The sequence below is a fragment of the Ixodes scapularis genome, unplaced genomic scaffold (assembly GCF_016920785.2).
Source record: "Ixodes scapularis isolate PalLabHiFi unplaced genomic scaffold, ASM1692078v2 PGA_scaffold11__112_contigs__length_91849675, whole genome shotgun sequence".
NCBI lineage: Eukaryota > Metazoa > Arthropoda > Arachnida > Ixodida > Ixodidae > Ixodes > Ixodes scapularis.
In genome coordinates, this window is record NW_024609837.1 from 55,855,401 (window position 1) to 55,927,489 (window position 72,089).

At 45.5% G+C, this 72,089-nt stretch overlaps 1 protein-coding gene across 1 annotated transcript; it reads left to right on the plus strand.

Annotated features, from left to right (window-relative positions):
* Positions 1 to 13,689: 13,689 nt before the first annotated feature.
* On the plus strand, positions 13,690 to 55,692 carry LOC8035968 (lysosomal acid glucosylceramidase). The gene is made up of 9 exons (XM_029966424.3): positions 13,690 to 13,872; positions 16,509 to 16,679; positions 19,659 to 19,792; positions 24,949 to 25,121; positions 32,675 to 32,918; positions 41,421 to 41,645; positions 50,270 to 50,433; positions 50,561 to 50,683; positions 55,182 to 55,692. The coding sequence occupies exons 2-9, from the start codon at positions 16,535 to 16,537 to the stop codon at positions 55,285 to 55,287; spliced, it is 1,314 nt and encodes a 437-aa protein (XP_029822284.3). The 5' UTR covers positions 13,690 to 13,872; positions 16,509 to 16,534; the 3' UTR covers positions 55,288 to 55,692.
* Positions 55,693 to 72,089: the final 16,397 nt, after the last annotated feature.

Here is a 72,089-nt window from a genome sequence, read left to right on the forward strand (position 1 = left end):
GGCGAGGCCTTATGACGCAGCCGACGACCCTTAGGCTATTTATTTTGTTTCTTCTGATTTTTTATCGTGACGACTACTCCAATGTGCCTCGGAGTCTCCAGCGGAGATCCGGCATGCAGGTTTTAGTAATTATTATTGTCGTTTGAAGGGCACTCTTTCTATGCTGCTTCGTTCCTGACGCCATAAAAATATTCTTTCTGTTTAGATTATAGGCGCGAACAATCCACACTGACTGGGGCCTGAGTAACAACTCTGCATTACTCAGGCTCTAGTCCGTGTGGATTTTTCCCGCCTACAATCTAAAAAGAAAGAATGGCATAAACACACATCAGACGCGCACGCACTCAAAGTTGGTCCAGAAGTCCAGTGTCCCCGACGTGTTTTTGTATCGCTTTCAAAACGATACACTGATACCGCCAAGTGTTCCCCGCCCACGAATTTGGTGACATTAAATAGTCTACTTTTTGTATCCCTCACTCCCTCCCTGTCTTGCGGCGCATTTTCTCAAAAGTGGTCTATGGTCCAGCAGTTGCAGCGTTGTTCTCGTGTCTTCTCGTTGGGTGTTGTATTTCACGCATGCACACAAAAGATGCTAATAATGAAGCTAAATAATCGTACTTATCAATTATTGGACTAATTTTATTGGACTAATTGTATCCACAAACCAATCCGACCATGAACTAAACTTTTTTTATTTTTGTTTATACGTGGTGCAAAGTAATCCCGCCCCATATTTTTATGGCGTCAGAAACGAAGCAGCATACGAAGAGTGCCCTTCAAGCGACAATAATAATAATTATTAAAAACTGCCGGATCTCCGCTGGAGACTCCGAGGCACATTGGAGTAGTCGTCACGATAAAAAAATCAAAAGAAACAAAATAAATAGCCTAACGGTCGTCGGCTGCGTCATAAGGCCTCGCCAAGTGCGGAGTATAACGGTCTTGGCATACGGTATGTATTGTGCATTCGTTATTTTCTTTTCTTTTCTACCACGTCAAATTCTGAAGCCAAGACTCTCTAGCTCCTCCGTTCCAACGCGTTGTTTGTTATTAATTTAACAAATCAACTTCAAATAAGGGTCGTGGCACCCTGTAGAGTAAGAAAAAGAACAAAAAGGAATATTCCGAGCAGCCAGAGCAGCACGGCTGCTCTGGCCGCTCTGGCCAGAGCAGCTCCTCTCATCAAAGAAGACGCCGTCCGAAACTCCAACGGCTCCCTTCTTATTTTATTTTTTTTATTCACTTTGTTACTTCATTTTGTTGTTGGGTTCGACTGCTCCCTTCTCTGTGACGATGCCGTCCGTGGACATACGTTTGGCGTTTTTTTTTTGTTTTTTTTGTTTGTTTTGTCACGCGATGGTGTGGTCCGACCGATGAACCAATGAGTTTGTTAGAATTGTGTCACGAGGTATAAAATGGCGGATGAAATAAATATAATAAATGCAAAGAAGCGCGCAGTTCCCCCTCAGCGCTTTGTTCTTCCAGAGGCGAGCATCGCAGTGCCATAGCGTTCAACTTGTGCCGTCTTCTTGGCGCCATGAAAGACTCTCTTGAAGCAATTAATTTGCTTCAGCGCGTTGGCCTGCTCCTGGCTCCTGGGTTTTCGTGCGTGTCCAGAGTGCGAAGCTGCGATGACAAGCTGCAATTCCGCGCTAAATCTGCGGATGGCTACACGGGGCGGGGGGGGTGCGGGGTGCGGTGTGTGGATGATTTGTGAGGTGCCCAAGAGGAAGTCGGTCAAAGTTCAGTGCCGGGGCGAAGTCTCGATACGGAGCGGTTCCCTTTTCGAAGGATCGCACGCACCTGACGCTTCTCCAACTCATAAAAATCATCCTCCGGATGCCAGAACCTACCGTGCGCCGTCATTCAGCGGGAGGCTGATATCGCAAGTAAGACAATAACTGATTGGGCGAGCCTTTGTCGGGAGGTTGTGGTAAATGCCGTCTTTAAGCATTCAGACATGATTGGTGGCGACGGCGTGACTGTAGAACCAGACGAGAGTATGTTCGGTCGGCACAAGTACCATCGCGGGTATTTAAGGCCTGGCCAGTGGGTTTTCGGCGGTGTGGCGCGTTGCAGCGGGTGCTGCTTTCTTGTTCCCGTGGAGACCCGTGACGCTAAAACCCTGCAAGGGCTAATAGCCGAGTGGGTCCGCCCTGAAACAAGAATAATCACTGATTGTTGGGCTGGCTATCGCAAGCTTGCAGATGACGCTCGCTTCACGCACCTCACCGTCAACCATAAGCTTAACTTTGTCGACGCGAACACTGGTGCGCACACCAATACGGTGGATTGCACCTGGGCCCACGTCAAAAACTCTCTTCCATCTGGACGGCGCGAGAGCCACCATTTCACTGGTCACCTTGCAAAGTTCATGTTTTGGAGGAGAGACAAGGCGCGCGGAAACACTGATAGATTCCAGTCGTTCGTCGCCGCGGCCGCCAAAATCTAGAGCCCCGACGCAGACAGGGCGAGGATTCTGACGGCCCCGGTGACTTCGAGGGATCCGCTGCGCTGAGCCCGTCACCCGCCTGCATGCATAAAGACGACTTATGCGCCAACCGCTCGTCAAGTGCTCGTTACGTCAGTTATAGGTTCTGGTAGCGGTCTAAACGGTCCTTTTCAAGGCCCCCATATTTTGCAAACGGAGCTGTGTTTTTAATGCGGCACCCCGTGTCTCTGTAAAAAGTTCACAGGAAAGACCCAGCAAAGGTATGTGGTCCGCAACTTGGATATCGGGTGTTATGATTCAAATAAAAATTGTTCTTGCTTATTTCGCGCCTATGATCAAAATAAATGCCGCCGTTGCAGTCGTCCCGCGGTGTTGCTCGCCCATTCGCCGTCGGCGTGCCTCAGCTTCGTCGTCTTTGCTAGCGGCGCACCGGCGAAGCCGGCCTTTGATCCGAATAAATGCCGCCGTTGCAGTCGTCCCGCGGTGTTGTTGCTTGCTCGATCGCCGTCGGCGTGTCACAGCTTCGTCGTCTTTGCTAGCGGCGCACCGGCGGAGGCGGTTGATCTGACACACCGCGTTCGGCTTTGGCTAGCAGACGGCGTTCGTAAAATGGCGTCAGCTGTTGCTGGCTTCACGCGGCGGTACCGTGCGTGCTTCTATTCATTCGACGTTCGTTGCCATGGTGACGGCGAGGAAAGCAGACGAACTTCATGTTGCGGAAGAACGCTCGGCGCAGCGATACCAGGTGCGTTCTAAGGCCCTTCCCGCATGCCTTTCAATGGGCGGAAGGCGAACAAAAAGAGTTCGAAATAAGGACTTAACGCAGAAGGCTGCATTTTTCCAGCGCCTCATAATTTGACGAGCCTTGCACGAAAAGCATGTTTTTAGACCGGAGTTTGGAGATAGTTTTTTTTACAACAACATGGGTCTAAAGTATCAATGTGCCGGCGCCTCTAGTGTAAAACCTATCAAGCGTCCAAAGAAGATATCCCGCGAGTGGAGCCGGTTTAGAATAAGGTCATGAACGAGATAACGCCATGGCGCTTGCGCGTCTTCAGTTGATATGCGAATATAACCAACGTTGACGAACGCGACGCGCGCCGGCGCGGACCGACGTTCGTCGGCTACTGCGCCGCGTCATTGGGGTGACCACCCGTCCCGCGACTCGCGGGACTGTCCCGCACTGAGGGCTCGTGTCCCGCGTCCCGCAAGATACACCAAAATCTTTAAAATGTCCCGCATTTCATATTGTCGTAGCATTCACTACGCAAATTATGGCGCTTCTGAAGAGCGGGCCACGGGGTAGCGCGAAGGTCATTAATAAACGTGTGAATCTCGATGGTGTGCTATTTCCTATACAAGCACTGCGGAAAGCGACTATCGTTCTTGCAGGAGACGGACGCGCATGTGCCGTTGCGCCTCTCCCCTTGATGGCAAAATATTCCGAGCGAAAATTGCTCTTCTAAAGTTGAAAATTAACTATTGTAATTATTTGCAAATCATACTGTGCAATGCGAAAGAGTTGTTCCGGAAAACCTTTTTTTTTGTGAAGTCGGCCACACAAGGCAAAGACCCTGCAATTCACGAAGGTCGAAAAAACAACATAAGGTTCTAATTTTATGCAACAGCATGTTAGTATAAGAGTAAGTATCGTCAGGAAACAATAAGCCGGTAAGATTTACTGTTTCTTATTTCCCTTTCATGCATTGGAGTCTGCTGCAGTCGATTTTTATGTTTTCGACTTAGACACTAATGTCTAAGTAGTATGTCTTGGACATACAACTGAGTCTTACAACTTAGACATACAACCGTAATAAAATATTTGCCATTACAATTACACGCAAAATGTATCACGGCGACTGAAAATAATTTTAGCTTAATTGCCGCCATACAAGTTTTACGTGCATAATATGCTTTCGGACATCACAGGATATCGGGGTGTGCGTAATTGTGAATTATTTGAATACGTTTATCTTGAGTCGTGAAAATACCGTCCTCTTACTCCCTCCCTTTCCTTCCCTTCCCTCCGCTCGCTCCTCCCCCTCCTTCGTGGTCAGGGTGTCCCGCATTTCGCCTGCAGGAAGGTGGTCACCCTACGCGTCATGCCTCGCCGAGAAGCGCCCGAATGACCGTGTTTACAGTCCAGCGTAGTGCAGCGCAGTCCAGCGCGCTGCTACGAACTGCCCCACATTGCGCATGAACGTCTCCGTTGGATTTGCATCGTCGCAACGCTGTATTTCAGCTTCCTAGTCAGTGTCGATCACGCAATCGGTAGGTGTGGTTCGTCCATGTCGTGCAGTAGAGCTTCAACACAGAGATTCAGGGCAGTGATTAGCATTTGGAAAACAGACAAATGATGTCGGATAACGAGTGCAAACCAGCGTTTATTTCTTCCAAATTTCACATTAGCGTTGATGGAAAAACAAAGAACACATTATCGCGTCCGTCGAAGCTAGCCGCTTGTCAAGTTCGCCGGGGTCGTGCCAAGAGACTCCGGTGAATCCGGCGAGATTCTTCGATGAAATCTGTGCATTCGATATTCCACAGCAGCCTCTTTCTGACAGATGGCGAGTGTGTAATCATCATAGTACAGTCAAACGTTGACTCAAGAAACCGAAACCGAGCGAAGAGAGCGGACGATGCATCAATTACGAAATGTGCGTGTTTGAAATTGTTGCCCACTTTACAACGCCCATACAAACAATACAGGATTCAGTCTCACTTTTATCTCGTACCGCTACTATCGTTTACAACCCGAGGCACCCCAGTTGAAAATTATGCCCGGCTAAGTCGTTCAGATGTTTCACTTGATCCGCCTTTCCCGTACATTCGACGGAGCTTGTTGTTTTGATCAGGAACGACTGCCGATGCGTACGACTAGCACATGATTATATACTGCACACCATACCCTACTGAAAAAAAATTATATGAATCTATATAAGAACTGATATGAAATATCCAAAAACTGATGTGCAACATATGAAACTTATATGAAACATCCAAAAACTGATATGTGATATATGAAACTGATATGAAATACCCGAAAACTGATATGCGACATATAAGAACATACATGCAACGTTTGCCAACTTATATGAATGTGTCCAATAAACATATCAAAAATAAATTCATACAATTTCTTTTTTTTTTTTTTTTTTTCAGTATACGACGTGCCGCGCGGGAAAACAGACACGCGGCTTGGAACCGCGGAGCAGCGGCTTCATTTACTGGCTTTCAAATAACTACGGCATGAACAATTACTTTTTATTACGAGGTTCATCCCCTGAGCCGTTCAAAAGACTCTCAGCAGTATGAAATTACTGAAAAAAATCCAACATGTTGAGAATATTATTTATTGCTTAGGTGGTCACCGAAAAACTCCGTACTTACAAAACGACCTGTAAAAAGGCGGAAACGCAGAGCTCAAAAGTAGTTATTGGGTGTGCTGTTGTATTCACGTTTGCTGTGCCGTGCATCTGTATGCGCTCAATGTATATGTTCAGCTGATGCTAGCGGTATGCGTAATGCCTCTACATGGTAGCGTGAGTAAATAAAAATATTTTTGTAGCGCATGGAATTGGGCGGGGCACCTAGCGCCACCTAGCCTAGTGTAACTGATAAGTGGCATATGAAACAGATATGAAATAATAAGTTCTGATATGAAAAAGGTGTCCAATAAACATATCAGAAATACATTCATATAATTTTCTTCAGTAGGGTCCCTTACGAAAATGGCAGATCTGGACTTATATAAAAAAAAACAAATATGGATATATAAAAAATTGGGCAGATCTGGCCATATCAAGCACATCAGTTTATATAAACCTTATATAACCAGATCTGCTCAATTTTGTATATATCCATATCGGGGTCTGCCAAATAGGGGTATATCTGCCTCCCATATCAGGGTGTTTTTTTTTTTTTCTTTATTCTTGCAGATTTGTTCTTAAAAAAAGTCATAAAAGCCACACTTATGCGGTTTCTGCGAGGGAGTTATACGCCCAGGGGGACATTACGTGGGCGCTAAGCTTTGCGGTTACTCGGCTAATTAATTAAAATTCACTAATGAACTTTGCAATTAGTGAAAATAGACATACGATTCCAATAAGCAGCTAGCGGGGCGTCGTCCAAAATCCCTAAATCAGTCATTTTCAAAAAGTCTTTCAGCGCGTGAGAAGCGCACTAAAGCCACCACTCGTGGAGCAGGTACAAGGCTAGCGGTTTCGGTAAGGCGCCCGCGCAATTTTTCTGTCTCTTATCTAGCCCCAGCTTTGTACCTGGTCCACGAGTGGTAACTTCAGCGCACTATACTGCGCTTCACACGCGCTCAGTGTTTCTAAAAATTACTGTTTTAGGGGTTTTGGACGACGCTCAGCAAGTTTCTAATTGAAACCATATGTCTGTTTTCATTAATTAAAAGTTAATTAATGAATTTTATTTAATTAGCCGACTGATCGTAAAGATTAGCAAACTACTTTTCAGCCCCTGGGCGTATCACTCTCGCACAAACCGCATAAGTGTAGCGTTCACGGCTTCTTTTAAAACAAATCTGCAAGAATAAAAAAAAAAACGGTATCCACCATGCTGGTCGTTGACTCTTCGACCCTCCACAGCGGGAGCAATGGTAAACTGTGCCGCGCTCGGCTGTAGCAATTACCCGGTATTCCGACGATCGTTTCGTCAGCATGAACCGCGAGACAGTGTCCGTCAAGTTAGAGAAAGTACAAGCGGGCGGAGAGGGATACGCCCGCGGATGACCTAGCATTGTTTACCAGTATTTCGCAAAATCGTAACAATCTTTCTACAAGCAAATTTTGGAACGCGTAATTAAGAGTCTGTGCTGCTGTTGTTTTTTGACGACACGTCAAAACTTTGTCGGCGGCATGTCGAAACTTTCTGCTTGTAGCGCAATCGCACCAATGCCGAAACATTCTGCACAATGATTCTCCAGGCTGCCAGGGGATAGACACGGCCTAAATCTAGAGGTAATCTGGAAGAATACATTTAAGAAAAACGATGAATTGTCACGAAGTAGATTGCAGCGCACTTACGTTGACGAGACGCGACTTGAAAGGTGTTGTACGAGGGAGATGTCGACACGGCCACGGCAAAACCACCACTCGAACACAGAAACGAGAAGGTGCCCGTGAAGATTGAACACGATGTAGCACAAGCTGTTGTTTGTAGAAGCGAACACTAAACGCATCACAAAAAATTCATGGGCTTCTTTGAAGAAATCGCTTGCAGAAGCAGACATACGCATCTGCCACAGAGGAAGAATTCACACGCCAAACTAGGTCCGGCTAAACGCATTCCGATATCGGCAACGGCTAATGCGTCATCCGTCAAACCACGTGACCACTCACCATTTACAACGCTTTCAGCTTAGGGAGAGAGAAAAGGATCGAAGTAGAGGCCAAAACGGGGTTTCACGAACCAAAGGCTTATCTTTTGGGGCCACAACCAGGAGATGTGTCACTTGTAATGAAGGTTGACAGTGCTGTGAATGCTATCTGTGGCCTTGGGCGCCAGGCAGGTGCGATGTCCTGCTTTGTCACCAGATTCTAGACTGTAGCCACGTGACCCTAACCGGAGACACGATTGGCCTAAAACACGCGTAGCGTCTACCCTGCTGTCAATACCATGTGAGCATACAGCTCTATTACGTCTAGCTTTTGAACTCAAAACAATGCGAGTTTCAAGATACTATGTTTTACGCTGTATAAACCACATTATAATTTTAAATGAAAAAATTAACGCGAGTGTATTTTTTGTGCATCATGTCGACAAATAAATGGATAAATAAATATGTATATAAATGTATTTTTACCAATAAATTTAAAATCACGTGTACACTGTTTCAAATTTTTTTACGAACGAGTTATACATAAAAGCCACCACGGACAGCACATCTTCCGACTTTCAACACACGATGAATCGCCGTCGCTCGCAAACGAACGGATGCGATGCTGCGCGAACGGTTTTGAAAGAGCTGCGTATTGTACTCCGGGCGCAACGGCTTCCGTTCGAAGGGAAAAGGATTCGGGACGGCGAAGTAGCGTCTTGCACCTTGAGTAAACTAACGGTTCGTGTTTACCCGCTTAATTTAGCGGGGAAACATGAAAAAAAGATAGTTTCGCTGCCGGATTTCGCGAGAAAATTGACGTCACGTGACATACGTACCAATTCAATTTCTCGCTAAATTTAGCGGGGCGGTTACATTGATGTCGACGCCAGCACCGCTTAACTCGGCAACGGGTGCCTAAGAGCTGCGACTAAAATCCATTATTTGATTAACTCGCGTTTCGATCGCACTTCGTCATATTGTCACACATCAAACATACAACCAAATTTCATTTGTTTTTCAATCTTCAAATTCCGCAATTGATTAATTTGTCCAAATACCTGGATTAACTTCACTTTAAGGATGTTGACAATGGTTAACCAATTACATGAGACTCATTCAATATAGATCAATCAACTAGTGTCTTAGCGAGTACATATAACTTGCTGCTTGCACGACTGAAACGGGCCCATATATCATTATCAGGGGCGCTATATTTGCACGCGTATATGGTGATATATGGACGTATTTACAAACTTATACGGCCAGATCTGACAGTTTTTGCCCACCTATATGGCGAAATAGGCTGTATTAGCTCCCATATCTGGCGAAATACAGCCCTATTTGACTGCTTATATTATCTTATCTGAACGTATATAAAACATATCAGGGCATATCTGACATTTTCGTACAGGGTATTACGTCGACCTTAATTCTAATTAGCGCTACCTTTGTCGCACCATCGAGCTTCCAGCTTTTACCGGCACCCCCCCCCCCCCCCCCCCAAACCAGCTGCTTTTTAGGCGAAAGGCCTAGTGAGTCTCGGAATAGCGCATCCTCGTAGCAGTCCGCGCCCACGCACACACTCGCCCAGTCGAGCGCATAAACGTTAAATATGCACACCAGCTCGAGAACACGAGAACAGCACACGACATACGGTTAGAAGGATAGGTTCAGGTCGCAGAAATGAGCGTCACACATTCCGACTTGCTCCGACATCCGGATTCCTAAATGGGTCGCTCGCGCGAGGGCTTTTGGGACAGTCACCGCCATCGGTCTGCGCGCGTCGACGACGCGAATAGAGTATGCTCTATTCCGTCGTGAGCTACGCTGACGGCCGGTCGGCCACGCTGCGCTACGTCGCGTTGCGTATGACAACAGTGTATATAGACGCATTTTCGGAGCCAGCGTCGACCAACGCGATCGGGCGCGTGGGCTCGTCAACGTTACGGCGGAGTATAGACAGCCCTTTAAGCACAATCCAAACCAACGCGTTTTCGTGCGCGCGTAGGTCGTGCGCTTCCCGGAAATTGCGTATTTCGTGACGTCGCGCTGATTCCTTGCTCCTTCCGGGCGCGCATAAGAAAGTTGGGTGATTCCAACTTCTTTCTGAACGCGCACGAAAACGCGCTGTGACGTAGCAGGGCGCTCCTCTCCCACATCCTCTCCCGGCCAATCGGTGGAGGGCACTAGCTCCGGCTCCGCATTTTTTCGCCGTCTGGTGCAGACAGTCTCCTCTCACCCGAATGCGCACCGTCCTAACCAACGCGCATGCTTGTGACTCAGAAAGCGCACCAAAAACAGCAAAAACATCACGAAATACGTAATTCCCGAGAAGCGCACGACCTACACGCGCACAAAGACGCGTTGGTTTGGATTGCGCTTTACGCAGCGCAGCGCAGGCATAGCATAACAAAACGCTGCTTCCACGGCCGGTACTACAGGGGGCGCTCTGACACACTCTTCTGTGGGCATGGGAAGTACACGTGAACAGGCTAGATAGATAGTCGTAACATTCCTCTTTTGAGATTGAATCACTCGTACTGTCTGTAAGCAAACATCAGAGCTCAGTATCGTATCTTCTGAATAGAACCTATTTCTTGCGCTTTTCAGTTTGCTTAGATAATAACAAGTAAACAGTTAATGTTATGGTCAACTATTAATATTAAAAAAACTCCAGAGACTCGAAAAACGTAAATGGTATACTGAGCTTTGAAAATATATTTTTGCTTCTCATGATTAATTCAGTCTTGGGTTAAAAAGTAATTAGTTACAGTTACAGATAGTCCGTCAAAAGTCGATTCAGGCTACAGCTACAATTACTTAAAAATAGAAGTAACTCGTTACAGTTACAGCTACTTCGTCATAGCAACTTAGTTACTCTCAAAATACTTCCATTTTGTTTATTTAACTATGAAAACATTGATGATAATACATAATGACCACGATTTATATTTATTCGGAACTCTAAAAAACCTCTCATTTCACTTTTTAAGATATGTATCAGTATCGTCACACGACATTGTTGAATCAAAACGTTTGCTGCTTCGATACGAGGTTGACTTAATAATAAATTATGTAGTTCATGTAAGGCTGCAGCAACTGCTTTTCAAAGTTATCATCAATTAGCTTTACCTTTTTGATGCCATCCCCTTCTTCGCTAAAGAGGAGTTGAACGGGTGCGCTGAACCCAGTGAAGTATTCAGGCCTAAACATCTTTCCTAATGGTGGGAATGTCGTTGGGGCTGGAGAGCGCTGTCGAAGTTCTAACCTTCTATCGTTCCGTCTCCGTGCCTGGCGGTTGTCTACAGAAATGGTAGTCGAAATTCACCCGAGGTGCTTGCGGAGGTTGGAGGAAGAGGACCTCCCTGCTCGATATACTTTTTTGCAGTGTTTGCAGTGAGTAGTGAAGTTATCGCCATTACATTCATCAATGTCAAAGTGCAGTTCATAGCCGGGCCACGGTAACACTTGCCGTTCGTCACTCATGACAGCCTCTCGTTTGAGCCATAACGGTTAGTTACCATCCTGTGGTTTTCCTTCTTTCAGTGACGTTCTCTTTCCCCTTTTTCAGCTGACAAAAGAAGGAGATATCGATGAACAAACCGGACCATCAAAATAATAGGGAGGGAAGCAGAAGGCTAAAACCATTTCGAACTGAATGAAGTGGAAACAACCGTAGTATCAAAGTAGGTAAAGAAAGAATTGAAAAAAACAACACAAAGTCTTCTTGGAATGCGTTCCCCTTTTCTTTTTCTTTCTTCCATGCAATACGGAACAAAAGACTCGATCGCGGATCACGGGCTCACGGCCCCTGTGAAAGGGGAAGTCGGCCAGTAGAAACATCGTCTGTGGCCCCGGTCAGTTAGTGTCTACTGGAAGCGACTCGCTTTCGCAAAGAAAGCTATCTACGAGAGTGGTGCGGAACCTACGACAGAGGCTCTTGTTCGGTGTCAAACAGTTCACCGTTAGATGTCTTCGCGTCGCGTGTTTTCGTGGGGTTACGTGAAATGGCTCTCTCGCGTGGCCGAAGAGGCCGGGGTGTCCGATGAGGCCGGAAAGGGTGAAGACAGGACGAGAGAGACACACAGAAAAAATGTTGAACTAAACAAATGCTAAATGCGCTTTCCCGCGCGATGAAAAAAAAAAAAACAGGAGAAGAAAAAACGCCTGCCCTCTGTCCTCGCAAAAAAAAAGTTTCGAGTTGCTGCTTTATTTTGTAGCGTCTACAGGGGAGCCCAACCTCCGCACGTGGTCGACCCCAACGTAGTGTTCACAAAATAGGGTTGTGATTTTTTCGCGAAAAGTATCTGTATCTCGGCAGACACTTTTAGTTACTTTTTTCAAAAAAGTATTTAAGTTTTCGCTACAGCCACATTAAAAAAAATGTATCGAGTTACAGTTAAACGTTACCCCAAAAAATGAAAGACGTCCGCCGAATGCCGAATTCGAACGCAGCTGTTGAAGAGGAGAAGGGAAGGGTACGGAGAAGAGGGTATGCCCCTCCTCCTCCTCTTTTCCACCTCCTTCCCCTCCCTTTCTCCTCTCTCATTGCTCCCTCTGTTCCTCCACTCCTCCTCCCCTCCTTCCCTCCGTCTCCCTCCCTCCTCCGTCGTGACGTCACTCGCAAAGGCCTCGTGAAGGTCACGTGAAGGTTGTGACCTTCACTGTGAGGGTCGTGACCTTCACAAGTGGCCTTCACGTAACCTTCACTCCTAAGGTCGTGACCTTCATGTGTGATCTTCGAGACGTCATTCGTGACCCTAGTGACTCTCGTGACATCACTCGTGACCCTCGTGAGGTCCCACGTGACGTCGCGTGTGACGTCTTATGGGAAACATCCCACAATTCAAGGCGCGGTTACGAGTGATGTCCCGCGTGATGTCACATGTGACGTCATTATCGGAAATGTGCCATAATGCAACGCACAGTTACGGCGACGGCGACGCCGCTCAAGCAGGAAACAGGCGCCTAAGAGCTGCGCTCTAAAAGTCACGAGTTACAGAATGGCGATGCAAATATCGCGATACTACACAACACTGAATTAATCAGCATTTTCCGCTTCCTATACCCATAGGTAAAAAAAACTCTTAGTTTTTGTCCAGAGTTTAGATACGACTAGGTTTGCCTATATTAACACCGCGTATGGCTCGTAGCTCGCTGAAGCCTGCAAACACTGAGAAGGTCGAAGCCATGTCGTTGTTTTTTTTAGGGATGGGGGAGGGGCGGTAAGGGGGGGGGGGGGTTTCGAAATTTTACAGCGGAGCTCTTAAAGGGATGCTGAACCGAAAATAGAATTTCAGAACACAACACAGAATCGATATTCGGGATGCTACAAATCTCAAAACGTCACTCATAAAGCGGTATCTTCAACGGATCGTCGTATTTTTGTAAAAGAAGAGCGCGCTCGCACAAGGCCAAAAAGACGCGTGACCTCGGGATTCTCATGTCCTCCTCTTTTCACTTTGACTCCGCGAGGGCGCGGAGAGGAAAGGGGGGCCGAATCCATTTCTCCTCCTTCTCAATTCTTCTGCGATAAGATGACGTCAACATTCTTCCCTCATCCGTTCCTTTACTTTCCATAAATACGGCCGTGCGCTCGATATATGGCTATATAAGTGATGTTTCGTGGTTTATGGCGCCCTGTTGAACACTTCTACAAGCTTATTTTGTGAAATCTGAATTTCGGTTCGGCATCCCTTTAAAACAGATACCGTTCATTAAACTCCTTGTTCTGGATGATTCTTCACGGACGGTATGTCGGAACGTCCGCAGAGGATTTCACAGAAATGTCAGAATAACATTCAAGGCACTGTAACCAGATTATACGCAAGTCGTTAAGCGATTAAAACCAAATCGTTACCGTCCTTTTTTATCTCTTCTATGTCTATAGGTGTCCTTCTACAGTGTCAGCCGAGGGACTACGGTAAGGGCAGCGTGGTCTGTGTCTGCGACACCACGCAATGCGATTTCATCGGCGTGGTGCGACCGGAGCAGTCCGGGGTGATAGCCGTCTACGAAAGCAGCAAGGCGGGGAAGAGGTTCGACAAGACCACACTCAGCTTCAACGAACCTGGTAAGTCTGGAAGGCGCAAAGACCGCATGTCCTCTTTAAAAAATATCATTGCGTCTAACCCTTTTGTAAATCACAGTTTTAGGTAAGTCACTTTCGAAAATGAAAGCCGTTTACAACTCCCTGTAATGCCGATTTAGAGCGCAGCTTTTGAGGAGGAGGAGCGAAGGGTACTGAGGGGAGGTTATACCCCTCCTCCCTCCTCCTCCCTCGGGATCCTGCCTGCTACTCCTCCTCCTCCTCCCCCTTCCTTCTCCTTCACCTCCGCCTCATCCTTCAACCTCCTCCCCTCACCTCCTCCTCCTCCTCTCTCCTCCTCGTTCTCCTCCAGCTCCCTCCTACTGCTGTCCTCCTCGTAGCCGGTCTCCTGCGTGACCCCCCAGGTCACGTGACTTGGGGGGTCACGTGACTTGGGGGTCACGTGACCTGGGCGTCACGTGACTTGGGGGGTCACGTGACTTGGGGTGGTCACGTGACCTGGAGGGATCACGTGACCTGGGGGTCGCGTAACCTGGGGAGGGTCACGTGACCTTACGGTTACGCCGACGGCGACGCCGCTCAAGCTGGAAACTGGCGCCTAAGAGCTGCGCTCTAAAAAATGAAAGCCGTTTACAACTCCCTTTAACGTCGAATTAGAGCGCAGCTCTTGAGGAGGAGGAGGGGAAGGTACAGCGAGGGGTCTATGCCCCTCCTCCTCTTCTGCTCGGCTCCCATTTAGGGGAAACTTTTCCGCTGAATTTAGCGGAAAAACATTTCCGCTAAATTTAGTGGGGAAATTTTTCCGCTAGATTTAGCGTTGAATTTTTTTTTTTTTCGCTAAGTTTGGCGACGACTTTTTTCTACTAAATTTGGCGGGGAAACGTTTTCCTCTAGATTTGGCGAGGAAATTTTTCCGCTAGCTCTAGCGGGGAAATTTACCCGTCATGCACCGCGCGGTTAGTAAGACGGCGACGGCGACGGCGACGCCAACGCCGATGCCGCTCAAGCCGGAAACAAGCACCTAAGAGCTGCGCTCTAAAATGAAAGCCGTTTACACTTCCCTGTAACGCCGAATTAGAGAGCAGCTTTTGAGGAGGAGGAAGGAAGGGTACTGAGGGGAGGGTATACCCTCCTCCCTCCTCCTCGTCCTGCCTGCCACCCCTCCCTTCCAGCGGCGTCGGCTTCGCCGTTGGAGTAACCGTGAGGTCACGTGACCCTCGTGATCTCACGGGGGTCACGTTGCCTCACGAGGTCACGTGACCTCTCGGGGATCACGTGACGTCACCGGGGTCACGTGACGTCACCGGGGTCACATGACGTAACCGAGGTCATGTGACCTCACGGGGGTCAGTGACCTCACGGTTACGCCGACGGCGACGGCGACACCGCTCAAGCCGGAAACGGGCGCCTAAGAGCTGTGCTCTGAAAGTAATTTGTTTCAGTTAGACTTAAAGGCAACGATTTTATGATTAAAAGAATTTGCATCTCGTCATTTTTACGTTGTTTATCGTGTCCCGGAGGGTAAAGAAAAACACCTCCTTCATTAAAAATGTCGTCATTCCGCTGCATACTCGCAAAGCGAAAGTCGAGCTTTTTCCCCACCTGCAGCTCCAAGTGGCAGTCGAAGGAACTACGGCGAAAAGATTACGTGACCTCGCTCGGCTCTAAGCTGCAGCTGAACGCCCGCTAATGTCAGCAGAGAGATGGAGAGGAAGCGTCCTCCGATATAGCACGCGGGAACCTACACGGCACTCCGAACGCCGTCACTAGGAGGGGGACCAGGTGTGACCCTGAAGGCTGGGAGTAAGTTGAGGAATGCTCGAAATGCCAATATTTATCTTTTTTTTACGCAACAACTGGGACACGAAGGCGAATTCGGTTTTCTGTTCTTTACTTCAGAAGTGTCAGAGGGCAACTTCCAGAAATCTTTGACCGAAGTCCGGAAATCGTTGCAACCCCTCCCCCCCCCCCCCCCCCTTTAAAGGAGCTGTGCAACGATTTTAACGTTGAAAGAATTTGCATCTTCTACTTTTGACATTGGTTATCTTGTCACGAAGGACAGAAAACACATCTCCTTCCTTCCAAATGTTGCGATTCCGCTGCGTAATCGCGGGGCAAAAATTTTAATATTTCCCGACCTGCAGCCGCCAGCGGCGGCCGTGAGAACCACGCGGCATGACGTCAATGGGGGACTTGTAAAAATATATCAGGGTGTACAAATACCTGCTCGACAAAAGGTAATTCTTCTATAAATTTTGACGAAAGTATTCCTCTAATTGACTGATTTCGGGGTTTTAATTACGTTCATCAAGTTTCATATTTGAACCATATGTTTCTTTTCACTAATAAAAAAGTTTGTTAGTACATGTTTCTGACTATTTAGCTGATTAGTACGTTTTTTTCTATCCCTGACGTCCACCATGGCTGGCAGCTTGTTCCCCAAGATATTGTTTTTCCTAAACCATCCCTATTGGTTGGAATATTCTAGTCTTCCCTGAAACGCTCGGTATCATGCTTACCAGAGGCCGCGGTCCAGGTTAGGACATTGTGTTCAATTTTTATTTTGAACGTGTTAACCGCAATGCTAGCTACGCTTTGCGCTTTTGCTGAGTAAGCTTTGCCGACCAGAATCTAATAATATCTGCTGCTCTCTTTGGCAGCAAATCCGGACGGAAACGACGACGCAATGTCCCTGGTCATTGATTCTTCCAAGAAGTACCAGTCCATCTTTGGCTTTGGTGGAGCCTTCACCGATGCGGCAGGAGTCAACATACAGTCGCTCCCGGAGCAGCTGCAGGAGGCCGTAGTGAAATCTTACTACTCCGATGAAGGTACCATAAAGAGCATCGACCTGTATTGTCTGCCGCAACATAAGATCATCAGTAGATGATCTGCCTCCAGCGCGCGCTTTCTAGCTTCGATAATTGTTCGTCGTGTCGTGCGCGCGGTCAAACACGCCAGAAGGCAATGAACGCGTACTGAAGGCCGAGCTTCTCCTGCCGATGTAAGCCTCAGCCAGGCTGCTCACACGTCATGCAAAGGACACCATGTTCGTTGCGTACATGATGACTAAATATAACGTTTCAAAAGTCCATCAAGCAACATGATCGCCATTGTTTGGGCACAAAGCACATGATTGAACTCGAGTCCCCGAACCTTGACGCAGTACTCGTTCTTAATACCAGCTGAGCGGACTTCATGCTGAACGCTGACGCAGGCCCCGTGTTGCGTACGTTCTCAGCGTAGGTGATCAAGCAATGGCGCACAGGCGACGGCGCGGACTTTTTGAAAAGGTTCTATTATCTACAGACACGCATCAAGGATGCTTACACTTCACAGCGCACAAGAACAGACACACCTCGAAACTTCACTCACACAAAGAAAGTTCTGCACTCACACTGCGCTGAATCTCAACTCTGGTTTGTATTGTGCTTCGTCTGAATCTTCTTTTACTCTTATATATAAAGAACTAATTCAAGCTATGGCTGATATAACTAAGTAACTTTTATTAAATAGTATAACTCTTTTTTTGTATAAAGCTATGGAAGGGGTGCTAACACATAAGCTGTCTAGCATGAGAATGTTCACGGTTTCTATGGTTTCTCGCGTAAGTTTGTTATTGCTCCTGCCCAGTACGGGGCAGTTGGCCAGAAGTGCAGAACACCCGCAATCTCGGCAATGAATGCCTAACCGCCGAATCCACAAGCCTCGCTCAAATTGAGGCGCCCCTCCACTTCCTCAAGGACGGCGCGAGGGCCGGCACTGGCCAATCGCTACGACGGGTAAGCAGTGGAGGTCGGCTATCCCTTGTCGCGATTGGCCAGCGCCGGCCCTCGCGACATTCTTGAGGAAGTGGAGGGGCGCCTGAATTGGAGAGGTTTGTAAATTCGGCAGGGGGGTGAATGACCTGAGTCGGCCTCTATGGCGTTGTTATTGTGTTCCCGAAGTCGGTCGTTGAGACATCGTTATGTTTGTCCGATGTAGCGCTTTCTACGGGAAAGAGGAAAGAAAAAATCATGAGCCATACCACTCTGTGAAGGTAAATGACCAGCCAAGCTATTTAGCACACGACACATGCCCGCCCCGAGAAGACGGTGGAAACTAGACGTGCGCGACGAAACCGCCATCTGGCGGAAAGTAAACACGCGCGACGGGACCGCCTTTTGGGAGAGCGGAAGGAAAAGAAACTAGGCACGCAAGCGCTTGGAACGACGAAAAAGCGAGTGCGGTGCGAGCGTATACTTGGCCCACGCGGGTCGCACAGCGGCAAATCTTTGAGAAACTTTTATTATCTACCTGAGAGTCTACTGATCTTGAAAATGGTACCTATTGATGACTAATCTACTGAATAGACCTATTACTAAATTACCCAAGCATCAAGGAGTATGCAGAGAATCGTGTTCCAAGCGCCGCACGTGCCGGCGTCTGCAGAAGTGACTGTTCAAAAGCAAAAACCTAAAACAAATGGCATCTTGCACGGGCGCTAGTCAACGCTTTATTTTGGGTATTTACTTCGAATCTTTTATACGGGGAAGGCGTGCGCGTGCGGCGCGTGCAGCGGGATAGCGTAAAGTTTTTTGTGACTACACACGAAAAATCCACGGAACCCTAGCCATATAAACAGCTTCGCTCTAATATATCACTCTCTCTGCTCAAGTAAAAGACTTTGTTTAATGGTTCCTGGTACAACCCGCTGGTCGAAGAGAAGGACCATTTACCTTCTTACAGAAGCTGGAAAGATTATGTGGAGTGAAAAAGACAACGCCTATATTGACTCAACTGTTGTTTTTTTTTTTTTTTTAGCTTGTATAAAAAGTTGTGAAGATAGGGCACAATAACAGGCCTTGTGGTGCGGTCTCTTTGACTGCGTGTCATAGCTCCTTCATGCTTGACTTCCCTGAGTAGGCATTCAGCAACTGCTGTTAATAAAGGCGAAGATATATTTGCATTTCGAAGCTCGTATGTATACTGTGTGCTTGCAGGATTTCTTAAGGGAGTTTTTTAGACAGAATTTTGAACTTTTAAGGTGTGGCTGTTCTTGTGCGCTGTGAAGTGTAAGCATGAACGACCAACTCGCCCAAGCTGAAGGATTGGCCTCAAGGATATTCCAAGCATACCTCTTTCATACATATATGTACGCGTCGAACATATCTGCAAACGGCTTCGTATAACCAACATGACAGGGCCGTCAAACAAGAAAAAAATACACCTCAGACAGCACCTACGTGCTGTCCTTTGTATGACGTATTAAACAGCGTGGTCGCGGCTTTGTGTTGCAACAGGCAATATGGTGCAAAAGTTTTTTGTGAGGCGAAATGTTACACTATTTCATACGAGGCGTTCAGATTAACTATTTGTCAATGTATTAATAACTGATATTAAAATAAAGTGGTAATAGTTTCTGTTCTAAGATTGTTCTTACGCTCGTAGACTTACAGGGAAGAAATCCCGAGGGTTGATGCAAGATTGCTTTAGGAAACAATAAGTAAGCATTAAAGGAATTTCTTATTTTGTTCTTTTTTTCTCCACGGCCGCAACACCTCAACTGTTTTATTGTGCGTCACTGCTCTTTAGAAGTGAGCAGGCGATGTTTTACACTAAAAACTTAATTTTAACTCCGCTAAATTACTGTGTATTGAGCTTCACGTTCCTAGTGGCTCAATTGACCATTCGTTCCTGAAATGTGACAAGGCCGCTAAGAGGAACTGATATCATGCCGATCGACCATAATGGTGTATGTTTTGTACTAAGGATGTTTTTTAGACGTTGACGGATGCTGAACTTTTCCGGATTTGGACTGGACCACGCAGGACTCTCCTACAACATGGGCAGAGTTCCGATGGCGAGCTGCGATTTCTCGGTCCGGCAGTACACGTACAACGACGTGCCCGGAGACGTGAACATGGCAAACTTTGCACTCGCCGCAGAAGACTTCTCAGTGAAGGTGAACGATCAAAGCACTCAATCGAACTAACTTTTGTTGGCTTCTTTAAGTCGCGGACCAATTATACGGCGTCAATAGCGCACTGTCGTGGTGTTCGTCGTGTTTCTTCACGTGTTCTATCATCTATTAACCAATTATAAACATTAAAAAGATCATGAAACGATTTTTAAATCAAACTTCATCCACCGCGCGTCGTAAAAGGTGTGAAAAGAAACCCAAAAACCCAAAAATAGAGAGCCAAAATAATTTTTTTAAAGGAAAACCGGACTCTTTTCCGCCTTCTTTCCTTCGAAAGTTCTCTGCATTTTCACTGCTATGCATCCGCGGAACCGCATCACGTCAGCCAAATCCATGTCGCCTAGTAGATAAGAGCCTAGCTTGCCACACCGCTAGCATAAACAATAAATAGCCGTCGAATTTTTTCTAAAAATTTTGTTAAATAATGTTCAGATCCACATTTTGTAGCATAATTAGAGATGTGACGAAAATAGCCGAATTTGATGATGCTCAAAGCCAAGCGCCATCTATCGTGTGGTAAACGAAGCAAGAGAAAGGCCCTACTGCGCCTGCGCAGTGAACCCACGAGCGTCGTCTGCTGAACGGGTTTGCTCCTGGTCGCGCTTTCTTCGCAGAGCAGACTTTTGTTTTCTGACTGCTCGAGTAGTGTTTACATTGTTTGTGATTGATCGCTCGGTTGCTATGCCGAAAGACTGCAGTTTACAGAAGTGCCCGGATCACAGTTTCTGCAGCGATGAGAGGCGCCGATTCAGAAGATATGTCGGTAGCATCAGCGCCGTCAGCGCATTAAAACCTACCGGCACACCGCCAACTCGCCGCCGCTAACGCTCCCATTCTCCTACTGCCAATTAAACTTCCTCTTCCGATGCCGGCGGACGTCACGACCGTCAAAATTACGCCGCAGCTTGTTTTGCGGTGTGTTGGAGAGGAAGGAAAAGTCGATATTTCATTATTTTTTTGTGTAGAAGTTAATAAACCGAAACGAAAACGGATGCCTGTTCGTCATTCAGTGAACATGGAAGGTTTAATGTAAAAGTTATTTGACAAAAGTAAAAAGGCCATTTCATGGCCCCTTTAAACGCCAGTGACTTGTGCTTTTGACGCTGGTTGATTGGTTGCATTACCTCGTAGCGTCGGCTACGTCTGGACTTAGGCTGAAACGAAGTATAATACACAGGGCTAGGGCAGAGATACTCTAAAAAGTATCCCGCAATAGAAACACTGAGATACATGCATTTTTAGGCCGAAATACAGATGCTGAGATATATCTGCCTTTCTGCAACGGGATATCTTTGAGACACTTTTGCAAAAAACTGAAAAAGGTATATCCCAGAATACAGATGGAGACCCACAAAAAAAATACCCTTTCGTCTCGAACGACGTCATGCTCAGAAAGCACGTATGATAATGCAGTGCCTAAACAACGTCAAATGTAACGCAAGTATCAAGTATGACAAGAAATTAAAATATTCGAATTAACGAGCATTGTACGTGTTTATTTGACAAGTTAATACGAATTTACATACTTCAAAAGGTAACTGATTACACTTTAGCATGAGTAGCTTTTCAAAGAGCTCCTCACCAAGGCACCGACAACTTGGTCTAAGCACAAGACTAGAGAAAGCAAAGCCTCTTTATTCCGCCGACGAACATAAATTCGTTAAAACTGGGATGGCGCAGGCGAGCTGGTGTAGATTTACCATTTTCTTGATCCACCTACCGGGTGGAGAACTGGAAGAACCAAAAGTGCAAGGGACAGGGACAAAAAGACAGAAGGCGTCTCAAACTCAGCTGAAAGTTTATTTAGTTACACTCCCATCAATAACAAAATCCAAACGTCGCCAACCATTCACTGCATTCAAAAAACACAAACTTCAGTTTCAAAGCCCAACAGAAAACATGACCTATTTCCTGGATTTATCATCGTCCATGTACACACAAAACACAGATACGGCAAGAGTGTTTGTGTGTACTAGGACCATGATAAAGCCGGGAAATAGGTGATGTCTTTGGTTGGGCTTTGGACCTGAAGTTTGGGTTTTTTAATGCAGTGATTGGTTGGCGACGTTTGAGGTTTTGGTATAAGTATATGGAAGTGTTACTAAATAAACTGTTCAGTTGAGTATGAAACGACGCCTTCTGTCTTTCTGTGCCTGTCCCATCCACTTTTGGTTCTCCTAGTTCTCCACCCACTCTCAGGTGGTTGAAGAAAATGGTAAATTTGTGTTTAAATGAATAAATACCTGCTTCATTGAAGGGAAGTCCTGGAGCATTGAGACCTCTTTATTGGGATCGTCAATGCAGCCAAACGTTTTCTCATTCACACGGTTCTGCCTTGATATTTCTAAAGTAAGGTGACCACCCGTCCCGCGACTCGCGGGACTGTCCCGCATCGAGGGCTCGTGTCCCGCCGTCCCGCCAGAAATTCCCGATTCTTCAAAATGTCCCGCATTTGACGCTGTCGTAAAATTCACTCTGCAGCTCATGTAGCTACCGAACAACGGGGCACGGGAAGCAGAAGGTTGCTGGTAATCGTGTGAACCGCAATGGTACTCCATTTTCTACCCAAGCATTGCGGGAAGCGACTATCGTCCTTGCAGGAGCTCCGACGCGCATGCGCCGTTCTGCCTCTCCCCTTGGTGGCAAAATATTGTGAAAGAAAAATTGTTAGCCAAAATTTTAAATACAAGTTATTGTAATTATTTTCAACTCGCTACTTCAATCCGAAAGGGTTGCTGTGGATCTTTTTTTTTTCAGTGAAGCCAGTCACGCAAGGCAAAAAGTATGCAACTCACAAAGGTCGAATAGAACATAATCTTAAAAAAATTGTGTAGGACCATGTTGATAAAAGTAAGCGTTGACAGAAACCAGTAACTCGAAAAAGATTTACGGTTTCTCATTTCCATTTGTTGCATTAAGTTCTGCTACAATCGATTTTTATGTTTTCAGTTTCGACACATTTAATAACATATTTGGCATTAAAAGATATGTCACAGGGAGAGAAAATTATTTGAATTTAATTGCTGCTATACAATTTGTAGATGTATAAACAGCACAGGATATTAAATGTGTTAACAGAGCCTCGGTTCGTGGTGTGCGTGTTAATACATTTCCTCTACCTCCCTACCCCCCTTCCCCCCTCCCCCCTTCCCCCCTCCCCCCCCCCTCCCCCCCCCCCCCCCCCCCCCTCCCTGCTCCGCGAGCAGAAAGGTGTTCACCCTATTCTAAAGACAAGGAATCACCGTCTTCAAAGTCCTAGAGGACGTAGACTTGATCCGTCAGAAAATTACCCTGTTTCTTTGGGACATCATGATTTTCAGTTTTGCCGGTAACTTGAAACGCTAGAGGGTGCGTCACAAAAAGCCGTCTTAAGTGTTTCTGAGTAGGGGGGGGGGGGGGGGGGATGTTGTGACAAGAGAGCCGGACTCACGGAATCTACATTAAATGAAAGGCAGGGAAACCCGACCAACTGAACGGGCCATTCTTCGAACCATTTTTGTTTTAAATTTTGGTGACTTCTTTGTGCAAGATATTATGTGGAGGATGTTATGTGATGGCTTCAAACTATAAATTTTGGGACCCTTCGTACCAGTCAAGTTGTGACAACAACTGTATCGAGATTCATAAGCTTGGCAAAGTATTGCAATACAATCGATACATCGTAAAAGTATTTTACTACAGAGATGCAAATACATTTCTCAAAGGTATGTCGGTACAGAGATACGGATACTCGAAAGTAGCTTTGAGCTAATATCACGATACTGCCCAGCCCTGATAATAGATGATATAAAAGACAGTCTGCAGGAACTGGCTGAGGCGTACTTCTTCCTTGTGTAAGGGTCCTGCGAAATTGGTGATAGAGACAGTGTCTCCATACATCTTCGAGGCATACATAGGTATGAAGCAAACATGATTCGAAAATGTTTTAGGCATGACCAGAGATAAGATTGTTATCATGAGCAGCGTGACAGCGGTTTTAAAGCTGGTTCAGACGCTTCCGAACCTGTCACGCGCACAACCTGTGTTTAAGCCTCTTGGGACTGCTTTGGAGAGGCAGCTCAGCAGCAGTGATTGCGGTCGTAAGCGGCTTAAAAACCAGATGCTTCGGAGTCGGTCGTAGTCGGTCGTAAGTGTGTGAACCAGCCTTTACAGTTTACGAGAGCTGCAAACTGAGCGACGCGCTCGTATACGCGCGTAAAAGCTTGAACTGTTAAGCTCAGCGCGGTGACGGCCTTTTGACGATAGCGCGGCACTCACACCACCGAGCGAGAGTGGTATGAAGCCGATGATTGACGGCACTCCCCAAATATTGCATTAACCGTATGCATTCTCAAGAAAAAAGTGTATTGTTACACCCTTTGTCCCATATAATACACCGCAAAACTTCATTTCGACGTACAAAGCCCTATAGTTGAACAAACGACCCCAAATTTTACGAGGGGCTTGATAACGGTGCAATATAACTTATAAAATAGCTAAAGTACGTATCAAACACCACAGAAAGAAGACACCAAGTTTTTACAGTAGGGCCAAGAAAACCCCGATTATTTTTTCTTTGTAGTCACTAAAACGTACATTAGCTATTTTAATAAGTTGTACCACACGGCTATTAAGCCCCTCGTAAAATTTGTGGCCATCTGTTCGACTGTAGGGCGCTCTACGTCGAATTGAAGTTTGGGGGTGTATTATACGGGACAGAGGGTGTAACGATACAGCCTTTTACACCCTTTTTTTCTTGAGAGTGTAGTTTCGTCCTACGGTACTTCGTTTCACTTCAAGTCCGGACGCAGCCGACGCTACGAGCTGATGGGACCAATCAGACACCGTCGAAAGCGCACCATCACGCTGTTCAACCTTGTTTTCAGACACGAAAACAACCTGTGTCTTTGGATTATCCCAAATGCGATGCAACTGCATATGTAAAGTTCTCAGTGACGTCGTGGTTCCAACTGACGTTACGGTGTCGCCTGACACCACAGTGTCACGTCATGTCAAAGTGTCACACGAACTCCTATAGACCAACACACTGTTTACGGACAAGCCCGCCCACACCTATATATATATATATATATATATAGACAGAGACAAAGAGAGAGAGTGAGAGAGAGGTTTTGTTTTGCTTAATTTTGCGCTACCAGATTCCGTACATCAAAAGGGCCTTGAACATGTCGAAAGAAGACGTCTGGGTGTTCGGAAGTCCTTGGAGTGGTCCCGCATGGATGAAGACTTCAGGGAAGCTGCACGGCGCCGGACAACTCAAGGGAAGACCCGGGGGACCATACTACGAGGCTTGGGCCAAGTACATCATAAGGTGCGTCCCCATGGCAGCGGGCTGATAACCATGCTGCAGTTCACACTTCAAGCTGAAGGAAACTTCGATGCCCTTACGTTCGATCTGAGCCAACACCGTATAGTCAAGACCTGTGCACTAGAATTTTGACGACATCACAGTGAGGTCGAGGGAAGACGCAGATTGGACTCGAGTGCTGCGTCAGTGTTCGGCCGGACCTCTCGTTAAATTAAAGTTTGAAATGACGCTGGGCATCATGCTCGGGTCCAATCGCCGAGTTGGCACCATGCGACTGTGATGAAGTTCTATGTACGAAGGGGAGCATGTTCGCATGCCTTCGTTATTAGAGGTGGTGTCGGCACAGCCGAGGTAGTATTCTTCCAGATTCTAGCTCTTTGAAGCTGAGTTCAGTCTCTTTAATTAATGCGCCCAACAACATCGTGAAGGTTTCCTAACGTTCTTTCAAATATGTCGCATTCATATCGACATGTTCGTGTCCTCCACTGGTCGCCCTACTTGACCAGCTTCTCCAGACCCAGACTTGTGCTCGTTACTTGAAAAATGTAATGAATTGCGATTAAAAATTACGGAGTCTCAAATGTAATGAATTACTTTTACAAATTACTTGCGCTGAAAAGTAGCGGGTTACCTTACTAGTTACAAAACTACTTGCACACTACTTTTTCCGTACACTTATCCAAAAAAAAAAAAGAAACAATTTTGATATTTTTCAAAAATGTTCTGCAACATTACTTTTCATTTCTCATTCGCCCGTATTATGGTAGTCCTTGTAAAAATAAAATATTGTATTTAAGAGAAAGAGTGCAGGCGCACTACGTTCACCTGTAAGCTGACAAGGCCCCGAAAGCTGCAACCACACCCGCCATCCCGCTACCTTATGGCCTCCGGAAATGATCCCTGGAATTGTGCAGACAAAGCTAGCGGTGTGCACGCTCAGGAGCAACACCTACCTCCGCTACCAGATTCGAAGCGATTTACGAAAGCTCCCTTTTGCTCGGGTGTTTCGCCTGTTATTCACAAGAAAAAAAAAATACTTGGTTCTAACATTACAATGTATAGCCAATGCAGAATGCAGGGGTCCCAGCTTACCTTGATGTGTTACTGCAGATTAGAGTTTGTTGTTCTTCCTGATGACAATGTGTTTTTTGTTGCTTTTTTTTTTTTTTTGCAAACAAAGTATGCACTGAAACTCTAGGTTTCCGTTCTCCTTAAAGACCCGAATTTCGAACATCTCATTAAGAGATGGCCATAGAGACGACGGATACTCCCTGACCGAAACCTCGACCAGTCAGAGAAAAAGTGGCGTTTACGGGTTATCGATCGTTCATCGGTTCCCACTTTCATGCCAATATTCGTGGACGCCAGGGGAGGGGGGCATGGAGGGCGAGAGAAGCGGTGGTCATCGGTCTCACAAAACAAAAGGGGATCACACAACTTTTACACGTTCTCTCTCCCTCTCTCTGTCAGCACTCTTTAGATGACCTAACCCCCCTCCCCCCCCCCCCCCTTCCGGCCCTTTATGTTGACAGTTAATTGTAAAGTGAATAGTGGACTCGACAACCATGCCCAGACAAGTAGACCAAAAGAAGTCTCGTACGTACCCTCGAAGACGGTGCTCCTAGCCTCGCGCCGGGCGCCTTTCAGCTGTGCCTCAAGAGCGTGCTAGAATACAACACCGCACATCAAAGGCAGAGAGAATTCGACCCCCTCGCGCGAAGCTACATCGTCTGTTACGCGAGTCGTGAACCCGCGAATCGAGGGGGTACGAACCCGCGTTTGATGTCTGTGCGGGTGGTGGGAGACGTCGAAGAAGTTGGATAGAGTGAAACGATGTAGAAGACAAAAATAAATGAAGACGAAGAGCTTTCTTCTGCCCGGGAGAAAAAGAAAAACATGATGGAAGGCGACGGGGAGCATACTCGGCGTTGTCTTGCTTGGTCTTTGTCTTTCGTATATTTGTACATGTCTTGCCCGTTTTTCTAGTGGTTTTAGTGACCGGTCATACAAAAAATCGTGTTTTATTTTCGGCGACTCTCCCCATCCTGATGTTTTCAATTTTGATGAACTCGCTCCCTTTATGCTGCATAATGATCTGCTCGTATTGCTTCAGTTACTGTATTATGCTCATATATTTTTAAAAAATAAAGAGTAATTAAAGTAATCCGTTACCAATATTTTCTAATGAAATTATATTACAAATTACTTCCGAAAAAAATAATGAGGCAATTACAAAATTACTTAAGAAGTAGCGAATTACAAGTAATCCGTTACTTGCAACGAATTACTTCCCTAGTCTGTCTCATGCTAAGAAGGAGCTACCGCTTACCTGATAAGAACAAGAATTGGCTGTCTCTTTGGCGTTTCCCAACGGTGTTTAAATTCATGGCATTTCTTGGGCCTCATTGAGGCTATCCCACTGACGGCAAAATAAAGCAACCGAAGGAAAGATTGCGAGCGTTGGTGAATATATAAAGCGCTCACAGTGTCACGGGGCACAGTGATGCCACGTGATATCCCCGAAAGTGACGTCATGACATCGCGTGACGTCGTTACGTAGAGCCATCATGTCACGTTTCATCGTTACCTGACGACAAAATTACGATTCCACACGATGCTCTTTCCTGACATCCCAGTGTCTTTTGACGTCTTGGTCTCACGTGACTGTGTCATGTGACATTGTGATTTGAGGTCACTGTGTGACAAGACGTTGCAGAAGACTTATAAACACTATTCAACGCTGCTTTGAGACGAAATCACAGTATCATGTGACCCTGTCACGGCTTCGAGGCTTCCTGCACCGCAGTGTCGAACCGAATTTTTTCGACGGTTCGGTTCGGGTTTGGGTTCACGGCTTTCGGCTCAGTTCCGGTTCAGTTTTGGGGAAAAAAAATAACGGTTCAAACCGGTTTAAACCATTGTATTGATAATATATTTTCCTGGTCGTTTTTCCTTGTCATGAAACGAGTAATTATAGTTTGTTTTATTCGTTCGTACAATACACCTCTTATTTTCAGTTACCAAAAATAAAAGATTGCTTTATTTAATTTTGAAGAAACAGTAAGAAAAATCTAGATTAACAAAAAAAGCGTTGTGTTTATAATTATAAGACTTATCATTCATTTGTTTACCTAGGTCGCATATATTTTACCTGAATCGAAAGCATGCCAGAATCCGAAGTGTAGAAGATCGCCTAAAATACTCGATTGGTACAACGTACTTTGCGTAGCAGTATTACAAGTTGAATAGTAGTTGTGCTCTTGAACTAAGATATTAATTACCAGTCCCTAAACTCATCAAATGGGCACCTCGTTGCCATATATATATTGCAAAATATAGTTTACGGAATTCCATTCACAATACATACGACGACTTCAGGCCACAGCTAGGAGCAATAATATTTTCAAAATCTCACAAACGTTTCAGAACCCGTCCTTTCAGCATACAATCCACAGAAAGGTTGAGCGGAAATCACAACACTGGTCTTATTAACTAACATTGTTCTCATTCAGCTCCGTGATGCAGATGAAGAATCATGCAGTAAGAACTGAATCTGGCCTAAAATAGCCCGTACAGAATATATCCCATACAGAAGCGGTCTCAAACTCATTTGTGTGCGGGGGCCAGATAGCCCACTGGAGAAAAGTCAACGGGGGAAGGGGGGGGGGGGGGGGGAGGGGTTGATATTGCTGTGGGCACTCAGAGAATGTGACTGCAAGAATTAAACTGGCCCCGCCCCACCATCGTGCTCGTATTTTTAGTAGGACACGAGAGAAAGCAAGCTGCCGTTCCCGTTGCTCAATTCACACGGAAATTAATCAACCTTAACGTGTCTCGAAAAAAAAAAAATCTTTATATCACTGTTCTTTCTTGACGATATTTCTAGATGCAGCCCAAAAAAATAATTGCATTTTAATTGTGATATTTTCTAAATGCGAGAATCATGAGCTCGTAACTTTATATTTAACAGAATTGTTCCTGCTCAGCGGATCCGATGGCTCAAGGACGCATCCTCGGCTGCCTGAAGCCGAGGTGCATTTTCGATCAAACAGCGAGCACTTGCAGCCTATAAAAAAACAAAAAGAAGTAGCGGAATAGACCTTTTTTGCAAAATTACTCTAACTTTCAAAAGTGAGTATGAACCTATATAAGTAGACGCGCTGCACGTGTTCGCCTTATCCTTATCAAATATTCGAAGTAAACATTCATATTAAGACGTTGATGAACGCGCTTGCGAAGTGCCATTTGTACTGGATTTTTATTTTACAACAGTTAAAAAAGTTGGGTTGTGTCAGCCTAGAATTTAGTCTGCCTCGACGGGCAACTTGTCTCCCGGCTGTATAGATGAGAAATTTAACCAGTGCAGTGCAACCGCTAGCCTGGGGACTTCAACGTGCACACGACCGCACTCCGGTACGATGCTCATCCAGACCGAAATGGGCAGGGGTGGAGATTGAACCCAAGATCCCTGGGTTTTCCAGCGCGAGCTTTCGCTCCACGTGCTTAGAGTTGGTGCGCGCTAGAGCCACTCGATATGGCAGCGTAGCTGCCAGAGTAGCGCCACGCTTTTCCCTGTGCCGCCTCTCACCGTGATTGGTCACACGCGGTACCATTGCAACGAGCCGAGCTGGCTCGGTTCCTTAGCAACCGAGTGACTATTCGTCACGTGACCTCGCAAGAGCCGTGATGTCACCGGTAAGATGGCAGCGCCAGACCGGGTGGATTCGAGTTTGTTCGGTGTGCGGTAGTCGTAATGTGCCGCTGCTTGCCGACGATTTCGGACTTCTTCGTGCTCTCTGACGCAGGTACAACGTGAAGATCTGTAAGATTGTGACTTTATACCTTTTCTGTGCAAGATCGCTCTGGATGTTTGCACCTGTGTGACAGCATCATTCATATTGCCGTATCGGTGCTCATATTCCTGGATGTGTTCGAGGATCGATAAGACATTTTGCATGCAATTTTCACACACTCTTAGCCTTGTTTGAACGTTGGAATGTCTGAGAATCAATGCGAAGTGAATGCGTCGCATGTTGGACCTTGGGAAATTGTTTCAGCCCCAGGTAACCGCGTAATCACAAACTTTTAGCGAGGAAGCTCCTGCTATCTTTACGTTTTGTACTAACCAACGATCTTACGATATAGCTTTTAGGATAACATTTTCGCATTTTCTAGCTTCCTTTGAATGTTGGAATTTCTGAAAATCGAAACGAAAGGTACACGTCGTGTGTGGGGCTTAGGGGAAGTTGTCTCAGCCCTCGGTCACCGAATAATCACAGCAACTTTAAGCGAGGAAGCGCCTGCGACCTTTAACCTTTTGTACTAATCGACGATTTTACAAATTGACAGTTCTGAAGATTTTGATATAACGTGCTTTTTTAGCAATAGCTTGCATTTGATCGCAGTGTTTTGTTTTTTTAAGTGACAAGCTTGCGTTTGCTCAAATGACGTATATGAAATGACCTGCTCTATAAGAATGCATCATCACACACTATTAAATGTATATGCTCAGAGGTGTGTTCGTCTTTGTAATTAACAAGTTACAGACAATTATTTTTTACGAGTGCAATGTTTATTTTCTGTAGCTGGGCCCGTTTTGTACTCATTAATGTCCGTGTGCTATGATGCTATCATCAAGTGTGCATGGTTCTAAATATCTTCTTTGCAATGCCTACAAAAGCAAAAATGACGTCAGCCTACCCCAGCTCACGCATTTGACACGAAAACTGCGTCCCTCGGACGTATGCGCTCGTCAACAATCAATTCGTCAATGAATATTTGAATTCCCGTTCGTGGCCAATGAGTGCACATGAGCGCACTTGCGAATGACAAGTTCTAAGGTGTGCTTAAAAAGCACGGTGGACGCTTGGGGTCATCGCACCGGTGCGTTAGCATGTCACGACCGCGTGATTCACTGTTCTCTTTTGAGTTGAAGATTAAAGCTCAGGAGAAGAAGTTAAATAATCATTTCATGGCTCTTTAACACGGGTATGCGTGCTACACCAGATAAAAATATTGACATTTTGCATGCCGGTAAACTTCAGGACGATCACTTGGCCTGTCGGCAAGAACACCTCATATCCGGCGTCCGTCTCCTTTGATAGCGTTACAATCCTCTGTAGACCACCGTGCTGTCCTTCTTGGTTTAACCCCGTCGACTGCTCATCGCCCAAAACGAGGGTGATACCGTCGTCGACGTCGCTCCCCGCCAGTCGGTGAGATAATCACATCTTGAATGAATGATTGGGCCTTGAAGAGGTATGGTGCTAAGCATACATTCTCTTACTATGGGGCAGTCGAGCAGCAGTCGTCCTGTTGTGGGCAATCGTCCTGTCGTGGCCGGCATAATCGGATTTTGTTTCATAGGAGCGAAGCCCGAAAGTACAAGGACGGTACGTTCGTCCCACGAAGCCGCCGCCATCCCGGCGGCGCGGAAAACCACTCGCCTTGTTCGTGCAGGCTGCAAATCGTCTTATTTCACAGAAGAACAGGCACCGCTCCTCCAGAGGCCCGTGCCGTACCACCATGCAAAGCGTCTTTTAGGTATTTTACCACTTTTCAATTAACGAATGGAGATATCAACTAGATAAAGGTTGCCGCCCGGTGTCGCTAGCAGTACGGTTACCATAGAAACCCCCCAGGCCCAAAATGGAGATCACTATAGGCGCTTCTGACGTCGTGTATCTAGATAATTTTGCGTCGTGTCGCTACTCTGGCAGCTACGCTGCCATATAGAGTGGCTCTAGTGCGCGCTAGCCTACTCGGCCACCGACCCCCCCCCCCTTTTTTTTTTTCTTTATTGTCGGCCACCGACCCCTCTCTTTTACAACAGTTACTGCTGCAGACGACAGTACGCGCACAGCGTAGAACTATACTCGCGCACTCTCCTTTAACTTGAGCAATTTAGCAAAAAGTATATTCTCAGAGGTGGTTTTAGCATGACAAAAACTGGGAAGCAAAAATTAAAACAAAACAGAAAGCAAAAATAAAAAAAAAACGGAATAATAAGAACTCTGTTAATACGTCCTTACAGCATAGCTAAGTTTCGAGCGGAAATGAATCGGCGACATGATATAATTATGGCGTATGCCATTTGAAGGACTCAAGACATGGGAACGGGTCCGGGCTCGAAGCCGGTTGCCTCCGGCCCGCGGGCCAAATCCCTGCAAGGTGCGTGCCGCATGCGGGCCGCATGCGGCACGGGCAAGGGAGGGCAATGGAGGGCAAGGGAAGAAAGAGCACTAGGAACGTTAGATAGGAGGGGAGGTTTCCTTTCTCCACCCCAGCCTTCCTAGTGGAATCACACTTTACCCCCTCGCCTGGCGTTGTGTTCACCTGTACTGCACACAACTCGTGGCACGGAGTATAGGTGTGCGTTTGTGTGTGACGTCACCAAGTCATGTGACATTCTGGTATCGAATTACGTCATGATGTCAAAGGATGCTAGTTCTTCGTGGTGGGTCTCTACGACGGTCTTATTCAGCTAAAAATACAGAATTGGGGATCAAAGAAAAAAAGGAAAAGAAAAGCAAGGCTCATTGCGGCGACTTGCGTAGGTTCTTGCAGGAGTACGAAAAGAACGGCATCCGTATGTGGGGCCTGACGGTCGAGAACGAACCCTCTGTCGGCTACGTACCGAACTTCCGGTGGCAAAGCATGGGTTTCACTCCGTCCACTGAGCTGGACTTCATCAAGATGGACCTGGGGCCAGCGCTTGTGGAGGCCGGCTATGGGCCCGGAAACCTTACGCTGATGATCATGGACGACCAGCGATCCTTCCTTCCAAACTGGGCCAACGTCGTAAGTTTCATTGTTGTTATAGTGCTTTATTGTAAAGCATATAACTTTCTTTAGCAGACACCTTACCCCCAAATTTCACAATTTTGTCTGTAAGTCCGTCCATCATTCCCTGTGTAAGTACATCTCCCACTATACTTAGCTGGGGAAATTGACGTCACGGGACCTAAAGTCCAATTAAGCTTCCTCCCTAAATCTAATGATAAAATTGATGATGCCTGACCCCATCACGGACCCTACTCTGTTTCACAGCTAAATTTAGAGGGAGACTTGACTTCACGTAACCTGAAGTCCCTAACGCATACACAAATTCAAAGTTGAAGCTTCCTCCAGTTGATACCATACTTGAGAATTAAAACAGCGCAAAGGACGAAAGACCGGGTGAAGAAAGATACGGAGCGATGGAAGGCAGTTGCAAAAAAATCTATAACTTGAGTGATCGCCACCTGAAAAGGCGAAGCATCAGTTTTTAACATGACCAAACAACCATCTACATAACGAAATACCGTTGCAACTTTGGTTTCCTCTATGTGTTCTAGGATGATGCGGTCAAGGCTCCCCAGAAACAAACCATTAAGCACGGGAACAATGCACGATGCAATGCAAACCCCTTGTCGTTGCAAATTGATTTTGCCCTCCCAAGTCGCAGCGCCCTGTCTGTGTCTTTCCTCTCCCGGTATCTCGTCTTTGCGCTCTTTAAATTCTCAAACACAAATTCAATTTTCCTGCTAAATTTGACCGGGAAATTGATGTCGCGTGTTGTATGCACCAGATCAGTTTTTCTGCTAAATTTATAAAATATAGGCTCTTCTGCACTCCCCGAAATGACCGTTCTGTATCTTCGAAACAAGATCAAATTATTGTTTGTTAAATGCTGCGTTTCATTATGCATGTGCAGGGTGAGAATGAAAGATATGGTGCAGGTTGAACAATCCTTGCGAGGCTCCCCGCTCTGCCTTTTGGCGAATTCCACTGATGGATTGAATCAATGGCGTAAATCCGCGACGGAGCGTGCGAACCGGACGTAGTCGCTGGACCTCACACTCCACCAGTGAAAAACGACCCGGGACCGGCCGGCGAGCCTCGAATGAGGACAGAACAACGTAAAAATTGTTAGGTGTGCCTGTATATGTACACTGCACTCAGCTATTTCTGCCCACGTGCACGTTGTCTTTTAACACAAACTGTGTCTTGAAGGTGAACATTTCGGCAGACGTCTGCCTGGTTGGGTTAAACGTTACTGTATAGAGTAACTGTATAGCATATGCAGTTTCTCTAGCCTTTCCTGTCAGGTAGCGCCATCTCACAGTGTGTGTCAGAAATAAAAAAGAATGTTTCGTAGGTAGTGCCGTTGAGACGCCCTTCGCTTCTTCCTTGGACGACATATCGTACATTGTGTGCCTACCAGTCTTTGAGAGCATGAACAAGCTTGTATTTATGGCAAACAAACTGACAGGAGCTTTCTGTTTAATACGCAGACGCTTTTTTTTTTTTTGTCATTTTCTTTTGTCGAGATGAGCCCTTGGAGGGCCGATTAGAAAAGGGTTACACAGAAACCATGCTGACGTCCACTTCAACAAAACACGGTTGCACAAAGGGTAGAAATTTTGCCCGGTTCTTACGCTACAAATCTTGAGAATACAACAGCGATATGCGATTTCAAGATGAGAGAATAAAAAATGCTAGTGCAAACCAACCGACTCAGATGAAAACGTAAAAATTGGTATCATTGGGACATTCCCGGAAAAACAGCAGTATAATACTTCGAACTTGAGCACAAAGAGCACGAAAAACAAGAAATGTGCTATAGTTGAGGCCGCAAACACTCAAAAAGCACCGGTGTCGACGAGGTCAACAAACACGAGACCACAAGCATTTTTGCTACCTTGCAAACGCTACTGCGATTTCACCACACGGCTGAATGCATATTCTTTTCTAGGGCGTCGAGGTTTGTCATCGTGACATTTTACTACACAATCACACGGACGAGGGGCCTTAATCTGGACACTTGGCGAGGAAGTCGACGAGAAATCTGGCGGCCGTGATTGGCCAACGCCGCGCTTGACCTTGGCGCCGGCCGATCATAGCCGCCGGGTTTCTCGCCGGCTTTTTCACCAAGTGTCCAGATTAGGGCCCCAGGATAACACTCCACGCGCACTCCCTGCCCGCTCCCAGCGTAACCCTCTCCCTATCGGATCTCTCGAAAAATAAAATGAGAAATAAGACGTCCGCGTATTCAACAAAAAGTTTCTCTCTGTTCGTCTGCCATAAATACAAGCTTGATCATACTGAGAAACACTGGTAGGCACATAATGTGTGATAGGCCTTCCAGGGAAGAAGGGCGTCTCGCCGGCACCGCCTACTGAAGATTTGCATTCATTTCTGACACACGCCGTGAGATGGCGCTACATGACTGGAAAGGTTAGAGTAACAAAGAGGTTAGCTTCTCCCGACCGCGCCGACATCCATATCCGCCGCCATGTTTGTCAGCGGGTTGCAGAAACGCGGCCGCCTTGCACTGTGCGCCAGGATGTCACGTGCCTCCAGAAATCGGCCTCCATGTGAACCGCGGTTATCAGCAGAGAGTGATCGGGGCGATCCAAATTGAGATCTGGGCCAGCTTGCTATAGACCGTTTTACTGAAAGAGGGCGAGAGAGAAAAGGGGAAAGGGCTACCGGCACTTTCCCCCTTTCTGATTGTGTAAAAAGAGTAAAAGTCCCGGATGAGAGGCTTGTCCGATATTGGGTGTCTGCTGTGCCCCAACTTCGTTCGCGCTTTCTTTTCTGTTTTGAACTCGCAAACTTAGAGTACCGGGCTTCGATGGCAATAGTTCCCCGGTCATCGGGACACCATTGCTCGGTCATAGGGTGCACGAATAACGACAGAAAGTGTCGAATACTGTCCGAGGACCTATGTAGCTTGCAATGAATCCGGCAAGGCGAGAGCGGCTGCAATGTCTTTAAGCTCCATCGCTTTCCACATGACCCCGGTCTTGGCGGCAGTGGGTTGCGTTCGTAAACCGAAAAGACATTTCCTCAACACCATCTTCTCGACTGCGCTCGGAACAGCTTGTGAATGGAGCGCGCACCGAACGCTGTACCGCCGATGAACATGGGGTACGCTCGCAAGGTGCGTGCCAGTTTTCTCGTTGCTGTTTCAGCTTGTAAAATTTTGTAACAGAATTTATCTTAATATTGATAATTTGCAGTTGTGACTGACTCGATTTCATCATTTCCAACACTTAGTTGAAAACTTATTTCCGCCGCCGGGTGAGGTTAGAAATCGGTTTTCCTGAATAGCGATCCCCTGTGCGATACCAGAGAGCCGGCAAAAGCGCTCCTTGGAGTGCCGCTGGTGGGTTTTTTGGGTTGTTCCCGTTGATTGGGCGCTTTGAAGCGCTGGATAGCCGCTCCAGCGCTTCAAAGCAGATCGCAACACTCGTGTGTTGCGATCTGCGTCTTCGAGCACAGTGTGTACGTTTCTTTGTTCGAGTCATGGCATCCGCCAGTGCGGCAACGGGGGGAACAGCGGCAGCGAACGTGTCAGTGATAGAAATTGGAGGTTAGTACTCAAAATATTGCATCAAATAGGAAAATAATTCGTGGCTGCTTTGACGCTTTCTGCAGTTCGATATAAGCACATTTAGAACGTCTTCGTCGTTCATCCACAATGAAATATGAGAACACAGACACGCAAGATAAAAGCAGCGCAGCAAAACGATATGTAGCAGCTCCGGGTGTTTACAAAAGTTAATTGAGGTTCCCGTTTCGTGTATCGCTTGTTCATTACTAAAAACGGCTGCGTTGAAATGGGCCTATTGCAAACAAAAATTTATGAATGGTTCATCATTTCCAGTCACGCGGAAAGCGGTGGGGCTTCAAAACATTGCAGCCGCACGTGCCTTACCGAATTCCATGCAAGCTACGAGGTCCTTGGGCTGTATTCCACGCTTTCTGTCGTTATTCGTGCACCCTATGACCGAGCAATGGTGTCCCGATGACCGGGGGACTGTTGCCATCGAAGCCCGTGGCTCTAATTAAGTTTGTGAGTCTAAAACAGAAAAGAAAGCGCGAAAGAAGTTGGGGCACAGCAGACACCCAACACCGGCCAAGCCTCTCATCCGGGACTTCCACTCTTTCTACACAATCAGAAAGGGGGAAAGCGCCGGTAGCCCTTTCCCCTTTTCTCTCTCGCTGTCAAGATGGCGCTACCCACGATAAAACGGTCTATAGAAAAGCGTCCTAGCTGAGACTGGGTGAAAGAAAGCACTGCAAAGGCGAGCGTCTTGAGACGCGGTTTGAGTCCCGCTCAGCTTGTGCACTGGCTTTCGTCATAGCCTCCTTTATACTCACAAAGCCTGGCATTTCGACGACAGAGCCATAGAGTAACCGGTTGCAGATTTAGAGCGCGAGGATCTGGTAGCACAGAGCATCAAAGAGCCATTTCTCGGGAAACCTGGACGTCAGCGGCCAGTTTTTGCAGCGGCGAGGACCCCAAACACAGTGTCGGGCCCTCGCGTCTTGCCGCAGCATCTGGCGGCAGCGGCGAGACGCTGCGTTTCGGCGTCTCGCCGCAGCGCGGCACCAGTCACGTGACTCTCCTCTCATCCGTCGTCTGCCGCTCCACCTTTTCCATTTCGGCGGCCGCTTCTCGTCGCTCTCTTCCAGGCTTTGTCAGTACATAGGAAGCTATGCTTTGGTAATGCTTCCCTTCTCCCGGGCTCAGCTGAGACGCTGTGTCTAGCAAGCCGGCCCTCGAGTCGACGCTGCTCCAGAACGACGAGCGAAAGACCTCCGTGTTCATCTCAAACAAACAATAGCCCACGCGCGCTCAAGAAAAAAAAAAAGTTGATTTTGGAGCGTGCTAATTCGACAAGTAGAATGTGTCACTATACTTTGTTCCACCATAAGTCCAGACGCAGCGGACGATAAGAGCTGATGGAACCAATTAGACAGCGTCAAAAGCGTGCCATTCGGGTGTTCGTTGTCTATTTCTGTACGTGTTCTATCAACACTGAACCAATAATAAACAGAAATGGCCCGGTGACTTGCGCTTTTGACGCTGCTTGATCAGTGTCATTCGCTCGTAGCATCACTGCTGCTTCTGAAGTGAATCTGGAAGAAAGTATAGTTATACTGTTGGCCACTCTACGTTATTCACGCTGAATAAACCTATAGCGTCCTTAAAGGGGCCCTGCAAGGACTTTTTACTGCTTTTTAATTTGCACCGAACCTGAGCGCACTGAACGTAGTAACTTAATGAAACTTTTCTTTTCTCAAACTTCGCTTTGTTTTAAAAGTTATAGGTGAAATAAAATAAAAAAACAAGCAAAAAATATCCTCCTTCATGACGTCCTTGGTTGCTTGAGTGGGCCTGAACTAGAGGAGGGGTAGCGAGCTATGTGAGCGCTCACGGCTGTCGCACTCTGTGTCGACGGCGTGAGAGGGTGCCACTAAAGTATGTTCTGGATAGGCTGTATGCAGCGGGCAGCCACAGTGGCTCGCATTGCATTTGCTGCGCGATTAAACACTATTTCTGCATGACACTTCATTAGCCACAAACGACAGCAAACACGGGGTACAGATCAGTTCCGATTGGGAGCCACTTCGCGCTGCCATACCGCGAAATGGTCAAACCGCAAGACAAAGCTGCTCGCCGAAGGCCCTCGGAAAGCTCGGAGCCGGTCGGATCCTCCAGTCGATATGACCGCAGCGCCGCTGCGCACATCCGGGATTTTTTCGTGTCGGCGCCTGATCCCACTACTCCTTTCTAGTATGCGCCGCCTTTTCCACCGCTTGGTGGCGGGTATGTCGACGGGTCATTTCTTGTTTACGCACTTTGTAAACTGCATTTGTTTCTTTTCTGATCTAAAGTACTGAACAAAAGCTAGGTTTATAAATAATTTAAACGGTTCGCGCCATTTACATTTTGTGTTTCGACTAAAAAGAACCAGTAGTAAGCCCAGGACCAAAGACGTCACATATCGCGCGCTTTCGGTACCGCTGGTTCGTCCAACAACTCCTAGAAGAGAAGGCCGTAGCGCTCCGAGTGGGCACGTCACAATGGCGGAGGAAGGAAGGCCATGGCGCAACTACGTGAGAAAATGACGCTCTCGACGCGAATCGGCGCATTAATGTTCATGCGCGTTTATCCGACATTAATACACGTTTTAAAAGCGCAGTCTTGTACAATTTATTATATATGCAATATAAACGAAATATACAACGCGTTACCAAGGTTGAAAGTACCATATTTATATTTTTGATTATCCCCGTAACCGCGGGACTGAGCGCAGTCCCGCAGCTCCCCACACTTTTCGAATGAGCAGGCTCCGAATTTCAGATGCCACATTTTCCCTCGTACGGGCTCTGATTCTGGTAAATTTACGTCGTGCGTGAGCTGCTGACTGCATGCAAAGGTACGCTGAGACATTTCAGAAGGGAAAGGAACCGAAAAAAAATCCATTCATCGCCGCTGGGAGGGAGCGCACACGAGGAAGAGATGGGTCGACAATGTTAGGCCTCTCGTCCCACACTGCTGGTGCTGCTCTCGCGAGTGTATAAGTGTGTGGTTATGTCCTACCCATTGTTTTTTTGTGTTTTTTTGTCGTCACCACAGTCCCAGGTAGATTTTTTTTTGTGTGTGTGTTCGCTTGATACTACGGCATTTACGTGGATTCGCGAAACAAGTCCTGCTACGGTTTGACTGACGTGTGTGGCAACTAGTCAACGATGACGCTGGCCGATGACCTCTCTCGTTAGAAAGAGACTTCTTGAAGTTCGTGTTAAATTTTTTTCGTGATGGATCGTGTAGGACGTGTGGATACGATCGACAGGTGAGGAACAACTTATTTACGGGCTTTCTTGGTCATGTAAGACGCAAGTAAAGTGCTGCAATCGATTTTTTTTTAATATCGTGATAGAATGGAGTTTTCTTTTTCGTCATTATCCGTTTGCTATTGCGTCAACATTTATAATTATGCGTGGTAATATTCTAGTTTTTACTGGAAGGTAAATAACAAGTTTGTGTGATTATTGAAAGTGGGTTGTTTGTGCTTATGTGTTTATTTATACTAATGTTATTTTGTTGCATTTACCGCATTTATACTAGAATCTTAACTGTATTAAGGTAATAGTATTATTGTATACAGTATAGGTTATATTTTTTGTTCTTAGGCACCTCGAGCCCATAGGGAAAATTAAATTAGTTGACTGTAAATAGTAAGTTTAGTACCCCTGCCACACGGAAAAGTTAATATATTTTGATTAAATAATACAGGATTTAATCAGCTCGCTGTTTTGAGTGATTATATGAGCGTCGCAAGAAATTACATTACTTTTGCCATGTGGCCGGGGTATGATGCAAGAATTCAGTGACTGCACGCGATAACATCGCTTACGTGATCTTAAGTGACATTCCTCTAGCCGTGTCCGCGTTGACTACGTCTACCTCATTTTTCAATGTGACCTGTTTTGCTGTGTCCAATCACTGCGTGTCTTGCCATTTTTGTCGAAGTATTTCTGTGTAAAATATGCATTCCTGCAGCAATAATTGCGTGAATCAATGTTTTCTCTTATACGCCTTCCTCTTACCATTTCATACCGATCCCTTAGCGGTGTAATATTTTGCCCGTGTAATGAAATGTTTTCGAGACCCGTTGCACGTTGCTATGTGCAGCTTTCAATTTAGCTAATAAGACACGCTTATGTGACTAAAAGCACGTTACGACGATCGATCCGCGCGCGTTGCCTTCGCTTCGCCGCGCGCCCCCGATGGCCTTCACTCGCGACGTCACGAGTAGAGCGCTACGGCCTTGTCTTCTAGGAGGTGTCGGTTCGCCCCACTTTTTATCCTCCACGTTTCGGACCCGCGGCGATGTGTTGGCGTAAGCGAGCCTCCAGAAGCTTGACTTTCTACGAGGAAGCGATGAAAGGACTGGCGACTATCCTTCTATGGTGCTGATGAACGTTCATAAACGCGGAATGTCTGGTTCACACGGTTGCTCTGAACATTCAGAGCAACCGTGTGAACCAGACATTCCGCGTTTATGAACGTTCATGAATAGGTTGCTCTGAACATTCAGAGCAACCTATTCAGGTTTCTCTGAACACAACGTACAGAGCAACCTGGAAACATGATGATACTACAGTTACGATAGAGTCACCAAGACAACTGTTGTATGAGAGAAGCCACCGACGACATGCAAATGCGGATGCCACAAGAGGCGAGGAGAAATCGCGAAAGGAGCTGTACCGGCCAGTTCGGTGTTTCCCGTTAGGTGCCGTTCGTTTTGCTGGAGTCGCGAATAGTCGGCGAACGGGTCAAAGACGACGAGCACCGCCACGATGCACTTTTTGCGGTGCTTGGTTGGCTCTATCGGGGAGAATGTCGGCTGCGGTCGGCACTTTAAGTGAAGCGGAGTATGCACATCGGTCGCTCTTTCTGCTTGACTTGTGGTACTGATCGGTTTCAGAACGCATCACTGTCCTCCTGCCTGACCACAGGTTCTGGGGGACCCCGAGGCGGCCAAGTTCGTTCAGGGCGTTGCCGTGCACTGGTACGCCAACGACTATATGGGGCCCTGGGTCCTGGACAAGACGCACAACAACTTTCCCGATAAGTTCATCCTGGCAACGGAGGCATGCGAGGGCTGGAGGTCGTCGGACGTAGAGAAGGTCATCCTCGGCAGCTGGAACAGGGCCGAGAACTACGCGCACGACATCCTCGAGGTACAGTGCTTCGTAGTCGCGTCACCTTATTCTCGTTGACAACTTTCGGTGGCGTTTCAGAAGCAGTCAAGGGTCGTCGTTTTGATCGACGCTTAAGGTGCTCGAACGCCCGTGCGCCCATTGCTTTGACTGCATAGCCATTGAAAGTCGTCCACGAGTATCCGCGACTCCAGCGACCTATAGGGGTCGTCACCCTCGACAAATATAGCGACTGTAAACAGGTTGTGCCCTGCCATGTGCCAGCTAAACCCACAACGCGCTCAAATTCAAGCGGGCGAGAATTGTATTCAAAATTAATTGTCACGATTTTTATCTATTACGTTGAAGACCTGCGGCAGTGTGTTAACTTCAGTTACACTCTCAGAAAAAAAGGTGTATTATTACACCCCTTGTCCCATATAATACACCCCAAAACTTCAATTCGACGTACAGCGCCCCTTAATCGAACAGGCGGCCCCAAAATTTACGAGGGGCTTGATAGCCGTGTGGTACAACTTATTAAGATAGCTGATGTACGTATTATTGACTACAAAAAAGACTATCCGAGTTTTCTTGGCCGTACTGCAAAAGCTCCATGTATTCTTTCTTTGGTCTTTAATACATACTTTAGGAATTTAATACGTTATATCGCACCGTTATCAAGCCCCTGGTAAAATTTGGTGCCGTCTGTTCGACTATAGGGCGCTGTACGTCGAAATGAAGTTTTGGGGTGTATTATATGGGACAAAAGGGTGTACGGTGATACCCTTTTTTTTTAGAGTGTACAGGATAGCTTAAGCCTTCTTCGGGGAAGCGACGGAAGAACTGCCGGCTCTCCTCGTACCGCGCTGAGAAACGTTGACACACAAACATTGACTGGCTCACGCGGTTATGTAAGGAGGCTATGATTGAGAACAACCTATGCAACGCGCTGATACGACAGTCACCACAAAGTAACCAGGAAGTCTGTTCGCCCTACAAAGCTTGAGAAGCAATGCAGGGCGCACCTCAATCGATAGGCAATATATGAGTCACGGTTTTCCCTGTGGCCCTTAGTAGCTGCTGTTCACATAAACGTTCTTAGATCTATCAGTCGACAAGCACCACTGAAGAGCGGCATTCGAAAAGCATTATTCACTGTTGCATGCACGCGAGCAGGTACGGGTGGATAGCGCTCCTTGCACCGCCAGATTCAACACCTCCACGGGCAGCAGAGAAAGACCACTTTTGACCGACGCTCTTTATGCGAGAACTTTTGCGCAAACTTTTTGTTTATCATAAAAAAACACAGTAGAATCATTTTCTACAGCAGGCAGTGTACATACAACGCTTCCGCCACGTCTGCCCATAGGTCGGGCTGATGGTGTAGAAAGCGCCACCGAGCGCACGCGCCACGAAAAGGCGCCAGGCCTTCTAGGAAGCTTGTCAACTTATTTTTATCTAGTAACGTTGGCTTACATTTCTCTGGGCAGAACCAACGCAACTTCCCTTCCATTAATTCGGTGGCCATTGCACCAACCACCTACTACATCATAGTGCAATCATTGAAGCCGCATGAGACGAGCAGAAATTCGGAAAGGACCTGTTCCGGCCAGTTCAGTGTTTCCCCAGTAGGTGCCGTTCCTTTTGCTAGAGTCACGAATCTCGCTCAGAGCTCGTTACCAGCCTGTCTAGAGGGAAATATAATTTAGAAGAAACGTACGATCGACAGTAATTTTTTCCTATTTGGCTCTTAGAATAAACCATTTTCAAAACTCAATCAACCAACGTTGCCGGGAGTCGTTTTTTGTGCTCGAGACCCGCGATTGAATCCGAGTCATCGCCGAACGCTGTCGCATCACTCGTTCTCACTACGAGCTCAGCCGATAGTTCACGCCATACACTGACGCAGCCCTCGTGTCAAACACATGTCTTGAATATGTACCTCAAAACTGGCAGACTCGGGTAGTTAGTGCAGCAACGGGGCGCACTTTTCAAAAGGGTCTATTGGAGAAATTTCGGAACAGCACCAGTGTGCTTTTTGTGCTCATTTTGTCGCCCAGTGTACGCTAAAAGAGTCGTCAAACTTGCGGAAACCACAATCACTCGTGAAGAACAAATATATCCAAACAATTCCCGTTAGAACGGCAGTGGAGTTAATTTCAGAACATTTTTAATCTGAGTTTCTACATATTTGAGAGTCTCAGACATCTCCTACAATTTCAGACTCCGTTTTCTAGAATCTACAAATAGACTTCTCCCGTCTGCTGAAAGAAATGATTTCGCATTTAAGAAATAAGTAAGAAATACCGTGATCGCTGTGCATCAAGACTCACTCATTAAACCTTCTTTCACACACAAAAAAAAGAAGGAGCGACTTATTTGTACGTTTTTTTGTTGTTGTTGTTGTTGTTGTTTTTTGTTTTTTGTTTTTTTTTTGGGGGGGGGGGGGGGAGGGGATCCGAGTGCACGCAGAACAATGCGACCAATTATCTGAGACGTAGCCCAAACACCGATAAGGGTGCAGATCCCGCACACCGAACGTTCACATCAGGACACTGAACACTCCCAGCCTTCATTTTCTCCAGTTCTGCAGTTGGCCGCTCACATCTCGCGCGCGCTGTCTAAGTAGCATCAACCCTACTGCTAACGGGGGATTGATCCACTGTGTCACTTCCCGTGCCGGGATCAGTGATGGGCACTCGCAAAATCATAACTGGTTTCGTGTTTTCTATGTGTATTTTTCTTCGTATTCGTTTTTTTTTTATAGTTTTTATTTATATATATACACGGTGCTTTTTGTAGTGTATTTCTGGTGTCGGGCAAAATAATGGGAGTTTACCGGGAATTTCGGTTAAAAAATAGAGCAGACTTATATAGAACTCATTACGAGTAATCAAATTACTTGTAATTGCTTGCTTTTTGGAGTAATATGTTACTTGTTGGAACATATTTATTGGAAATTAATCGCAGAGCAATCCGATTACTTCTGGAAAAGCTAAAATTACTTAACACCGTTATTTCCTCCTTCACTTCCTGAAAGCGCCCTTCGTTTGTGCAGGTTTCTCACCAAAGATACATGTAACAAAGTCTCCAAAAGGAAATTTTAGAGTTCGTTGCATATAATTCAATAATGTACAGTGCGAATGACCCGTTTTAAAACCGACAAAAGAAATTGTCGCTAAGAAAATCCGAAGTAATCGAAAGAGTAAGTGTTATACTTTTCAAGTAATGATCAATTACTTTTTTGTAGGTAATCAAGTAATATTATTTAAGTACTGTTAAATCGAAATAAACTGTAACTGTAGTCGATTACTTTCTTGAGTAACGTGTACAAGTCTGGTTAACACAAAATAAAACTGTAGGTAAAAATTTCTTCCCGTAAAGCTTGGGGTTTTTTCTTACGCAGTGGCTGCTCCAATTCGGTTTTTTTTTCTCTCTTCTGTGATTTTGATAAAACAATCTCAGGGTGATTTTTCAGAATTCATGGGCATTTACCAGTCTTGTACGCGTTACTTAAAAAAAGTAATCGATTACTATTACGATTACTCCTGGATAAGAAGTAATCATTCGCATTTCTCGATTACTCCAGAAGAAACGTAATTCGCAGCTTATTGGAGAAGTAGCCGTTACTTTTCTTATTACTTTAGATTTTTACAACATATGTTTCTGCCGGTTTAAAAACGGGTTTTTCGTTCCGTCAATTACTGGATTAAAGTCACCAATTTATAAACTGCTCATTTTCTCAATCTACTGATTTAGGGAAATCTTTCTTTTGTCGGGGACTTGGTCAACACCACCTAGACAGAAGGCCTCCGCATGGTTTCCTCTTCCTCTATGAAACGTCATCACAGTCGGATCGCGCTCGGTCGGCTATTGGACCCGAGTCCGACCTTCGACGCGCTGATTGGCCACGAGCCGCAGCCGAACACTGACGCAGCACTCGTGCCCAATCTCTCGCCTCGATCGATCTGACTATGATGACGCGTGTGGAGGCCTTCTGTCTAGGTGGTGTTGTCTTGGTTCGACGATACCTTGGTAGGTAACTTGTAGAAACAGAGGGCATCACTAGAAAGGGAATGGAAAACTAATAACGGTTACAAGTAATTTGAGCACTTGCGAAAGTAATCAGATCATTACTCTTGTGATTACTTCTTAACGAATGTCTTCGAATAATTACAAAATTACTCAAAAAAGTAATCGATTACAAGTAACTTGATTACACTACAAGTCTGGTATCGCCCCAGGTAAAGACGGCCTCAAAGTAGAACAAATCAAATTCATTTCCCGTTTAATATAAACTCTGCTAACACACATATGCAACACGGCATTGTTAACTCGTCGTTTTCCAGACCGAATGAAAGTAGCACGCTTTTGCGTCGTACTGTACATAAGGGTGGTGCACGGAATTACCTCAATAATTGCAGGCCGACATCTGTAGTTCCAAAAAAATGTTTATCTTTTAGAACAAATGTTAAACAGTCGCTCCATTTTTTTTTTTTTCCGAAAAGCATAATATAATTTCTGAACAGCACTTTGGGTTTCAGAAGAATGAATCGACGGAAATGTCATTCCTAAATATTAATGATAAAATGATTGCCGACATCAGATATGTTCACTTTCGGAAAGCCTTTGATTCAATTGAACATCAAATACTACTAGCAAAACCAAACATGTATGGTGTGAGGGGCACAGTGAACATATTAATTAGTAGTTACTTGAGTTCCCGGTCACAATTCACCATATAATGGCCTCAAATCAAATATTCATTGAATAGCGCATGGGGTCCCACATGGATCGATTTTAGGGATAATAACTTTTTCTTGTTTATATTTATAATATAATTAATATTTCGCATCGACCAGAAATGGCAGTATTCGCAATACAACTCCAATGCTTTTTTTTTTTTTACATAGTAACCTTTAGCATTTTGAAAGTACAGCTAATGTGATTGGTTAAATTATTTACCATTGTGGCTAGTGGCAAACCAGCTTGAACTGAACACCTTAAAAACTAAATTTACTGTTTCTAGAGCAATAACTAAAAATCTTAACTACGAAATTAATATAAAGTTTAACTTTTACAAAGTGGGGAAGGTTGAATCTTTAAAGTTCTTTGGTGTATGCTTAAACACCTATACCTGACAACTTATGTGTCCAAGCTGTCTTTGACACCCTGAAGATCAATCGGCGCAATACATAAATTACAATATTTATTACGTACATGGTTGAAGGGCCCATTATCCTATCCACTTGTTCCCTCTAACTTACATTACTGCTCATTGGCTTGGGAAACGGAAACCAAATTTGAAAAACTACTAGTGATCCCGAAAAAAAAGCGATACGATCTGTCATGTGTCATGGTTACAACAGTTACACGTCTACTTAATTTTTAAAAAAAAAACGCTTGCTTGCTACACAGCAGAAAAAAATTACACCTTGCAATTCAGGGACGCTAACTGCACTAAAAACAGCCATAATCCCAAAATCGAAAGTATCGACCGGAGTTGCCCTTTAAGGGAAATTTGGTGTGAAATGACTCTGTCAGTTTTGAAAGAAGGAGAGATTATGTAAGGTTGAACATTATTATGTTCAACCTTACATAATCTCTCCTTCTTTCAAAACTGACAGAGTCATTTCACACCAAATTTCCCTTAAAGGGCAACTCCGGTCGATACTTTCGATTTTGGGATTATGGCTGTTTTTAGTGCAGTTAGCGTCCCTGAATTGCAAGGTGTAATTTTTTTCTCGTTATTGTGCGTAGTTTTAAAGATATCGACGTCTCAAAGTTTTGTTTGGGGCGCGGCCGACAAAACCGAAACTAGCCGCTCGAGGTTCCGGCAACACTGGAAATCAGCCGCTATGTGGACGTGACGCCAAGATCGTTCTCGTTCAGCGAGTACGCAGTCCAAGCGGCACCTACCTCTGTTGCGCTAGCCGTCTAAAGATAGAAGGTAAGCTCATTTTGTTTTAATTCTGTATACGTGGTAGTTATCCAGCATATGTAGCAAGAGTTAGTGCGTATACCCAAAAGCTAGCGACTGGAAAACCCGTCAACTCGTTCAGTGGCGTACTCGGCGGCCGCCGCCGCGCGTGCGCTATGCCGTGCCGTACTCGTTGCTTGTATACCAAAAAGCTAGCCACTGGAAAACGAGTGAACTCGTTCGGTGCCGTACTCGGCAGCTGTCGGAGTGCGTGCGGTCTCCCGCACTCGTCGCTAGGCCTAAATTGTCATCGGGGCTCCGTGGATGGAGCGGCGTTGCTCTACGCCGCGCTGCCAGTGACGTACAGTGCTGGCGCTTTCGCGCTGCGGGTCAGTCCCAGACACGAAGCTTTGAGGATCTCCGGCGCGTTCCGCGACAACCGAACAGACGTGTGTCAAGCTGTAGACGTCTGTTTTTTCGTTATTTTTTCCTCATGCGCGTAAAAGCCGAATTTGTAAGCTACGACACTAATTCACCACATAAGTTCGTCCAGGTAGTGAATCTTTGTACAAATAAAAAAAAACTTGCCGCACTAAAAAAAAAAAAAAAGTTCTTTGGGCAGTCATTTTCTTCTCAAAGCTAGCAAAAGTTTTTGTGGGTGATAAAGGAAAACAGAGAACGTTAGCAAGGTGAGAACACTTTCTTTCCCTTCCGCATTCCCACCCCCACCCACAACAATTTTTTTTATTAGAATACATAGGATTTTAAGTTTTCCTCCGTAACTTTTGACTAAGGCAAATGTTCTTTTTTTGTTTTTGCATTTTTAAATATTACATTTACCTCCAGCCGAACTCGGGCAAATTAAAGAGTTGTAACTTACAAATTCGAACTTTCGCGATTTCTTTAAAGTCCCTTGTGGTATTCACAAGCGCAATGTTAATTAATACTGCTGCGTAACGGGTTCGAACGATTGTGAGGCGAATGTTTATATCGCATGAGCTTCACGCGCCGGCTGTTCGCTAGTAGTCGTTACGGACCTGAATACTACGCACGAGATTGCGTAGTAAACAAGCAGTGACGCAAAGCAGAACATTGTTTTCGTTTTCATTACAAACTTCAGTGTTTGGAGCTAGTTAGTGGTTGTACCCTACATGCCCACCATTCCCCATTCAACAGACATTCAATGGAGCGTGAATGCTCAATCTTCAACACTGCACTTGACAATGACTGTTTTACTTATTGATCAGGATACTTTTATCATGTTTACCTTTCTGTACATGTACGATGGGCAAAGAGCGACGGCACGGCATCCTTTTAAGCCTCGATACCTTCGCTGACAAGCCACAAGCAACCAACACCTGTAGGTTTCGTTCGTAACTCTCCGGCGAAAAATGGCCGGAGCACAGCTTCGATGTGGGGGTCGACGTCCAAGGCTTTCCAAAGTTCACTCGTCGAACAGCGTTCACCCACACCTTTTACAATTTCCGATCCGTTGGAAACTTGTGAAAAAGCACCTCCGGGTTGCGCAGAGGCTTGTTTAGCAGCCCACAGCACTTTAAGTCGTACTCGGCATCTTTCGAGGAACAGCTGGGCAGTCTTGGGCGCACCGAGTTGCTCGCTAAAACGAGTCTAGGGGTCCTCACAAGCAAATAAACAAAAGGCTATACCGAAGCTACACGGGCTACAGGTAAAAGCAACGGCTAAACACGCAATTACAAGCCGAAGTTGCGGTGGTAGCGGCACAAAGAAGCGCGCGCGACGGCTGCGCCGTGCGCCCGTCCGGAACGGAGGAAAAAAGGGGTACGATGTTGACATCACGGCCCAATGTTGCTTTAGCGATCGGCAACCCGCTGGCCGCCCGCTAAGGAGCAGCGGCTCGCGGCGGGTCGCGTTTTTATTATGGGTATTAGTTGAGAATGCGGCGTCCCACGGACGTCAAATTTTGGCTGGGGTCGTATTTTGTGTCACTAAAGCGATACCAGTAATTTAATTCATTTTGAGTTTTGGCCGGAGTTGCCCTTTAAGAGCTGCTCACTACAACTTAAGACGTGTGAAATATGTTAGACGTCAAATACGTACGAGCTATGGTGAACAAACATTAACACAGCGCATTTTTCAACTTCTAAACATGCATTCTCAAATTCTGGAAATTACTGAAAGAATAAAGTCTACAGCTACATTCAAAAATAATAAGAAATTATACTTTGGAGCATAAATAATATCTTAAATTAAAAAGTCGTAGACAGCCCTTTTCTTTTTTTCTTTTCTTTGCGCGTTCCTTGTATCTGTTGTGCCACCCTGAAACGTGTACGCAGCACAGGACCTTTGTCAGGTGCAGTTAAGCACCTTTTGCCACTCCCCTTTAAAATGGCCTACAGACGAAATAAAATTAAATGAAATGGTCTGAACTAAAATTAAATTGAATTTACTGAAAACACCCGAGGCTAATTATAACTATGTTTTGAAAGGACTGCAGATGACCCGCATCGGCCCCCAGTAGAGTGAAGGGTACCAGTACACCAATCTAACCGAGCGTTCCGCGCATGGGTGACCCCGCCATGAGTTTAGTTCGCAGGACACAGGCTGCAGTGCAAGAGACAGCTCGTGTCGTCTGGTGCTCAGCACGCGTGGATCTCCAGCGAAGTCTTTGCACATGCAGAAAGACTAAAGTTATCATGAATACATTGCGGCAGCGGTTGTGTAGCCAAGCAGGATGGTGAGATCGGTATATCCTTTGTTTCAGGATCTTTTGCACTGGGCAACAGGATGGGTGGACTGGAACTTAGCACTGGATTTGAACGGAGGTCCCAACTGGGCGAACAACTTCGTCGACTCACCCATCATTGTCAACGCCACTGGGCGGGAGTTCTACAAGCAGCCCATGTACTACGCGTTGGCACATTTTTCGTAAGCAAGAGTTTGGTCATTTTTACTCTGAGCACTTGGGGGAAGTCAATATCTCTCTGATTGCATCGTTGGTGATAGCAGGGCCAAGCGTAGCAAGTAACTGTTTCCATGTTATCTGGTGACGCAGGAAGTTTCTTCCCCGAGGAAGCATCAGAGTAGATTCGAGGATTGTCGGCGCGACTAACGACAAACTTGAGTTCGGAGCCTTCAAGACGCCCGAGAACGCCACCGTCTTCATCGTGCTCAATACGTGAGTACAGCCTGGCTTGGGAAGTAATCCGTCTCAAGTAAAAGGTGAAGTGTAATCTGTTACTTTTCAAGTATATTTTGTGATTACCACGTTCTTTTTTCAGGTAGTAATTTGTAATATACTTTTGTTACAAATATTGGTAACGGATTACTTTACTTACTCCTTACTTCTTAAAAATATGAACATAATACAATAACTGTAGCCATATAAGGGGGCATTTCAGCAGCGCAAATATAGCAAGTTCAACAATATAGAAAACATCATGAAGAGGAGAATAACCGATAAACAAAACACGATTTTTTGTACGACCGGTCACTAGGACCACTGGAAAAACGTGTAAGGCACATAAAAATATGCGAAAAACAGAGATCAAGAAGACAGCGCCGGGTAGGCATTGTCGTCTTGATCTCCTTGCGGAGGTAAACGTTGATACCGAGCACGCGCACCGCTAGGTTTTGTCTGCAGAATTCCAGAGATCCTGTCCAGTCACCGTAAGCCAGCGGGGTGGCGGGTGTGATGGCAGCTTTCGCTGCCTTGTCAGATTACAGGTGAACGGTGTGCAACAACATTATTTCTCTAAAATACAATATTTTATTTTTACAAGAACTACCATAATGCGGGCGTATGAGGAATGGAAACTAGTGTTGCAGAACATTTTTGAAAACAGCAAAATTGTTTCCATTGTTTTCTCGATAATATGCGGAAAAATAACGGGAGAGTAATTTGTAACATAACCAGTAAAATATTCCATTACTTTTCAGCGAAAGTAACTTGTAACGGTAAGCCTTTACATTTGAGGCGCAGTAATTTGTAATTATAGTCCAATTCATTTGTCAAGTAAAGGGAACACCGACATGAATCGAGTGCAATTAAAGTAAACTAATTAATTTGAAACACATTGGCACCAAGATAATTATATAATTACCGCCGGTAACCTTGAAAGCGCTAGTGCATTTATCTTTCTATTTTAGCTTTGCCCGGTTTCAGAGACGGGTTCTACACTTTGCGGCGCCGTTAGCGCGAAAGGCATCCCGGTTGTTGTTTTTTCAGTTTTTCTCCAAATATTGAAGAAAAAAAAAGTGGTAAAAACTACAACAGTGGTGGAAAGTGCTTCGAAGCGAAAGGGGAAGAAGAGTTGATCGTGCCTTGCGCTCCTCCCAAACGCAGAGGAGCGTTACTTGATGAGATCTTGTTCACCTTGTGAAGATTCTACGCTCCCAGAAGTTCCTGCAGTTATACTGTCTTACATTGCATTCATTACAACGATCATTGATGTGTGGAAGAAGCACTGAAAAAGATTAGTCAAAGTCAAGTTGAACGGAAGAAGGCGCAACGTGTTTCCCTGTTTCGGCACCTTTCCTCTGCATCAAGATGAACCAGCTGATTTAATTATCCCCTCTCCGTTTATAATGCTTAGACCGGTTCAACCTTTGAGAACGGCTAATGATGTCATGCTCCAATGGTCGGCCTTTCTCGGCGTCAAAAGGGGTGCACGTCTTTCTGCCACTAAGACTTTATGCTTGCTGGAGCCTGATATCAATTGTACTTCCTATTAGCTGTACTGGTTTTTGAAGTAATAAAAGGAAGACCGAGAATAATCATAATTCATTATTATTCCATGCCTCAGAACGACCGAAATCTTATTATGAAGCAAGTTCGTGGTCATACAACGTGCACGACACACGGATAAAAAACGGAAATGGCTATAATGAGTAAATCAAAGCTTCGGTTCACGTTTAAAATATGCATAATTTATAAAAGCATCCAAAGAAGTATTTGGTGAAATGGCGTCGAAAGACGTTTAACGCACTGCGGGGCAGTACGAACGCAGGTGCTTTTGCTAGCATTGGTGAGGAGATCGAGTCAGTTTTTCCCGCATGTCAGTGTTTACCCGAGGCAAGGCCTGTAGATTGGATTCTTTACGTCATCTTCCTCGGTCGAGCGCGGGGTAACAGGTTGGGCACAAGGGCTACGTCGGTGTTAGGCCCAGCTGAATGTCGACCCAGCGTTCAGCTGCGTCAGCAGAGCGATGCATCAGAAACACAAATAAAATACTTCGTGTTGTTGTAGTTCCTATGGGTCTAGTGTTCAACTTAGCCGCTTAGGGGCGCCACGGTTGAATCTCTTTCACAATGCAAACGAAGGTAACTGTGTGAAGGTCGAGTCGTGAACTGTTCACGTGGAGTAATTTGAAGATCCCTGGGCTCTAAACTAGTGGTGCGCAGTGGAACGATTAACCTCCTGAATTATCGTTAAATAGTTTATCCGCAATTAAACATTGTAAACTGGTTAATCAGATGGATTACGAGCAGTGTGGACGGCTACGCGTAACAAATAACGGCGTTACTCGTAGCGCGTTGCTTTTTATCTGTGACATAATTGCGTTTCTTTTATTTTTAAGAAACGTAGGTCGGTAACGCGTTCCTTTTAAATGCGAGTAACGAGTAACACATTTTGTTACTTTTTTTCTGTAACGCCTACAACGCTGGTTCTGAGTTAAAAATTAAGACTAGAAAGTGGAAAGGCATGCTTTCTTGGTGCACATTTATTCATTTAGGAGGCTAGCACTGTTGTATTTTACGGTAAATAGCTTATCCAGAGTGATTATATGGTTTAAAAAATAATATAAAATTATTCATCTATGAAAGTGATTCTAGCTGTGTTTGCTTTTCGTGCTCGGTACAGCATCGATTTATGTAAGGCTGGAGGTACAGTCGTGGAAAGAGCCAACGAAGCCACAGGAGCGTGCGGTGTAGAAATACACGCGCACGTCATTTCTGGCGGGGAGGGGAACCACGCGAGCCGGGCGCCGTCCAGTTGCGAGATTAGCCATTATTATAATCCGGCTGTCCTGCCTTGCTATGTTTCATAACGTTGACCTATTTTAAACCATTCGCCATAGGTCAGCGTTATAAAGCATAGCAAGGCCGGATAGCCGGATGTTGGTTGCCGCTAATCCCACAACCGGCCGCCGCCCGGCTCGCCTGGTTCCTTTTGCCGCCAGCATGACCCGTGCGTGCAGCTCGAGACAGCACGCTCCTGTGGCTACGTTGGCTCTTTCCACCTCGTCGTTGATACCTAAACAACAAAAAGAAAAAGAAATGTTTAGTTTGATCATTTTTATGGTAATTATGCCTTTAAGTAAATGCAACGGAGGAATCGAACGATTCTTCGATTAAATGGTAGCGGTTAATCGATTAGAGACGTTTAATTGACGCATAGCCCTATTCTCAACCGGTCTCAGCGAACAAAACAATAAATTATCATCTTGAACGTCTTGAGGGCTTGGTGCACTCTCTTAAAATTGCCTGCGCGTCTACTTACCCTCAGAACACTCGAGGAGCCATTTTCTGCGGTTTACGAAATCAGCTCAGCAAATGATGAGGCGGAACATCTGCTTAGACCTCTGTATTGTCTGCACTATGGCATTGTGCAATGTAACCATGACGCTTTGCTTTGCGCAATGCCACGGCGCAGACTTCATTTATAGGTCTAAACGGATGTTCCGCGTCATCATTTGTTGAGCTGATTTCGTAGATCGCAGACATTATCTCTTTGTGTGTTTTACGGGTAAGTAGACGCGCGGGCGTTTCCTAGAGTGTAGTAGGCATACCTCGGCAAAACTCACTCATGAGGGCCCTCACTCATCGTCACTCACCCTCATCTTCACGGGCGAGGTGGGGGTGAGTGAGTTTCTGAGCAAGGAAAATTCATGAGTGTGAGGGTGAGTAAAAGTCATGAGGGCTGTGAGGACCGTGGGTGCATAAGGGGCGTGAGGGCCATGAGTGCGTGAGGCGCGTGAGGGCGGTGAGTGGCGTGAGGGCCATGAGTGCATGAGGGGCTTGAGGGGTATGAGGCGGTAAGGGGTGTGAGGGGTGTCAGGGCCACCAGTGCGTGAGGATAGTAAGTGCGTGAGGACCGTGAGTGCGTGGGGGGTATGAGTGCGTGAGGGCGGTGAGTGCGTGAGGGGCATGAGGGCGGTGAATGCGTGAGGACCGTGAAGGCGTGAAGGGTATGATTGCGTGAGGACCATGAGAGCGGTGAGGGGCGTGAGGGCCATGAATTTGTGAGGGGCGTGAGTGCTTTGAGTGCGTGAGGGGCGTGAGGGCCATGAGTGCGTGAGGGGCGTGAGGGCAGCGAGTGTGTGAGGGGCGTGCGGCCATACGGGCGTGAGAACGGTGAGTGCGTGGGGGGCATGAGGGGCATGAGTGTGTGAGGGCCGTGAGGTTCAGTGAAGGGCTAAAGGTGAGTGTGGCTGTGAAGATGAGGGTCAGTGAGGGGCTGAGGGTGAGTGTAGCTGTGAGGGTGAGAGTGAGTGAGGGGCTCAGGTGAGTGTGGCTGTGAGGGTGAGGGTGAGTGAGGGTGACCTGAAATTCCAACCTCTGGTAGCAGGGTAGCAGATGAAGTAACAAGTCTGAAGGGCAAGCGTTAATACGTTGTTAGATGTCTTTGATCCCGATTTAATTATGGGCGCTGTTTTCTTTTCCTGCTGTTTCAGTGACAGCCAAGCGCACAACATCAGCGTCCAGGATGTTTCTCGGAAGCTGGGCACATTCACATCTTACATCTCGGAGCGCTCCATGCGTTCTTTCATCTGGTGGTAGCCTCTAGACAGTCGCTTCTCTCGGCCAGCTTGACGAGATGTGTTGCAACACGTAAAAAATGTTAATTGTTGTAGTGCTTAATGACTTAGTGTCCTGCTAAATTAAGTCCCCATAGTAAAACTGTCTGGAAAACACTTAAAGAATAAAATGCAGCTGGGACGAAGGACGACGTACACTTCCTTTCATTCCCACCTGTGTTTTATTTCTTCGGTGTTTTTCAGCTCAACCAACACGTTCGTCCGTTTACATCGCTAAAGCTGTTTGGATGCATGTCTGGATAATTGTGATGCGTAGTCTTAGCTTTCGTTAAATTTTGGGGGCATGATAAATATTTGTGATATATGTTTTTCTATCCCGTGCAGAGCGCAAGGCCTGCAGTACTTGAAATAAATGTAAATGAAACGACGTCAATGTTTGATTATTAAAACTTTCCAGGTCATGTCATAGTCAGTAACGGCTTAAACTGACCCTGAAATTTTAAAAAAAGAAAAAGAATATTGAAAGGTTTATTTGGGTTGCTTTTTTTTCATGGAAAATATTTAATTGATCTGTGCATGGTGTACTATGCTGCGAAATTTCTCGTGCAAGTATACGTGCGGGTGGCACAAGAAATGAGAGGGAGGTGATATAAGAGCCTCATCCCCTCGTCCTATACGGGTGGTTTGTGGCAGCTGGAGATGGATCCACAAACTTGTACCGCATGACGATGGCGGGTGAGCAAGAAGTGAAGGCTCGTGGCTCGGAGTCCTGTAATGTGCGTTATTCCCCAAGCCGTCATAGGGACATTTTGTCAGACTTGGACGTAGTTCAACTACTCTACTCAAACTACTGTAGTTTAACTACATTTCCGAGTAACTCGGTAACTTTCAATTACAACTTGATTTGGGTAATTAGTAGTTTAATTTAACTACGTTTTTCAGGTAACTTCTACTCAGACTACTAACTACTTTTGAAATCTAGTGCTAATTTTGCTCATCACGAAAGTTTGAGCGCAGAAATAAATAAGACGCCGGCAGATGAAGTGGGCATTCCCGAACCAGGGGCCTCCCAACATTCCGTTCCCACGCACTTATACTCGCCAGACATCGAAACTGCATCACAGGCGTCCTTGGGCCAAGGTGGCGGCGAGCAGCCAAAACATAACACCGGCCCGCACGAACGCAGGTAGAGATGCTTAAAGGGGCACTCAAGTGGTTTTTGGGGAAGCTACTTTTTGGTGCGATGGCGTTAAGGAAGTGTCAGTGAATGAGTATCTTCAGTTTTAGCAGGCAGAACCGCCTATTAATCACGCAGGAATAAAATACGTGCGGACTCTTTTCTGTTCCTGCGCCGACCAATGAAATTATCGTATGTTTGAAAATTTTGGCGGCCTTTGTAAATTTTCGCTAAAGAAACAATTTTCAGTTCATTTAGATATGTTGCGCATGATAATTTCACACGACGTAAAATAGTTCTAGTTTAGAATACGCGAAACTGCAGTTATCGTTTCACAAACAAGGGACTACGTTTTCTCCTTGCCTCCCTCCGCGGGGGGTGAATTTTTCGTACCCTCGGGTTGCGCGGAAGCGGACGTATCATGAACTGCAATGATGGCGTCGGTGGTGATGGTTGACGTGGACGGCCTGGTGAAAGCTCATCGTTCCGCGTAAAAGCGCTATCCTTGACTGTGAATTTTCGTCGTGTGTCGCAAAAACCCAGCACATACTAGAAGGGAAGATCCACCTACTCGTGCGGCGATGTCGTGGCGGCACTCGCAAGACAGCAGAAACGCCCGTGCCGTCGTGTTTGTTTACCTCGACTACAGTGGTGCTTTCTAAGCATTTCTGTCCTCGAACATCGCCCGGATTTCTTATTTGGGCGTGTGCTCATGTCCAAGGTATTACTGGCGCGTACCGTATAAAGGATGCGAATTTTCACGCATTTTCATCACCGGAAAAAAGTGATTAGTGAAAGCAATCCTGAACGCTCGCAACGTCTATCTGATCACGAATTCATATTTCTACGTTGCTATATCGCTGGTTAGATTACATAGTCTTTTATAATCCTAGAAAAGCCGTGTGGCGATATTTGTACTATTGCCAAAGTCGTGTATTAGAATGGATGCTCGGGCGAGTTGGGTATTCATATTGTTGGAGAAGCGCTAAGTAGATTCACTCACCCTCAAACTCACACTCACACTCACACCAGAAAAACGGTCATTCACGTCGCGCTGACTTTCAACTCAAATTGTATTTTCGTCTTCTTTCGTTTTTCTTTTACCCGTTTTAAAATTGTCATCCACTTCGTTCTCTTCTATACAAAACAATTAGCAAATTCTATCGCATATTACCTTCGAGAATCAAGAAAAAAGAATTCTTTTTCCGTTAGCGTTATGGATGGACTGCTAACACAGGTGTCACTTCTTTTTATGATGTGAGCTGCCTCTATTATCTCACGTGTTAACTGATGATGGTTCTTTGCGATTATGGTGCTATTTTCGAAGTCCGCGGCGCACCCACAGTCGCGGCAGTGAATGCCCAAGAGTCCTGAGTTAGCTAATCGGGTGTTGTTGTTGTGTTCTCTTAATCTGTCGTTAATACATCTTCCAGTTTGTCCTATGTACTGTTTGCCGCATGATAGGGGAAAGGAATAAATCACTCCTTCTGAGCAAGGTATGTATGGGGTTTTATGCTTTTTAGTGCAGACGGTATTAGTTTTTGGTGTGGCGTTAACTTTTTTACAAAGGCCTGATAGTTTGATGGGGGCGGAAAAGACTACGTCGATGTTTGCGCGATTCCCAATCTTCTTCAGGTTATGAGAAATGTTATGAATGTAGGGGATGACTACCGGTCTCTGGTTACTGAATCTTTCGTGGGGCTTGCGGGATGTGATTTGACCTTTTTTAATCTGTTTAAGGAGACTTTCGGCGACTGAAGTTAATATATGTGAAGGATATCCCGCACTTACTATCCTAGATACTTGTCCTGTGAAGCTTGTTAGGCCTGAATGTGGGCAGGACTTGAAAATAGAGTTTTTGAAGCACTGATTAACTATGCCTCTCTTTACCAGTTTGGAATGCGCCGAATTATAATTGAGGAGTGGTTTTTTCCCTCTTGGCTCATACGACCAACAGACATGACGGGGCTGAAAAGACAATCTTAGGTCCAGAAATCTTAAGGATCCTAGCTCTGGAAGCTCGTGCGTGATCTCCAAAGGGTTTAAGCATGTTTTAAACTTGACGAGCACATTGGGCACATGAATCGGGAGGTCTTTTTCGTTGGTGTCCAGGAGTATCAAATAGTCATCAACGTAGCGGAACACTTTCACAACAGTCGAGGAATCTAAGCTCTTTTGAAGCAGTCTGTCGTGGTGTGCTAGGAATAAATCACTGAGAATTGGCGCTATACAGGATCCAATGCAGACTCCCTTTTTTTGAAGGTATGTGTTACCGTTCCAAGTCACGAAGGTAGACAGTCGCAGGTAACGCGCTCGTTGCAAATGTCTGAACCAGCCTTCCCCGTCCTCCCGAAACGAAACTCAACGTGGCGACATCGTTTGACATCACGTACCAGAGGTTCGCTACTATGCTAAACGTTGGTTTGGTTATGACTTGCCCCAACCGCAAATCGAAAAACGCCCGAAAAGGTCTGCGTTTCGTCGTCCTCGGAACCCGAACACGACTCCGAAGCGCCCCTATCGTCCACATCGCACGTCGGAGTGGCGGCATAGGAAAGCATGCCCAGGTCGGCTGTCCGCCGAAGAGTGTCAACCTGTAACGGCGTCAGGTCCTCGAGCGTGGAGAATTCCGCCATGATCGAAGCTCGAATGACAGAAAAGTTCCGCCGGTGCGGCTACCTCGGGATCACTGCGCGACGGAACGTCGTCCAACGCCATTGGCCCGAGATGGTTTTGATATGCGTGCGATGACCAATAAGAGTGGTTTCGTTTTTGGATGGATCCGAGGTTTGGCGGCCTTCAATTACATTTTTATTAAAGAAATAATCACCGTATGACAACATATTTTGGTTTTTAGGGATACTGAGGGCGTCTAAATTCAGTTGTCGTCATCAAAACACGAACTCAAAAACCACTTGAGTGCCCCTTTAACAAGCCTTGCTCGGGTATTGACCTAATCCGGTAATGCACGCCGGCGCCGCGCCTCCAGCTGCAACCGTGAAAGACGAGGACACTCCGAGGGTTGTTGTTTTCATGTTGTCTGCCTTTAGTGAGTTATGACTCAAGCGGTTTGGGGGTTCCTGGAGAGGCGCCACTGGAATGACCTCGCAGCTGGGCGCCTGTTCCCATGGTCGCCTCGTCGTCAGCGCATACGCCTTTTCAAAGCCGGACTCCCCCGCGGACAAACGCAGACACGGATAATCCGTTCATGGAAGCACGTTCTCGCTTCCAGCTGCAATTGTACGAGCGACGATGCTTGTTTACGTAATCCCTCGCGTCCAATTCCGACCTTCCACGCCAGGGAGACCTCCTCTTTGTTTAGAACGATTTGCTTGTCAGGCGTGTAAGCTCGCCAGGATACCGTAGTCGCCGGCGACAATTGCGAGTCACCCTTGGGAGGGCAGCATCCGCCCTTTCGGACCCGGCGTCAGCGGCGAAGTATACTTCGTTTCATCTTCTGTTAAACCAAAACTATCTTTTTTTTCAGTATCGTAGCACTAGCACTGCAACGAGACGCGCAGTCGTCCGGACGATCTCATCGTCGCCGCGCGAGACTTGAACCCTTGACGGTCAGGTGCACGTACTCGTTCAGCGTACTTCCCGAACGTCGTGAGAATAAAGAGGGGCCAGTCATAACAATCTCAACTTGCCGAAGAAAAAAGAAAAAAGGAGGAGAGTTTGTTACAAAAGACCCTCTAGCCGAGGCAAACCTCACATGCTCACCCGACCCCGGCCTGTTTCTCAAATTCAACGCTGCCGTTCCATCCAGCGCGTTGGTGGAACATCTTTTTAGCTTGGTTGGGGACGTCTTAAGGAGGGAAGGGGGAAACTCTTCTATCAAGAACTTTAAAAGTCAATTGCTCCTGCGAGCGGATAAACTATTTTCGTGAAAACGCAAGCCATGAAGTGACTGCATTTATTTTAGACTCGCAGGGTTCTTCACGGATCAAAACTGTTGTTCATTTTGCTACCAGAAAAATATAAAAAAGTAACTTCGAAAGTAACTTCAAAGTAACTCGCTACTTTTTACAGCAGTTAGTAGTTTACTCAATTACTATTACAAATGCGTAATTTCTACTCTACTCTAATTATTTTTGGCGTCGAAACTCAGTAACTTAACTACCTTTTTTGAGTAATTTGTACATGCCTGCATTTTGTGAACAAGTCCAAATGGCCCATCAATGTTAACATGTGAAGCTACCTTAGGGACTCCCTGACCCGAGAACGCATGGCTGCCCAAAACTTCCATGCCCGCAAACGTTTCGGTGGTATAATCGACCACTGCAGATGTGCCCAAAGTGGCACAGGCCCAACCCAGATTCCCTTCGTATGTCTTACACTTTACACATGCCGGCATGGTGCTTCCCGGGGTCGTCCCCGCCTTCACGTCCCCCATGCTCCTCCCCCCCCCCCCCCACCCCTTTTCTCCCTCCTTTGTTTTTATTTTTTTTTTGCATGATTCACAACCAGTTAGTGTTCCAGTCGCTTTAATCATAACCAGTCATCCCTTTGGTGATTATACGTTGCTTTCAATTATTTTTTCTGTATGCAAGAGTTTGTGGAGCGCAGCTCTTAGGTGCCCGTTTCCGGCTTGAGCGGCGTGGCCGTCGCCATCGGCGTCGGCGTGACCGCGCGCGTTACGTTGTGGGGATAATGCAAGCGGGCGTAACCGCGCGTTGCATTATGGGAAAATTTTCGCTAAATTTTCCCCCTAACGTTAGCGGAAAAAATTCCCCGCTAAATTTAGTGGATAAAATTTTCCCGCTAAATTTAGCGGGAGTATTTCCCGCTCAATTGAACGGAAACTCTTTGACGCTAAATTTAGCGTAATAGAATTCACTGCTAATTTGAGCGGAAAAATTACCCCGCTAAGCTTATCGGGGAAATATTACCACTAAATTTAGCGGAAAATTTTCCCGCTAAATGTAACGAAAAGAATAAAAGACGTTTACCGCTGGGTGATTCCACGTTAATTCATGCAGTGATGGTCCGCGTCATAACTTAGGTCTATTTGTTAAAAATATATACGAAAACCATGTTCTTGGGAGGAACATTCAGCTATATATGAACGCCGTAACATTTTTTTCGCTAAGATATAAAATAGATAAGCTCGAGGCGCGAAAATTGGGATTTTACGATGCTAGTGCACAGACGTCATTTCGTCATCGAAGCTTTCACGTCACCACAACGTTTTAATACATTTTACAAAACGCATACAACACATACACAAAAAACTAAAAATATCAATGAAATATTTCTATGCAAACAAAAAAAAAAACAGGGCATAACAACGTGTTTTAGAGGCACACTCACTATTTTTGTGCAAATAAACCATCTTTTATAATACTTCAAAAAACATATAAAAATGCGCGGCTTTAAATATTCCTTACGGATGTATAAAGATAATATGCCCAGCTTTAATGGGATTCTTGTTATTAACGCGGAAATGCAGCTGATTTCTCAAAATGTGGCAAGATTGGGCGTCGATAGTTAAAAAAAAAAACGTCATCATTTTTTTTTTTAACCTTGGCATTTTGCAGTGACTTGACCTAACCTGTGATGGCAAAACATTGAGTAACATATGACCTACGAACGGGAAAACTACGACAAACCTTCACTCGGAGCGAGCCGACGTCTTCGTCATAGCGGCTTTGCTGCACAGCACCAAACATTTTGAGCGTTAGTTATGGCATGTATTTTATGTTTTTTCAAATTCTTTTTTTTTTTTTCAAGAAAGGTGAGTATAACTGACGCAAAAGGGGACTGAGCTGGAATACCATTATTGACCTTACAATTCACAAAAACAAAACGGCCCCACACTGCGAATTCGCTCACTATGCATACATACGCTTAAAACTTACAGTTGCGCAAGTGGACACGCATACATCCGGTTTTTGAACCGCACTCAAGAAAGTGCGGTTGGAAAAGCTATTGGCTCCACGGACAGTGAACGAATCTGACCTCCTTATGCCAGCATTGCTACAAATACCTCAAGAATCAGATTGCCTCTCCTCACAACCTGAGGACATGAAAGTCTTCTTTCCGGGACTCTGATGAAATTCTGGCTGAAGTGAGTCAAGATTTGTGTGCTGCTAGTCCGTCGGAAACCCCACTGAAACCACGTAAAAACCATTTAAAAAAAGAAGTCGCGAATGTATTTGAAGAAAAAGCAAGCTCAAGTGAGTTCTTCGATTAGATGAGCGCTGTCAAGCGTTTATGACGTGAAAACCGGCGAAGACAGTTATGAGCACTGCACGGAGAGGTTTGAAGCTTTCCGCGAAGCGCTGAAAGCATGCAGTTTCCACCAGGAACGAAAGCGATTGTACACGCTTCTGCCACCAAGCATCTCGAAGAAAAAAATATTGCGTCTGGTGCCGGAAGCGACTGCCAACATGATTGATCAAACAAGAAAACTGAAGCGTAAAGGTGATGTATGGGCAACCCCTGACTCCTACATGGGGAAAAAGGCGGATGCCGAAGACATGAGGGTTGCACTTGAGTACTACACACGCGACGACCTCGCATGCTGTGTTCGAAGCCCCAACAAAAAGGACGTCATCAAAGCCCTAATCAACGACAACAAGACCAAAGTCGTAAAAAAGTTTATGACCCGCTTTATTAAGGAAGCTTACCAGCTGTTTAGGAAGGACCATCCCCATCGAGAACTAGGCATCTCCTAATTTTATTCCCTACGACCAAAATGGGTAAAAAAGAGTCCCGAGCACGAGGTGCGCGCATGCATATATGGCGTCAATTTGAAGTTACTTTTAACGGCAACAACAAACGCCTCAAAGAAGACATCTAGTGAAGACGACCTCAAGCGCATCTACTTCTGCAGCACTCCACAGAACGATTGTTTACTGCGCCGTTGCGAAAAGTGCCCAAAAATGCAGAGCACCTCGCTGCAGTCGCTCCATCTCGACGAAGACGAAGAGATTTCTTTCGCGTTATGGGACGCCGGCGAACTCGTCAAAAAGGTTATGGACACTTCCGCCTTCCTGCGGGAATTGGAGTCGTGGAGCGAAAAGTATATGAGGTATTCTTACATCCGTGGCGTTCAACGAAGCCTGATACGTGACACAAAAACCGCCTTACCAACCAAGGCAGTGATGTCCCATTTCGATTTTGCGAAAAATTGGGCAATAATCTTCCCAACCGAAGCGCAGAGTTTTCATTGAAAAAATACTCAAGTGTATTATACTTATACTTCACATGTGTGGTATACGTCCACGCGTGGCACGTAAAGCTTTGCCGTTGTCAGCGATGACACGACACATGACACACCTTACGCTCTTGTAGCCATAGAGGCCATAGAAGAGTATGTTGACGAACATTACCCAGTCTTTTCTGAAATAATTTTTGTATCAGACGGAGCGGCGGGCGCATTTCAAGAATCGCGTCCAATAGCACGAACTGTGTCGGAAGCCGTATCGGCAAGATGGATCTTTTCAGTCACTAGACACGGAAAAAGCGCTCGCGATGGAGTAGATGGTGTTCTTAAACACCACGGAACGCTCACCAACTTGAGATCTTCGCTCAACTCAACGATTGTCACCGCTAAAGACTTTCTGGAAGTGCGACGTGAAAAAGTAACAAATGTATGTATGTTCCACCTGTCCGCAGAACGGGTTCGAGAGTTTCGTGCGGTGAAGCAAGAAGAGTGTACCACCGTAAAACCTGTGAGAGGAATCCAGGCATCTCATCCGTGGAAGTCATCATATGCCGAGAGGCCGGATGTATACATGGCCCCTTGCGCAACTGAGAGTTTTATGCTTGTGTATGCATAGTTAGCGAATTTGCAGAGTGGGGCTGTTTCGTTTTTGTGAATTATAAGCTAATTAATGGTATTCCAGCTCAAAGTCTCTTTTCGTGTCAGTTACACTCACCCCCTAGGAAAAAAATAATTTTAAAAATATAAAATGCATGCCATAAATAACGCTCAAAATGTTTGGTGCTGTGCGCCAAAGCCGCTATGGCGAAGACGTCGGCTCGCTCGGAGGGAAGGTTGGTCGTAGCTTTCCCCGTTTGGAGGACATGTGTTACCCAATGTTTTGCCATCACAGGTTAGATCAAGTCACTGCAAAGTGCCCAGGGGAGTTTAAAAAAATAAAAGATGGAGCTTTTTTTAAATATTGACGCCCAATCTGGCCACGTTTTGAGAAATCAGCTGCATTTCCGCGTTAATAACAAAAGGACAATTAAGGGTGAGCATATTATCTTTATATATTCGTAGAGGAAATTAAAAGACGCGCATTTTTATGTTTTGTGAAGTATTATAAAAGATGGTTTATTTGCAAACAAATTGTTAATATGCCTCTAAAACGCATTTGTATGCCATGTTCGATCATTTTGTTTGCATAAAAATATTTTATTGAAATTCGTGATTTTTTGTGTGTGTATTGTATATTATCTCTAAAATGTATTAAAAATGTTATGGTGACGTTAAAGTTTCGATGAGGAAATGGCGACTATGCAAAGTAGCATCGTGAAAACTTCTCAATTTCCACGCCTCGAGCTTCTCTATTTTATATCTCAGCGAAAACAATTGTCGCGGCGTTCATATATAGCTGAATGTTCCTCCAAAGAACATGGCTTTCTTATATATTTTTAACGAAAATATCAAGAATATGACCCGGACAATCATTGCACGAACTGACGAGGAATCACCCAGCTCCCTGTAACGCCGAATTAGAGCGTAGCTCTTGAGGAGGAGGAGGAAGGGTGGGTACAGAAAGGAGGATATGCCCTCCTCCTCCTCCTCCTCCGTACTCTCTCTTCCTCCCCTCCTCCTCTTTTCCTCCTCTCCCTCCCCTACCCTCCTGCTCTTTTTCTAATCCCATCCTCCTCCTCCCCTCCTCCTCTCTCTCCCTTCTTTCATCCTCCCCCTCCTTTTCCCTCTCCCCTCTTTCATCCTCCTCCACTCATACTCCTCCCCTCCTCTTCCCTTTCTCCTACCCTTCCTCCCTTGTGACGTCACTCGTGACCCTAGTGACCCTCTTGACGTCACTCGTGAAGGCCTTGTAAAGGTCGTGACTTTCGCGAGTGACCTTCGTGACGTCACTCGCGACATCATATGACGGCAGTATGGGAAACGTCCCATAAAGCAACGCGCGGTTACGCCGCCGGCGACGGCGACGCCGCTCAAGCCGGAAACGGGCGCCAAAGAGCTGCGCTCCAAACATTTCCCTCCAAATTTAGCGCAAACTTTCCGCTAGGGGAGCAGGAGAGGAGGAGGGAAGGGGGAGGAAGGGATTACCCTCTTCTCCGTGCCCTCCCCTCCTCCTCTTCAAGAGCTGTGCTCCAAAACTCCATTACAGAGAATTGTAAACGTATTTCTTTTTGTTTTTCTTTTGTTCTGTAATACGGCATCTTCTGTGCATTGTGTACACGCAAAACAAAAAAAATGTCACGTTGAAAAAAAAAAGGTGGTGTAGCTCTGTGGTAATTAATGGACGAAGATTGTGTTGGTTCGGGTCAAGATTGAAGAAAGAATAAACAGGTAAGTCCAAGATAGGACACAACCACATCTTTAAATTTCTATCAATGAATATAAACAATTCCAAAATCGAGCAACCGATTAAAAGGGGGGCAGTTGAGGACAGCGAAATTAACTAAGAAAGGAAAAAGGAAAGAGACGTTAAGATCAAATCCAAACTCAGGACGACAGAAACATCTCTGATACGAGAAATTCAACTTTAGTTTTCGTTAAAAATGTGAGGGAGTAAAAACTTTGTTGTCTGCACGATTCATGGCGAATAACTTTATGATCTGTCGGACGTACCCCCCCCCCCCCTCCCCCCTCCTCCCAAACAGATTCTTGTCTATTTAAAACGAGGCTTGCAGTCTGCACTTCATGTGCGCTTTGCTAGGGTGATGCCACCCTTTGTAATACCACTCGCCGACAACCCAGCAGCCATTTTGGTTCTCGGCGATAATCCGTGGGGCTTATAACCCTCCCGGAAACAAGCACCTTATGTCACAAGTTCAGAACAGCGTTGTGGAACCCACGGAGGGAGGATAAGCATTTTCCCCCTCGGATGGGAGGACCGATGGACACAAAAGCCACTTTTCGGCGCACGGGGAAACAATGAGAGGAACAAAATGGCGGTGGGAGAGGGTGTGGGAAAGGGAAACAGGCAGTTGGCATCACTCTATGCAAAGCGCACATGAAGGCACCCTAGTCTGCACAAGAACGGACGCGCAGGGCCATGGGATGATGGGAATCAGGTGCGGGTGGCCCACAGATACGGACCGCCGGGGGACATAATTCGACATTCGGTCCAAGTCTAGTTGAACTTTAAAACAATCTTCGTCATCCTCAATTGTTTTGTATTTGACACAATCGTCAGAAAAAAGATTAGAGCGTGAAGAAACATTTGAGCAGGTGTCATTAATATAGGTCAGAAAGAGAAGAGGTCCAAACATCGAACCCTGGAGAACACCAAATGTCACAGTCACACTATTGGATGAACAACCCTTCAAAAGTACACATCGTTTTCTATCACTCAAGTAGTTACCAATCCAGGCTAAAACATCGAAACTGATATTCAAACACTCTAACTTACTCAGTAACAGACAATGATCCACCTTGTCGAATGCCTTAGATATGTCAAGATAAGTACAATCTACTTCTTTTCCGGACTCCATTGCAAGCGCGATATCATGAGGAAATTCAGCTAACAATGTTGTACATGATGCACCGAACTGGAAACCATATTTGTCCTTTGTAAAGTAGTTATGCTTCTCTAAATGTGAAATTGCGTTTCTATAAACAACATGCTTAAGAATTTTACATATGATCGATGTCAACGATATAGGCCGATAATTACTAACAACATTTCTGCTACCGCTTCTGTGGATGAGCACAACATTTGCAGTTTTCCAATCATCTGGAAGCTTGTGCTCAGGTAAGCTTTTTGTAAAAATGATCTGTAGATAGCACGACAGGATAGATGCGCAGCTTTTAAGGACGACAGCAGGAATGCCGTCAGGCCCGGTTACTTTCAACATGTCTAGATTAAGCAGCAGCCTTTCGATTCCCTTGTATTAAATTATAGGCGACGACTTTGGTTCATATTCAAGATTTATCAAACGTGACGTGTCCCCAGCCAGAATCTTGACGTTGAACACGAATTTAAAGTACTCATTTAAACAGTTCGCTTTCGCAGTGTCGTCAGTGATATCAGCGCCTTCGAAAAGGAGTGCCGGTATGGTAGTGTCAGCCTTCTTGTTGCTCTTCACAAATTCGACAAAATTCTTTTTTACTGTTGGCAAAGTTGCTATTTAACTTATGAAAATACGTGATTTTACATTTTGCAACAAGTAACTTGTACTGGGACGTCAAGCTTTTTAGCCTATTTCTATTCATCTCTGACTTTTTTTTTTTAAGTAGTTCCCGAACGCTCTGTTTCGGCGTTTTATTAGTTGTAAAAGGTCTGGAGTGGACCATGCTTTGTTGACTGCCTTTCCATCTTTAATGTTTTTTGTAGGTATGTGTTTGTTCATAAGAAAGTGTAGTTTTTCGCTGAACATGTTCCATGATGTTTCAATGTCTGTAAGATCTGCCCTGTGATTAAACACCGCTAAGAACGACTGCAGGTCTTGTGAGAGTTGCAGTATAGTTTTCTTTGTTATATAAATACACTTTCCTTTTATTATATGTTTGCCTTGGTGGCCTTGGAGGAGATATTTCAGCAGTAACGGCATCATGATCACTTATTCCAGGGATTACTGCTGTGCTTTCAATGGGATCCGGGAGGTTACACATTACGAAGTCAAGAATGCTGTTCTTTCTTGGAGGCCGGGTTACATATTGTTTAAAACCGAATGTATTGACAAGACATTTAAATTCATTGTATAAGGTCGTATTTGGCGCTAATATTCTCATTGTCCATTATTGTTTCTGGAAGGTTAAAGTCACCAACTAGAATTAAGCACTCATTTGGCATATTGTTAATAATTTCTTGGAGACCAGTCATTGTTTCGGGCCCTGATGTAGGGGGTCTATAAAAAATCACCAACTAAAATTATTTTCCCTTTTACGTATATGCGAGACCAAACATATTCAACAGAACTGTCTTGAATTTGAAAGTCAGTGCTGAGCAACTCATCAGAAATCAACAAATACACCCCTCCCCCGTGACTGTGACGGCCATGGCGATGTAGTGCGTATCCCCGAGTGAATATTCACAATCTTTTACGGAATCGTCGAGCCATGATTCAGTTCAAACAACGATTGAGGGGTCAGTTGCTTGAATGAGGCCACATAATTCAGAGACTTTATTTTAAACCCTGTGACAGTTTACAACCAAAATTCGGATTTGCCTTTCACGTTTTTTTACTGTCGTAGCTGATGGCGTAGGTGCCTTACTTTATTCTGCGATACTCTCAGCAGAGGAACGTGCCATAGTCCCAGCTCTTATGTTTTACCTTTGCGAGGCTTGGTCTTAATTAAATGTACGGTGACCAATACACAGCTTATCATACCGTAGTTTAAAAGAACCCTCCTGAGCTTTACCAAAGTCTATCAGCTTTCTGCGAGCAAGAGAATTTCTGGAGCATAGTCTTTACTTCATACTTGGGTAGTAATTTAATTACAGTATTTGAAGTACTGTAATTGAATTACTTTTCGTGGTGATTTGTAATTGTAATTAACTACTTTCGGCCAAAAGGAATTGTAATTTGATTACTTTGTAGCGTCAGTAATTGCAAAATTTCAGTCACAATTTCAATTACTTTTTCAAAACCTTGCAGCGCCGACAGAACCTCTCTAAAAGCCTCAGCGCTCGCACACGGGCCTAGCTATCGGTGAAATGCTCGCACAAAGACACAAACTCGAACAACATAAATAACGTCGCATTGTTTTCTGTTTGGCTGCTTACACTGCTGGCTGAGAAACAATCCTCTTTGGAGCCTACCTCAACGGCGCCGTGTTGCGCCGTCTGCTTGCGAGCAAACAACAATAACGTAAACACGGCAAAAATATTGAGAAAAAAAAATTGAGCTTCAGCTTTGGGTTAAGCTAGGAAATATTATTATCTGTGAAGTTTTTTTTTTTATTTTGTCTTTTTTTTTCTAGTACTGTCGCATAATTGTTTCTTTGCATTATTTTCAAGTTTATTTCCTGCTCGTTCTATTTCGTATATTTTTTTGCATAAGCATTTTGGATACTGAACTCACACCGGCGAATATCGTTACCAATGATTCGGGAAACCCGTTTCGGTTCGTATATATTACTGAGCCATTATAACTTCAACTCGATGTAAATAATTTACAATACCGTGAGGTTTGCATGTGAGTTTGGTCGCATTAGCGCGTGTGGATTTTAGTTTTATATTAACACTCGTAAAATATTCCATTATGAATAACTGTCGCATTTTGATTCCCCGTGCTAACAAAAGTCCGTCAATCCAATTTTTTTCTTTAGCGATCTGGCATCTTCCAGCATATAAACTAATTTATTATTATTTATTAAAAATATAAAAAGGTAGAACTTCATTGCAGCATACTGTCAAGTTCTATCATGAATTTGACAAAATTCATAAAAGAGAGTACAATATGTGGACATTGGAGCAAGGAATGAACAAATACGTTGCATTCTCTACAACTCGTTTAAAGTTATATGGCCCACGTCGGGTCGCTCTCAGAAATAAGTAATTGCAAAGTAATTGCATTAATTTTTCAAAGTAATTGGTAATTGTAAATAATTACTTTAACTTAGTAGTAATTGTAATTGTAGTTAAACTACCTTTGAAGCAAAGTAATTGTAATTGTAATTAAATTACATTGTGGAAGTTGCATAGCATTGCATCGAGTCATATATATGACTCGACGCAAAAAATCATTATGTCGGGCCCAGGAATAAAAAGTTTACAATCCTGAGGTTTCAGTAGGTAATAAATAAGAGTGTATTAGTGCCCTCTCTGGATACACCGGGTAACTTAAGGATTTCTGCAGTAGTTTGGCTGAAATTATCATTGTACTCTGTTTTGCTGAGAATATCCAAGAGAGTGCGTAAGGGGAGCCTGTCTCGGAATGCTGGGGGTGGAAACTTCATTATAATGTTCCCGGAGTCAGTGATTTGTGCACCTGCCAGTCTGACCTATGTATTGGCTCCCGCAGCTCAAGGGAATGGAGTACTCCTTCATCTCTTTGAATGGTATCAACTTCTTTTCATGTTTGACGATGCAGCAACTCGGAATGCGGTTATTGTTAACTTGCTGGCAGGATTGCTGGTGTCCCATTCAGCAAGAGAACACAACGTTCGTGTGGAACCGGGATGCAGTGGACTTTAACCGATGAGAAAAATTGTACACCTTGGATGACTGCAAATCGGGCTTTCTTCTTGGGGGAGAGGGCTGGCCTTGAAGCCCAGGAACAAACCCTTTCAAGACGGAGCAAAGAAGGGCAACGAGGAACTCGAGCTTTACAAGCCACTGATGCTGAATTTTGAAACTGCCTTCTTAAAGGTGACCACGGGACTTTTTAAAAAATGATGGGAGCAGTGATTTGAGAATAAAATGTTTAGCTGACGTCGAGTAAGCACAAGAAAAAGGAAGAACAGGTTTAAGGAACCTTAGCTGGAAATCCCAGCAAAGACCAGCGGATCTGGTATGAAACCGCAGAGCGAGGTGCTGTACCTTTTATTCAAAGGTTTTTCCTTCGTGAAGGTAAAACCGGAGAAGTAAGCGGGTAAGGCGTCTGTAATACTTTCTGGGGAGATTGAGTCAGGATGGATTATTAAGTGGTAGTTGACGTATCTGAAAACATGGCATCCAGGAGACGAGTTGTCCATATCCGTGGTAACGCGGCTGCTTCGCACGCAGCGGTCCCAGGGTGCAGTACGGAGGGCGCCGGGAGTGCTTTTCTTTGTCAAGCCCTTGGCGATATCGATAACGGATTTTTTTGTCTGTAACTGTCACTGTAAAGATTAAATAAGTTGTCGACGAAATGTCGCAAGGCGATAGGAAGCCAAATTATACCCATCAATTAGTTACCGAAATCTCCACCAGATGGCGCAAAAGTCGCACCGTGCGAATAGCATCTTCCGATCAAGGCGCACGATGTCGTGCGACTTGTGCTCTTTGATTACGTTGATCTAAACCAGTGTCAAATTCCGAAGGGCCACTCGAAGGGCTAAACACTGTAATATACAGAAGAAGTTCAGAGAACGTCGAAGCCGACAATCCCTTAAAACAAAAGAAAAACTGACGTTATTAACGTGAGGCTGAGCGTGATGTTATTATGCAAAATATATGCTGCTCATGAGACATGTTATGCTTATGCCAAATCTTGTTGTTGTTTTTTTTGTTTTTTTTCACCCTCGTAATAATTTTACTTTTCGCACAGGCCGCGGTGCTAACGGTGCAAAATGCTATCGCATATCAACGACAATCTGCGCAGAGATCTCGGCAGTTATGGTATCAGTTCAGGTAATAGAAAGGTAACGCTGCTAGCTTTAGAGCATTTTGAACTCCTCGATTGTAGTCACGTGGTTTGTGGGTCACGTTTCCAATACTACTTACGAGGAGGACACAAACACGTTGATCGTCTGAAAGCGACTCCGCTTCTCCACCTCTCCGCCCGCTTTCCTCTTCGCTAAGTGACAGCACAACGCATGCGCACTTGTGATCAATTTGCACAAGCGG

Bases quoted from the DNA above. Each gene is read 5' to 3' on its own strand.
- LOC8035968 (XM_029966424.3), top strand. From the start codon at position 16,535: ATGTCCCTGGTCATTGATTCTTCCAAGAAGTACCAGTCCATCTTTGGC. The intron at 19,793-24,948 runs GTGAACGATCAA...TTGCGCTACCAG, and splicing joins CAGAAGACTTCTCAGTGAAG to ATTCCGTACATCAAAAGGGC. The intron at 50,684-55,181 runs GTGAGTACAGCC...CTGCTGTTTCAG, and splicing joins GTCTTCATCGTGCTCAATAC to TGACAGCCAAGCGCACAACA.